Below are 67,207 nucleotides of genomic sequence, written 5' to 3'. Positions count from 1 at the left end.
AATATATCCAATTATTCTCGGTTTTAAATTTTATTAGTTAGCACCCCATATATTTATTCTATTTAGAAAGATCTGAGGTAGATATATTTAACAATTTTTTAAAAAAATTATAAGGGTGTTTACCGATAAAACTCAAGACATAGTGCATTTATACTAAATGTCATAGGGTCTGAATCAAATTAACTCTAATTATACACGTATGTAATTCAAATATTGAGTTATATTTTTTGTTTTCTAATTTCTATATTTAAAATTAAACTTTTGATAATTTTTTTTCTAATTTCCTTTCTTATTTATTTATTTTTTTTCTCATCAAAATTTTCAAGACCGCATGACCTAAATAATAATAATAATAATAATAATAATGAAATATTACATATTAATTTACATAATCATAGATTTTTCCACATTAAGACCTAGCACTAAAAGCCTTATTATTTCATTACTAGTGCTACTAGCCTTTATTATTCCCTATTATCACAAACATTACTCTTTTTAATTTTATTTTATTTTTTAAATTTTGGTTCATAAATAATATGGATATCACTATCTTTGTCTCCCACATAGTAATCTAGCATCTAGATGTGTCACACCACAAGATGGGTTTGTATGTACTTAAAAGAAAGAGAGATCATATCTCAATAACAATTAACAGGCACATATCTAAAGTTAAAAAAAGAGAAAAAGTTATGTCCCTCTAGCTTTTGCTACCATAGGAGTTTATGTGTGACACGTTTCTTTATTCTATTATATTTATGGCTTAGGATGTGCCCATTTTTTAGAGTGATCGTGTTACTATTTTATTTTTTATTAAAAAAAAAAGGAATAGTTTGATGTTTAAATAATATCAATTCCTTTATAGTATTTTTCTAACATACTGCACGAGAGGATTTGAAATTTCTATACCAAAAAATATATTAGACTCTGTTTTACAGTAATTTTATGAAACATTTTTAACTTAAAAAAATGTTTTTGAAGTAAAATTTAGGAAACGCTTATAAAATTTTAAAAAATTATTTATAGTATTAAAAAATAACTTATAGTGTTTTTTGGAGAAACACTTGATAGGTAAAAACACTTTGACTAAAAATATTTCAAGTAAAAACACTTCAAACGCACTCTTAGACCTTGTTTTGTAGTTATTTTTTAAAACGATTTTGAAAAATAATTTTTAATGACAATTTTTTAAAATTGTTCTTTAATATTTTGTAGAATAAAAATCTGTTTGGGAACTTAAAATGTTTTAAACTTATTTTTAACTATATTTTAAAAATAATTTTTATGTTTAGAGCTTTATTTTTAATGATTATACATGTTTGTATAATTATTTTTTAAACAACTCTAAAAAAATCTAAAAATAACTAAAATCAATTAAAAGATGTATTTTGAAAACACATTTTTTTTTCTTTTTTGATAACATAAAATAGTTTTTTAATTGTCAAATATGTTTTCTAGCTTTTTTTTTAATTTAGAAAATAGAAAACTGTTCTTAAAAATAGTTATCAAACAAGTCTTTAGTTGCCCATAATATTTTAGGATTATTTGTAGTTTGATGTTTGATAAAATTTAATGACTTTGGAAAAATCTATTGAAATATTATAAAATAAGTCAAAAATCATTAAATTATATTCTTTTACTCATAACTATTAGGTATAAAATGAAAACTCCTTTTGCCTCAAGTTGCTAAGTATGAACATTGGGTGGAAATTTTAAGGAAATTTTACATTTAGTAATATAAAATTTAAACTCTTTTTAGTAAATAATGTTAAGGTAATATAATGTTACTTTTAAGTTTGATAATAGATTATCTAAATGATGATAATCAAATGTCATAAAATTTAACATATTTTCACTAGACATCAATTGATTTTCGGATGAGATGATTAAAATTCGATTTAATAATTAATATCAAATTTAAGATTACAAGTTCATTACACGATAGAGCCATATTGGAGGAGGGATGGTTGGGGCGATGATAGTGTTGCACTTAAGCTCGAGGATAATTCACTTGAACGATAATGGTCAAATATCATAAAAGACTCAAATGACAAATATAAATAAGTAATTTCTACCGTAGAAACAACATACTTATTACCTCCTTATTAAAGGAGGTACCTATCGGGGTCTTCATCTTTACCGTTACATACGTATAATAAAATTTAAGTCGTTAAATAAAATATAAATTCACATGACCTAAAAATATATACATGACATCACTTTATAACGTATATATTATTGTATACTGTCATTATCTTGAGTAGGAAGAAGTATAGTACTGAATAGGATTTTAATTTTGCATGATAATAGCAGGAGCGTGTGACACTTTAACAAAGAAGTTACATATGTTTCTTGTCATCTTGCATGCTGTCGTTTTCTATAGAGATGAGTTGGAGGTCTTTTAGATTCTCTTTGGTTTGGTAGCTACCCCAAAAAATGGACCCCCAAGTCATTTTCCAACTAGGAGAAATGTGTTCCAATCTCCACTCCATGGAACTTTTGAAAAGGACCATTCAACCCCTTTTTTTTTTCCCATTTTGTAACCCATAGGCCTTGAATCAAAGGACTTAAAAAGGGGACCTTCCTCCACTTACCCACAAGTCACAACCACCCAAAAAAAAAAAAAAAAAGTAAAAAGAAAAAGTTAAAAAAAAAAAAGAAAAAAAAAAGAAGGAAAAGTCTAGCCAAAAAGTGAAAGCTTCTTCTAAAAGCAACACGTGACAAGGGTTGTCTTTAGTGAAGGTCTATAATTTTTGGGAGAAATGCTAAGGAAAATGATGTGAAGATTGATTTAGGACACGTTAAAAAATGGTCCATGGAGAGAACTAAAACCTAAAGGCTATGACCCTCGTTCAAAAACTATTCTTGAAATTGATTTTTTATTCTTTAAAATCAAAAACAGTTTTTTAATTCAAAAAACACGTTTAATAAAAATTTGACAAAAATAGTTTTTTTATAATTTTTTTCTGAAAACGAGTTATTTTTTTAAATAATTTTTGATATTTTAGTTATTTCTTTATTGAATGTTTTAAGTAATAATAAAAAAAATATAAAAATGCTTACTAAGTAAAAAAACGGTTTTTTATATTTTAGTATTCAAACGAAATATTGTTTCTCAAAACAATTAAAATTATGAAAAATACTTTAAAAAGTTTTCTATTATATATAAATGTATTGTAGTTTGACTGTGCAAATAAGGAAAATTGGTTTTTATATTTTAGTTCCGACCAAAATACTATTCCTCAAAATAATTAAGAAAAAATTTAAATTGTTCTTAAAAAATAACTAAAATATAAGGTATTTAGATTCTGTTAGTAATTGTTTTTTAAAACAATTAATTATGAAAAATAGTTTTTGATAATATTATTTCTTAGATATTTTATAGAGTAAAAGTCTATTTAAACCTAAAATGTTTTTAATTTATTTTTAACATATTGTAAAAATGATTTTTATATCAAATATTTTATTTTTAATTATTTTATAGACTTATATAATTGTTTTTTAAAATGATTCTAAAAAAATTAAAATAATTAAAAGATATTATCTGAAAATATTTTATTAAATATTTTTAAAAATAAAAAATATAATACGTGTTTTTTTTTATTGAGAATAGAAAATTATTCTCGAAAATAGTTATGAAACATAATTTTAATTTTATAAAAAATAATAAAAATTGATGATAAATTTATTTTTAAAATTTTTTTTAATAAATTATAAAGTTATATTATATATTATTTTATATTTTTTTAAATTACCTATAAATAGGAAGATAAGTACAAAGCGGTCAATTTTACAGCAATGATTACAAGGCAATGACCAAAATCATTCAAGAAAAAGCTAAAGTCTTATAAAGGAAAGGTACACAATGGATTCTGACCTCATGCTAGATGGTGTGTTAAAAACAACACTAAAAATTTACCCTGTTGCTGTCATTTTCATGACCTAAGGGATAGATAGAGGTACACCAAACAAAATAGTACCCATGATGTTCTCATCCATCAATTGTGGATTCCACTATGCCTCTACTTTATCCAATTTGAAGACTTGCTTTAGAAAAAATGCACTACCAAAGGTGAGAAACTAACCACATTTCAGGCACAACATGTCCCCAAAAGAGAAATTTTGTGAGCCCATTGTTGTGGCCAAGAGGAATAGTATAAAGTGGAATAATCAAGGTGATTTGGATAATAATAATATTATTCGGAGTTATCGAATGATACAAAAGATAGAAGTAAAAATAATTACTATTAGATTAAATTTAGGTTTGAATCCCTGCTTTAAATATTTTAAATAAATTTGAGAATTGTTGGGACGTCATTTATTTTATCCGGGCAGGGTCGCGGAATATTTTTGGCTCTAGCTAGTAGCCCAGATGGTACCAGAAGGGCAACTGTCTAGGTTAAGGTCCCGAGTTCGAATCCTGGGATGGTCCTGGCCCATTCCGGTCCAATCCCGGTGGTACGACTGGCCAGAGCCAAAAAGACTCCGCGGCCCTACCCGGATAAAACAAATGACGTCCCAACAAGAAACCTAAAATATTTTTAATATTTTTAAATATATTGTAAAAATAAATTTTATACCTAATGTTTTATTTTTAATTATTTTATATGTCTATATAATTATTTTTTAAAATAACTCTCATAAAATAAGTGAAAATAATTAGAAAATATTTTTTGAAAATACCTTTTTTTTATGAACAGTAAAAAAAATTTTATTCTCAAAAACAGTTACCAGACAAATCATTAACTATATGGATTAGAAATTACGATTTATGTATTTATCCAAATGCCCTTTAAAAATGAGTTGAACCTTTAAACACCATTTTTACCGAGTAAAATTGGTTTTAATGTGGTAAAAGAAAAATATATTTTTTAAAATTATTTAGCATATAAAGTAATATAATTGTACTATGTAACAATGGTGGGTATGCATCAATGGTCAAATCAAAGCCTTATCTTATGTACGAAAGGAACGGATGTGGTTAAAAGCCAGTGAAAAAAAAAATTACTAAAATAATTTTAATTTTGAATCTTAATTAAATTTGGACATTATTACTACCTCTTAATTGTTTTTTTATTGTGTTTTGATTTTTAGTGATATTTTTTCGTTACTTTGAATATATTGGGGAAACCCCTTCAACAACAAAAATGTTTTTTTTTTGAAATTATAATTTTAAAATTTTATTCTGTAAAGTTTTTTGAAACGTTTAGGTTATGTTTCATTATAGAAAATTTGAAGAAAAATATGAGAGAAAGAAACATGAAGGAAAAGTGTAAAGAAATAAAAAGTAAAGAATAACTTATTTTTAAAGTCATTTTTGTTTTGTATAAAAAATTTGAGGAAAAATATAAAGGAAAAAAAATAGAGAGGAAAAGCAAAAGCAAGAAAAATAAAAGAAAATAAAAAAATAGATTTAAAGTTAATAAATTGTTTGTATGTGTTATTTTGAATTTATTTTACTTATTATTTTAATCATTCAATATTAAATAATTAAAAAATATATAAGTTTTTTTTATCATATTAATTTTTAGTATGCAGGTATAATTGGCAAATTTGGATGTGTTGGTAAAAGAATTTATGGAAAAAACAATTTTTTATGAAAATTTGTGATTTAAAAAAATAGTGAACAATCCTAAGGGGTAGTTCAGTTGATTCGGCCTTGGGTTTGCTCCCCAATGATCACCAGTTCGAGTCCCCTCAGGGCTATTGGAGGTTTTACTTGGTCTGTGGACATCCACGACTATAAAAAAAAAAAAAAAAATAGTGAACAATTATTTTAATTAATATCAATTAATTTGAAATAAATATATAAGTTTAATTTAAATAAAAACACTAACACAAATCCAAAGACAATAGTTGATTGAATAAAAAAATGTTTATTTTTAAAGCAAAAGTTATAATATAATTAATTAATTCAATAAAATTAATTTTGGTGGCTAAAAAGGGCACATTTTTTGAATGTGTGGAAATTATGTTGCATACTCCCCTAATATTCAAAGATCAAAAGTCAAATTTTGCAATAGGAACATGTCTTGTGATGAGAAGAAGAATTCAAAATGACATGTCTAACTAATTAAAATTAATACCAAAGAAAAAAAATCAAATTAATAATGGGTTTTAATTTATTTTTAGTTTCTTAATGAAAAATATATAAGTAATATTTTCCTAATTAAGAATTTAAATTTAATTAATTAATTAATTAAACTACTCTACACAAGTTGATTTCCAATTTAATGGAGACTTGTCAAAACACGTTGTTTTAAACAAGGAGGAGACTTATTATGAAAAGTCATACTTATGGTTTTTTATTAAATAATATAAAAATAAAATATTTAAAAAAAATTTTAGGGGCTGTTCGGTGACTGGTTTAAAAAATAATTAAAAAAAAATAGTATTTTTTTTAAAACTGTTATTTGATTTTTGTAAAAAGATTTTTGGAAACTTAAAATGCTTTTAACCTGTTTTTAATATTTTTAAAATAAATTTTATATTTAATATTTTATTTTTAATCATTCTACATGCATAATTATTTTTTAAAAACAATTATTAAAAAACAAATGAAAATAACAAAAAAATATTATAAAAAAATATTTTATTTTCTATTTTTTAAGAACTAAAAACATAAAATAATTTTTAATTATTAAATATATTTTTATATTTTTTGTTATGGGAACAGAAAACTGTTTTCAAAAAGACTTTAGTGACTTAGAATGTTTTTAACTTATTTTCTATATTTTTAAATTACTTTTAAAAATAAATTTTATATGTAGGTTTTTATTTTCAATTATTCCTCATATATTTTTTTTATTTTTAAAAATAACTCTTTAAAAAGGAAAAAAAAAAGAAAAAAATTATTTGTAATTTCTAAAATTGATAAAAATATTAACAAATAATAATAATCTAGGCCTAATGTAAAATAAAAAGTGGAAAATAACTTTTTTTTAAAATAATTTTATTCTATTGTATTTCATTATTTACAGCATTTTTCCCAAACAAAAAAAAATACAAAAAATAAAAGGCAAAAAGCAGCATCACTACACATCATCTTATCTCCCTTTCTCTCTCTCTCTCTCTCTTTTTTTTTTTTGGAATCTTAAAATTAACTCAAGACTTGAATTCAACTTGGCACTCAAATCTGAGACTATATATAGATATCTCATTAGCCTTTTCCGCCCAAAGAAGCTGAAAGCCTCTGTCTCAAACCTCAACAGCGAAGAGAGAAGAGAGAGGAGCCGGAACGAAGACTCTTTGCTTTAGCCTTTCCCTCTTTCTTGCCCAAGTTCGCGTTCCCTTCAGGCAAATTCTCTCTTTCTTTCTCTCTCTCTCTCTCTCTCTCTCTATAATTTCCTATATATGACTACTACACGTAAATGATACATGTATGTGTGTGTTAGTGTTTCTTTGGAATCTGCTTTTTTTGGGACAACTGGGAAGTGCGATTTTTTTTCTCTTTTTGTTTCACTTTTTCGTGAGTTTTAGTGAAGGTTGAGTATTGGCGTTGTAGGGAATTTTCTTCTTTTTTTTAAACCCTAGGGGACTGTTTGGCTACCGGGAAAGCAGTGGGAAAATGAGGGGAATGGTTGGGCCGGAGTGTTTTGGCTGCTTCTGCGGCATTTTTTGCCTGAGCTATGCAATCATCTGCTTCGTGTCGTCGTGGAAACTGCCAAAACGTTTCTGGCTGCCAATTATAAAAAAGGTTGAGGTTTTTGTTCTAGCTTTTTTTTTTAGGTTTTTTTTTTCTTTTGTACAAACCTGTTCTGATTTTCCTTTTCCTTTTCGGGATGACGTATAAATGTTTGCCTTCTCTTTTGGCAGTGAAGGAATAAAGGTTTGGAATTCTTGAAGCCGATCTTTTTGGGGGAGTTGGTTCCTGTACACTCTGTTTGATTGCTGAGAAAATGTAGGAAGAAATAGTGGAATTTTTGCGTGCTAAAAATTAGTTTTTTTTTGGTTGTTTGGGACTCCGAATTAAAAAATCATCGGTCAATTTTATTTAGTTGATATTCTATTTCTTGGAAATCAAAAAGTTAAAATTTTCTCTTTTCCACTAATTTTCTGGGCGCCCAAACACAGGCGGTCAACTTAATGGTTCCTCAATAACATAAAGTACTTGCGTGAGTGAGAATCCAATTATAATTTTTGTGGTTTCTTTAGTTAATCCGTGATTAGTCTGTAAAAATAGATCATCATTTGATTTGATATCAAGTTGCTGAAAAAAATTAATTTTTTATTTGAAGCATTATAGTTTAGATTTTTCTTGTGTATAAAATATAGCACCCCAATATTTTTTTAGTCCATCTTCGTAAGCTATATTTTCCATATTTTAGGGAAGTCTAGTTTTCAAACTCCTTGATTTTATTTATTTTTATTATTTTCTTTCCTTTCTCTTAATGATGAGTTGGTTATGAATTATATAAGCTTTAGTTTAGGACTGAACTTATGAAAATTCTTCAGATTTTATACTTACACTTAACCTTTTCCTGTGTTATGGCTTCATCATGTTATAAGCAGTTTTTGTGTAATTTTGAACTGTTGAAATAATAACTCAGACAAATGATTCAACTGAATTGTGGGTTCTTGAGAAACTGTGGAAAAGAAATAGAGAAGAGATGGTGTGAACATTACTTTTCATTATTTTAATTAATCAATCAAATAGGAGAATGGATTAAAGATGTTTTTTTTTTTTTTTTCTCCTCTTAGGAGCTGACCAGGAGAGTGTTAATAATAATAATAATAATAATAATAAAATTTCTTTTTTTGTCCTCAGTTTCCCTGCAACTTAATAGCCTTGGGAAAAAAAATGGCCCATATTTTGATGGGATTTTGAAGTGAAACATTCAATATGATGGCTACTGCCTTTTCTACTATGAGAAACTCCATTCTTCTTATAACTATGTTTGATTTCTAGAGACTGGAGCCGGAGAAGAAAAAGATAATCTATGGAGGGCGGCGCAGGAAAAGGTTTGGAATGCCCGAAGATTATGGATGGGAAGGCGAGTAACGGGAAGGGTTTGAAGAAGGCCATTCCTTCTTGTTGCCTAAAAGCTAAGGCTTCGGCCCCTGAGAATGATGCAAAATGCCATTCAACTGTTGTTTCTGGGTGGTTCTCAGAACCTCAGTCATGCTCTGGTCATTATCAATTTCTATTTTTGCTTTATTGTTTTTTAATTGATATATTCTACAGAATTTTCCTTGGATTTTATATAAGCATGTCAATTGGTGTAAATGGATCTTTTTTTTACTTCCTTTCTTCCTTGTCTTTTTTATTCCAGATAAAGCTGGCAATCTGATGTATTTCAACAACCCGATGTGGCCTGGTATATATTATTTTACTGTAGAGTATATAACTGTCTGTGATTTTCTTTTACTGTAGAATATAGTATATGCTTTAATACTTTTCACATTAACATTTTTTCCCTTTAAGTTTCCAACTAGCAGCCCTGTCCCCCCTAACTTTTTATACTTGCATTACTGGAGTCTACCTTTTTCTTTCCTCCCATTATGATGATATTATGATTACTTGGTGATTTTTCTGATTGGTTAGATATATTCTGCAACATTTCACAATTGAAAAAAAAACCAATAAACCTCTATCCTTTTGCACTGTATGCCCCATTTATTTGTTGAGGGAAGGTGTGAAAAGACAAGAAATTAAGGATCTGCTTAACAAACTTTTTGAAAACAGTTATTAAAGAACATTTTTTAAAACACTTTTCATTAAAAATAGTTCTCAATTGTTTTCAAGAACAAAATTTTGTTTGGGAGCTCAAATATGAAAACAATTTTTTCGGCTTATTCTCTATGAATGTACTATACACTTATGTACATTGCAAAAGCAATGTACAAAAACAATTGAAACCACCTTAAATTTGTTCTAAAAAACAATACGTTTATTTGATAAATTCTGAAAAAACTGTTTTCTATCATTTGTCAAATATATTTTCTATTCACAAAAAATAGTTTTCTAACCTAGAACAATTCTCAAACAGGCCTGAAGTATTTGAGTCTTAGATTTTTTATTTTTTGGGAACCAGAAACTGCCATGAGTTGTTCCAAGTACAACTCTTTGGCTTGGGTCAAGTAAACATAACATTCAAATTTTATCCCTCTTTGTTTTCCTCAATTTTCTTGCAATTGAAATGAAGACTAAGATTTGAAAAATGCTTGAAGGTACATGTTGATGGATGATTGTTTCCTACATGGTTAGAAGGTTAGGTAGCAATCAAAGTAGTTATTCCTTTCTGGATAGATGAAATAGCTTGTTGTACACCTCATATTTACTAGAAAGTAATATCTTGTGTTTTAATCTGTTACTTAAAGTTTACTATTTATGTCTGATACCTTTTTGTGTTCCTTGCAGGAGAAGCACATTCACTGAAAGTTGAAAATATTTTATTCCAGGGAAAGTCTGAGTTTCAAGAGATACTGGTTTTTGAGGTTCTGCATTCTGAACTCTAAATACTAGTGTTGTTCGAAGTTGACTTAGTTTCCATTTTTTATCTATCTGTCATGTTCTTCTTTTCTTTCTTCTATATTAGCTAGCTAATGCAGATTCTTTTATTTGCAGTCGTCAGCATATGGCAAAGTGCTTGTGCTTGATGGCATTGTTCAGTTGAGCGAGAAAGATGAATGTGCCTATCAGGAGATGATTGCTCACCTTCCCCTTTGTTCAATTGAATCCCCCAAGAGAGTAATTTCACTATTTCCAAGCATTGGAGTTTTATTCCATGTTGTCAATGTTCTCCTTTTGACTTGGATTATATCTTTCTCACAACCATTTTTAATTTGCCATCTTTGCCAATGTTTTACTCTTCATGTTGTTTTATATTTTTTTCATTATGGAAAGGTATTTTTATCTAAAAATAATGCGAAATTAGTTCACTTTGCTAATTTTTAGATTTTACAATAAAATAAAGTGAAGAAGCTTTAAGAGAGAAGCAAAATGCTCAAACTTGACCATTTAAATATGTAAGAATTAAAACTTGAGAATCATTCTACCATATCATATGTACAAAAAACATGATAACATTGAAAATACAATTGCCTGGTGAAGCTCTGGGGTGTAATGTTGCAAATGAATCTGAAGGAATAGTTTGCTTATCCTCTTTCCAAACCTGCCTATCATAAATATCCATATTTTTAGTGAAGAGAAAAACAGAAGGAAAATCAACTGAAATGAGATGGATAACAATCACTCTTTGTGGGATATGATTATTTCATTCTTACCTAATTTAAAGTATATTGGAAACTAGTATAATTATTTCAAATTGGGATTTTTTTTTTTAATTGCACCCGTATGTATATGTATTATATGGTACCTCATTAATAATAATGATTATATTGCTTGTAGAGTTGGATTTCTTTCTGTCTTAATGCCTTTGCACTAACTTCCCTTCAAGCTGAGTTGTATACTGGATTTAATTGAAGTACTGGATGCAGGTTCTGGTTGTTGGTGGTGGTGATGGTGGGGTTCTTAGGGAAATTTCTCGTCATAGCTCTGTTGAGCTTATTGATATTTGTGAGATAGATAAGATGGTTATAGATGTAAGTGGTGGTGTGATGTACCATTTCATGTTATTAGGTCTTAGCTTGTTCATTGTGATTTGAACCAACTCCTTTCTGTTGTTTATTTGTAGGTGTGTAAGAAGTTTTTCCCACAGTTATACGTTGGGTTTGAAGACCCTCGTGTCCAGCTTCATGTTGGGGATGGTATGTTCATTCTCAAAATAATTTCAAAGAGATCTTACTTTATCCTATGTAACTAGAATAATGACTTCAGCTGCTTTTTTCCAATATCTTGCTGTACCTTCTTGATTTCATTTTCATGATTTTGGCAGCTGTTGAATTTCTTAGACATGTACCTGAAGGGAAGTATGATGCAATTATTGTTGATTCATCAGATCCTGTGGGTATGTCCTTTGCCATAATTTTTCTATTTATTTCTTGGGAAGTTGGGTGTGTGGGTGTGTATAGTGTGTCCATGAGCAGGGTTGGGGTTGGAATAAAAACTATAGACAGACTCTGGTGGCCAAATAAACGTTTCTCAAATTCAGGAAAGATACTGTTATAATACCAAGAAGAGAGAACATCTGAAGGCCTCCTTTTTTCTCATTCTGAACTTTTTATGTCTTCAAGGTGTAATATCCCAATAAGTGGGATTTGTGGCAAATAAGGTAATTATTTACTTCCCTTGTTTGGTTTCTTTTCCTCATTTAGGTCCTGCTCAAGAACTTGTCGAGAGACCATTTTTTGAGACAACAGCCAGAGCTTTGCGTCCTGGTGGTGTTCTTTGTAACATGGCTGAAAGCATGTGGCTCCACACACATCTTATTCAGGATATGCTTTCTATTTGTCGTGAAACATTCAAGGGTTCGGTCCATTATGCATGGGCAAGTGTTCCTACATATCCAAGGTAATCATGTATTGATCTCTATATATGGCTAATTGCTCTACTGATTTTTTCTCTTTGGTCTATTGCCCTTTCCAGAAATGATAAGGGTGATTTGGAAGATTTTTAACCCTATCAAGTTCCTAGTCCTGCTTATACTTCAATGTTGTTATGTTCATTGTTGCTTCATACAACTTGATGTAAATGATAGAATGAACTTTTACAAAGTTCTCTTGTTGCCGTGAAGTTGATACTTAAAAATTCGTTTCCTTTTTTAAATATAATTTCTTTTCTGAGGCAAATTTGTACTTGTCATTCAGACGCTGGGTAATTTTTAGATATAATTACTTACAAAATGTTTAGGTTTTTTCTCTCTTTTTTATTCTCTGACTTTTGGCTAACTGTGAAGTCATTCTTATTTGCGGACTGTTTTTCTATTTTTATACAGTGGTGTGATTGGATTTCTATTGTGCTCAACTGAGGGGCCACCTGTGGATTTCTTGCATCCTGTTAACCCAATTGAGAAGTTAGAAGGCAATCTCAAGTGTGGTAGAGAACTTAGGTTTTATAACTCGGAGGTAAGAACCCTACTCATCTTTCAAATTAGCTTAAATTAATGTGTTATCCCCTTTTTTTTTAGCTTGAGTATGGACTTTTAGCTGCTATTTTTATTGGATTCACCAGCAAATCCTTCCTGATTGCTCCTACAGTAGTAAGGCTTAAGTGCTTGATTTTAAAACTTAGGATGTAGTCTCATCCTTGCATCTCCTTTGTTGATGAGAAATTGCTTGGATGCTGTGTTGGTAAGTCATGTGTGCATACCATTTGGTTAATCCAGAACAAATTTAAAATTAGTAGAAAATTTAAACATGCTACTTAATATTTTCAAATTCCTTATGGTTCAACATGTCCATCAAAAAAAGACTTGAAACCTCCATAATTAACTCTAAATTTGGCAATCTACTTCTCAAACTTTTAGTTATGTTTGGTTCCTGCAAATTACAAAGGAAAGGAAAAAGAATGCTAATGAAAATTATTTTTTTATGTTTGGACATGGAAAGATCTGAGGAAAAAAATTGCTAAAGAAATGAGAGGAATACTGCCAAAAGATTTTCCTCCTCATTATGTTTGATTCCCAGAAAATTTGAGGGAAAATGCAAGGGAAAGAAAATACAAAGGAAAAGTAGAAGGAAAATAAAAAATAGATTTAAAGTCGATAAATTATTTTTTTTGTTACTTCGAACTCATTTTATTTATTTTAACTCATCAATATAAAAATTAAATAATTTAAAAATACATAAGTTTTTAATTAGTTTTAATTATATTTTATTTTCTTTTATATTTTTCATAGGACAATCAAACATGAAAAAATCATTTTCCTTTATATTTTTTTTTTACTTAGTATTTTCCGAGAACCACACATAACTTAAAAAGGTGGGGAAAGTTTTTGGAAAATGCATTATTCAGTAGTTTATTTGTTTTTCCTCAACTTTTCCATGAAAGACCAAATAAGAGAAAATCCTTTTTTTTTTTTAAAGATTTCTCATCTTTTTCTTTTCATATGTGTGGTTCTTGGAAAGTATTAAGAAAAAAATTGCTAAAGAAAATTATTTTCTTATGTTTTGAATGTCATGGAATATGCGGAGGAAAAAATACTAAAAGATTTTCCTCTGTATTTTCCTAGATAAAAGTGAGAAAAATTTGAGCAAAATGCATTCCTCAACAATTTAATTTCATTTCCATTTACTTTTTCTTACACAACCAAATAAGATAAAAAATTTATAAATTTTACTTACCTTTTTCTCTCTAAATTCTTCCTTTATATTTTATTTCCTTCAAACTTTTTGAAAACCAAACATAGCAACCTTCTCTATTTTCATTCTCTCGAACTTTTCTAGAACCAAACATAGCCTTAAGGTCTCTCCTGATTGGTTATGGAATTAGGAATTCGACAGGCCAAAGTTCTTTAAGTACTTGTAATTGTTGTATAGAATAAACCCAAAAGCTGTTAACTAGATTGGCAAATTGGCGCTTTTATATTTTCTCATAAATCTTGTTACAATTGTAAAAAAGCCAGATGTGTTATTCCATTCTACTTTAGACAATCCCAAGAGTACTGAGTTTAACTCAATTCAGAAGATGATAATCGAGGAATTCTCCGAGCCCCAATGCAGTATAGCCACTGCTATTGATCATGAATGCTAATGATATTTCCTCTGTTGTTAAATATATGACAGTTCAGTTGTTCTTTGGGAATTCAAGAAACAATTACTTGCAGTCTCAGAAAATGATTCAAGCTTCTTCTTTTTGTGGTTTAATTGACAGATTCACTCGGCTGCTTTTGCATTACCTTCATTTGTGAGGAGGGAGGTGAGCATTCTGCACAATTCTCCAACCCCAGCACAACGAATCTGTGTTTCTTAGCCAACTTTTAGCAGCAGTCCCTATTTTATTTTTAGGATAAAGAAGAACAACACTTCCAGTATGGGAAAATAGCCAATTATCACATAATCATATATATGTAGATGTTTCAACCAAGCTTTGGTCTTGAGGTTTTTGAGAAAATCTAGCATGTAATATGGCTCATGGGTTCTCTCTCTCTCTCTCTCTCCCTATATCTATATATGTATATGTAAATGAGAGCTGTCTCTGTTATGGGAAAACTCAATTTGTGATTGTGGGTTGTGTTTCTACTTTCAAGACACTGATAATGAGATTACTTCTTGGGGAACACTCCTCTTCTATTGCTTTGAAATTATGGGTTTATTTTTATTTCACTTTTTATAATTTTACTCCATGTTTGATAATTGTTTTTGAAAGTGGTTTTTTATTTTTTGGGGAAAAAAAGGAAAATGTGTTTGATAATTAGAAAACATATTTTTAAATAATATTTTAGTTGTTTTTATTTATTTTTTGTGTTTTAAAAAATAATTATACAAGCATATGATTAAAAATAAAACATTATGAGTTTGTTTAATTGTGCTATTTAAAAATAGTTTTTTGTTTTTCAAAACAGAAAACTGTTTTAAATTTTTTTTAATATTGTTTGGATATTGTTTTTGAAAAACAATTTTTAAATGCAAAGTGAAATGGATAATCATTTTTAGAAAATAAATAAGAGTTAGTTTTACCGATTTTTTTTTTTAAAGAAAAGGAAAGCATTACTCTGTTTGATCATATATTTTAAAATTTGTTTTTAAAAACTGTTTTTATGTTAAAAAATAAAAAATAAAAAGCAAATTTTTGTAGTTTTTCATGGTTACATTTTCTTCCTATTAATTTATCTCATTCTCATGAGAGACGTTTGGGCACGTGTCTAGTAACGATATCTTTGTCCAATTCTCATGTCTCTAATCTCTAATAAGACATACTTTTGTTGTTAAAAACTGAATTTCTCATACATTATTTATCATGAAAAATAATTTTTATATAAAAAATAATTAAAATGAATTTAAAGATAAATGTAAAATTTATTTTTATTTTTATTTTTTCTCTATATTTTTTTTTCATATTTTTTCTTCAAATTTCAAACAAAGTGGAAAGGGCCCCTTTGGAAATTGATTCTTAGAAATTTTTTTTTCAAATTTAGAATTATGTTTCATAAATTTTGGGCTAAAAATAGGGTGATTTTCTTGAAAATGAATTTGAATAGAAAAGTGCTTTTTCACTCCTTAAAAGCTATTAAAATAAGCTCAAGAGAGAAAAAAATAATAAATAAATTATCAACGTTAAGACAGTAGTGATGATCCATATAAAAAAGCTGGATAAATTTGGGCTTAGTGGAGAGTCTGGAGACTTACTTGAACAGCTGTCCTGTGGAAGCTTCTCCAGAAGCTTCTTCCCTTTGAGCAAAAATCACACCCTCAAATTTCATATGATACAAAAGTAATTATTGAAGTAATAAATTTATAAGCTTTTGGCTTGTTTATAGACCCCACCACCTATTCAAAATAAATAAATAAAAGGAAATATTTGAAAAAGAAAATAGAAAAAAAATAATTTTAATTATTTTCGACATTTTTATTATATTTTTTTCAATAAATCAAATAAAAAAATTATGAGATTTCTTCTTATTTCCTTTTCTTTGACTATTATTTTTCAGACTATAATCTTCAATTAAAATAAAAATATACCATATGAATTTTTTTATATAAAAATTAAAAATAATTCCAGAAAAAAAGGGTAAACATCGAGAATTACTCGTCTATTTATTATTTGTCTTTTTAAAAAAAAATTGACCTTTTAGATTCTGACACGTGTCGAATCTTATTGCATCTGGCATGTGCTGGCCACACTCCCCCTAGTCTCTTTTCACATTTTCCTCTCCTTTCTCGAGAAAATTCTCGCTGTAGAAAAAGGTGAATCGTCTTATCTTCCGAGTTCCACAAAGCTTCGAGTCTTTCTCTTGCGCCCAAAGGCTTTGAAAATTTGAAAAGGTACCATTATTTCCCGTTTCTCTCTCTAGTTTTATCGATTTTAACTCTCTCTCATCTCCTTCTCTCTCTATCATTTTCCGGCAAAGTCCTGCACCGAGAAAATAGAACATTTTCAGGTGAGGCGCTGGGATATTGTTCATTGCGATAAAAACAGAGGTTGTAGAGATAAAATGGATGTTCGCGGAAAATTTTCTAGGAACGTTTTCTGTCGAGGCAAGCTGAGGCTGAATCATTTGAAATCGATTTGTTGTGTGGATTGTGGAGGAATTTCGAATTCGAATGAGTTTTTGTGTTGTTTCTTGGATTTTTGCGAGTTATTTGAAAATCGGAAGTTTTTATCTTGTAAATTTAGGGTATTTTTGTTGATAATTTGGTCTGGATATTGAAATGAAGTATAGATTATGCTTTATCACTTTCTAGTTTCGTTGCTGAAAAATGGAAGTAAGATTTTGCTTAGTGTTATGGAATTATGAAAAACCTTTATTCTTTTTGTGATTTATTGAAGTAAAATTAGAAATCATGACTATTGTAATTTTGATCCACATCTGATTGTGTTTTGGAAATAGCTTCATCTCATGGTCTCTGTTTAATCCGAGTGTTTAATGATTAATGATAGATTTATTGTGCAGTTCTATTTTAGATTTTCCATGACCTTATGCCTATTTTGATCAAAAACTTCACTTTTATATGAACTTTTTGCTTGCTTACCTTCCCTTTGCAGGTCCGTACTGTATATGTTGCTGCATATAGACGTATAGATGGCGCTGGGTGCAATTTCAACCTGTGGTGGTGCTAAAGGAAGCACACTTCCTAATCATGTAATTATCCACTTGCTCTAACTCCCGAAGTCATAATACTTGGTTATATTTAAGCGTATGTATATTGTTTTTTGCAAAGAAGTTCTTCGTTTCTGAACCTGTAAACATTTTATATTGTGATCACTGAGTAGGAGTCACCCAGAGCACTGAATTGGGCCTTTAAAAGCTTTAAACCCTGGAGATTATTTCATTTGATGAAAGAAATCTGCGAATTAGCATCTAATTTGAAATCTCGCTCTCTTTTGGTGTCCAGATTGGGAAAGGTTAGGAGATCCTCAAAACAAGCTGGTTCTAGCTCCCTTTTAATAACCTGATACGCTTTTTATAATACTATATTTTCTGCCATCTCCCATTTCCGCTTTTCTTTTCTTCCTAGTTATCTGTCTATTGGGCTTGTTTCTTTACTGATTTTTTAATTGATTTTTATACTCTTACTTAGAAAAATCTACTACATCTAAGATATGCATGCATTTGTATGCATATCTGATGAGAAATCTACTACATCTAAGATATGCATGCATTTGTATGCATATCTGATGAGGATGAATCTCTAAGATATATATCAAGAAAGGGAATTTGTATAAGTTGTAATTAAAGTAGATTAGCATTACTTAGAATAAAATTAGGATTAATATTAGTTGGAGTTAAATTAAAATTTATATTAATTAGGATTAAATTAGGTTTAGTATTTGTTGGAGTGATTAACTAGTTAGATTATAAGATAATTAGAATTAGAGTCATAATAAGTTATTAGAATCCTAATAGACTTTGGATTTCAATTAGAATTTATATTAATTGGGATTAAATTAGGATTAGTATTTGTTGGAGTCAAATTAGGATTAACTAGTTAGGTTATAAGATAATTAGAATTAGAGTCATAATAGGTTATTAGAATCCTAATAGACTTTGGATTTCTTAGAGACGCCTATAAATAAGACTAATCAATGCATATAAAAAAGATGAATTGATTGACATTAATAATGTTATATTTTTTTCATTGTAATTGTTGCAACTCTCCATTGAGACTCTCAAGGTTTTCCATCTTTTCTTCTTTCTCTTTATTTTTTTTATCTTATTTTTCTTTACCATAAACTTTATTCTTTGTTTCTTTCCTTACACCCTAAAAACAAAACCCTAACCCACCTACTTTTGAGTGTAGGCAACCATCTTAGGGTTGTCCTATATTAATATCGATCAATTTTTTTAAATCTAATAAGTGATTGTTGGACAATCCATGTGAATTGCCATAGTTCAGTTGATATGAGACAAGTTAGGAGTTTATTATTTAGCTATAATATTTTTATTTTGGATTTAGGAACTATGAAGTTGAGGCTAATCAGAAGTTCTAGTTCTATTTACATTAGGCATAACTCATTTTCATCTGTTTTTCAGGCCATTCGAACAGCTAATCTCTCACATTCTAGCTCTTTCATGCCAAGTGGGAATGTTGGAGCTCTTCAGTTTAGACTAAAAGTAAAAAAATCAGTTTTTAGGTATCAAATCTTTCCACTATTCATGAAAGAGAAGGGGAGCCTAACCCCAAGGACTTTAGTTTTTGCTGCGCAAAAAGAAAGTGATGAATCTGAGAGTGGCAGCTCGCAGTCTTGCATTGAAGATCAAATGCATATGGCCCCGGAATATAATGATGGTTCTAGGGATCCAGATGTGGAAGTTGCTTCCATCACGCTCTCAGAGGCAGATCTCTCTCAAAGTGCTGTGCAGCTGGGAAACCAAGGGAACCTTCTTGACAAACTAAAGGCTGTTCACTTGCATATATTGGCAATGGAACAATGGAATGCTTCCCGAATTAAATTATGCCACAGGTATATTTAATTTCGTTCTAACAGTTTAACAATTTAAATTTTATACCGATATTCTTTTTTGTACTGTTCTTATTGAACAAATTCATTTTTCTATCTTGGTAAATCTTTTTTTCTGGGATATGTGAACTACTTATCCTGGCTTCTTCCCCCAGTTAATGACATCATGAACCATCCAAAATGGAAATTATATAATATGTTAAATGAAATTTTTGCATCATGTATTAAAATTGATGCCTACTTATCCATCATATGATCTAATTATATGCTATGTGACATTGATTCGGATTATTTGGTTGATTGTCCATCTTGTTGTCTACATTTTGCAGCTTCAAACTCACCATTCTATTCACATCTATTTGTAGTAATCTATGCACTCTTAATTTATTTTTCATTTTAATAAACTGAATTAGTGTTTGCCAGTTTGAATATTATTTATGAAAGTGATCACTAGTCTATGGTTTATGAATCGTCTTCAGAAATGAATATTTCCTTTGCTGTTAGCCAGGTATTTTCTTTAGTATCTTCTAGAAAATTCGGTATCCTTAGTTTGGGTAGTTGAAAACTCATTGATATCTTTTCTTAGAAAAGTTACTGTTAATAACAGTTCAAGATCATTCCTATCAAAAAAAAATAAAAAAATAGTTCAAGATCATTTGATTGCAGAAATGCTGGGATGAGTTGAAAATGTTTTTTGTGTTTCTCAGAACCAAAGCCAAGCTTAGTTTTTCTTGTACCTTTCTAGCATTTCACTTTGGGAGCACTTTCTAATATGCCATGTTTCTATCTTAGCAGAAATTACATGGCGAGTGCTACAAACTTAATCCATTACCTGGCATTGAAATGCCTTGATGTTGAGCAGCTCAAAGAAGATCTTTCATCTGTAGGTCTTCTGAATTTGGAAACCATCAATCCATGTGTCATTGCAAATCTCACTGCTGGCATCCAGATGTTGGAAAACCTGAAATCTTACCCTCTGAACATCAAAGAGAATGCTTGTGGAGAAATTTCCAATAAAAAAAGTTTGGACAAACAAAAGAAAGGGGAATTTATCATAGATACAATGAGGAAGAAAGCATCCTCCAATATGAAGATATTATTGGGCCCACTTGCAGATGAAAGAACTGCTCATATCATGGTAACAGTTGGGCAAGAAGTGACTGAGAATGAAACACTTATAACTGATATACTCAAGAGTGGGGCCACCATTATTAGGATTAATTGCGCACATGGAAACCCGAGCATCTGGAGTGAAATAATCAGAAGGGTGAGAAGAAGCTCTCAGATGCTGGAGAAGCCATGTCGAATTCTCATGGACTTAGCTGGACCAAAGCTACGGACAGGCAACATGAAGGCTGGTCCATGTGTGATTAAAATCTCTCCTAAGAAGAATGCTTGTGGAGATATAATGCTACCTGCTCAAGTTTGGTTATGTCACAAAGGAGCAAATCCCCCTGCTGGGCATATATCCCCTGATGCAATTCTATCTATAGATGGCCAAAAATTTCTCAATAAGCTTCAGTTGGGTGATACTGTGAGATTCCGTGATGCAAGAGGAAAAAAAAGGACACTGAAGATTTGTAATAGATTTCCTGTCTTTGCTGGTACTGCATTCATGGCCGAGTGCAACAGGACTGCTTATGTTCAGTCAGGAACTGGACTGTACATTAAGGGACAGAAACACAAGTCCTCTGTTGGAGAAGTGGTGGACGTTCCCGCCGTTGAGCAGTTTGTCAGATTAAGAGTTGGAGACTTGCTGATCATATCACTAGATAGCTCAATCGAACAGGATGAGCTGACTCAACCTACAGTTGATGCTTATAGGGTAACTTGTCCATCTAGTTTTCTTTTTGATTCAGTCAAACCAGGCGAACCCATTGCTTTTGATGATGGGAAGATTTGGGGTGTAATCCAAGGAACAAGTGCTTCAGAGATTATTGTATCAATCACTCATGCAAGTCCAAGAGGCACTAAACTTGGTGCAGAGAAATCAATCAACATCCCGGAGAGCAATATCAGGTTTGAAGGCCTCACTACAAAGGATCTCATGGATCTTGAATTTGTTGCTGCTCATGCTGACATGGTGGGAATTTCATTCATCCGAGACGTTCGTGACATTGTTGTGCTTCGTGCAGAGCTGGAGAAGAGGAAGCTTCACAACCTAGGAATTGTGTTAAAGATTGAAACAAGCAGTGGGTTTGATAAACTGCCTCTCTTACTGTTGGAGGCAATGAAATCACCAAATCCCTTGGGAGTTATGATCGCCAGAGGAGATCTTGCAGTGGAGTGCGGTTGGGAAAGGTTGGGGGATATACAGGAAGAAATTCTATCGATTTGTAGTGCTGCCCATGTACCAGTCATTTGGGCTACTCAGGTTCTTGAGTCGCTTGTCAAGTCTGGCGTGCCTACTAGAGCTGAACTTACAGATGTGGCCAATGGAAGAAGGTAACTGACCAAACTAGATACTCTATCCTGATTATTTTATTTATTTTTTAGAGAAAGTCTTTGCAAAATTTAATGCTTGTTTCTGTAACCATCTTTATGCATTGCTCCTCACTTTGGAGCATCTTAGAAAATTTAAGATTATGTTTGGTTCTTAGAAAGTATTAAAGAAAGAAAAAAATGTGAAGAAAAATGATTTTTCTATGCTTGATTATACTATGGAAAATATCAAGAAAAATAAAATATAATTAAAATTAGTTAGTAATTTATGTATTTTCAAATTATTTAATACTTATATAAAAGAGTTAAAATATGTAAAATGAGTTTAAAGTAGTATATAGAGATTATTTATTGACTTTAAATCTATTTTTTAGTTTCATCGAGGGAAGAAAATAGAGCCAAAATGTATCAATAAGAGGCCAATTATGATGATATGCAAAGCTCTTTCTTTAGTCTCTGTCATATCCCCTCCTACTAGCTGACTAGAGGATGTCACAATTATGATGCTAGGTGGTGAATAGGCTATGTTTGGTTCCCAAAAAATGTGTGAGAAAAAAAAAATAGAAGGAAAGAAAAAAAAAGGAAAAAAAAAAAATTAAAGTCAATAAATTATCTCTATGTACTACTTTAAATCCATTTAATTTATTTTAACTATTTTATATAAATATTAGATAATTTAAAAATGCGTAAATTTTTAACTATTTTTAATTGTATTTTATTTTCTTTGATATTTTCGTATTCCTTGTTTTTTTTTTTCTTAGTATTTTCTGATAACCAAATATAATTTTTTTTTCCTGGAATCAGCATCATTGGAAAGGTGTTTCTCCATGCATGTTTAGATAGTAATTGTCAACTCCCATGGTCCCATGGTCCCATGCATCACCATCAATATCAAATGCCCACCACCATTGTTTCTAATTCTGTCTTAACAGCTAATGATCCTGGTTTTCCACAAACAAAATAAAATACAAGATGGATTAACTCTCACCCCACTTTGCTTTGGCAGGGCAAGTTGCATCATGTTAAACAAAGGCAAGCACATTGTGGATGCAGTTTCTACTTTGGATATCATCCTGCAAGGCAAGTCCACAAAGATGAAAGCAGAGCTCAAGCCTCTTGTACTTTCTAGCCACCTGTTTTAATGCCAGTCCGCTTCTTAATCTCCAGCGGTTAATTTCCTGTAGAACGTTAAGCAGCTTTCTGTACTGATTTTGAATTAATAGAAATGAAAAAAATATTGTACCATAGTGAGCAATGCTGTACTGATTTTGAATTAATAGAATGTAAAGTCTATCTTGTTTCTCCTATCATGAGCAGGCATATAAATGGCCTTGCCTGTGTTTGGTTGAAAGGAAATTGAGATAGGAAAAAAATATATTTTTATATATCATTTAAAATTGATTTTATTTATTTAATTATTTATATATAAAGATTAAATAATTTTAAAATATATAAAAATTTTAACTAATTTTAATTCTATTTAATTTTTTTATTTTACATCAAACAAAAAAAATTATTTTTCTCAAATTTTTTTTATTAGTATTTTATGGAAGTCAGATGTAACCTTAAATTGCTACCTGTGTCCAACATGAAAATTTGTGGGCTAGCCCGACACGGGCACGAACCCAAGCCAAGAAGCTTTCGAGCCAACCTTCCAAGAAGGAAATAAAAATTAAAAAAGAAGAAAATAAAAAACGACACCGTTTTTATCTTCCTCAAAACGCATCGTTTTGGAGGGAACCCACTAAAACCTGGAATCCAACAAAACGCACCGTTTCACAGCGTCTCCACAAACTCAGGCAACTCTCCCTCTCCGCCACGTCTCCCAAAGAAACATTCACCCTACTCCATGCACAACGCCACGTACCACCCTCGCCACTCGCCACCTCACCCACCCCTCTCCACACCTCCCCCAACTTCTCGCAGGCTCAAAACTCAAACCTCTCGATCACCCACCCTACCCATCTCAAGCTCCACAACCTTTTCCCCCTCCAATGGTGAAGCTCGCATCCGCCAGAGAGAGCCGCCTCTATGGCACTCGCCTCGCTCGGAACCGCTTCGAGTACATAAACGCCGGCCTCTACGTCTTCGCCACCATCGTTCTCCTCAGCGGATTCGTCTCCCAGCTCTCCAGAGACCCCAAATCAGGGCTTGCGCTGATGATGATAGGGTTAGGGCTCTTGTTTGTGGTGAATGTTCATGATCTGGTGGCGCACATGGCCGGGATCGATTACAGATTAGGGTTGATGGAGTTTGATCTTCAGCTTGGGCTTGTGGAGTTCTCGGTTCCGTTTGTTCAGGCCATGGGGTATCTCCTCTCCTTCTTGGGCATTCTCTTCCTCTTCCTTCAGGTACGTTCAAGCAGATACCATCACAGAATCTAATACCCATACCCATGTTGTACATTTTCTTATTCTGGTTGGTCATATTTGTTTCCCAATAAATAAGAAAAAATAAAAAAATAAAAAAGATTTTTGAGTTTATTTGATCATTTTTTTTGTTAGTATATATATATAAGGTGGAGGTGCATTCAGTGGATTAAGTGACTTAATCCCAACTATTTAGGTAACTTGAAGTATTTGAAATGCCATGAAGAGTGGATGCTTTCTTAAGATGAGAGAAAGGAAGAATTTTTTTTCCTATGAAGGAGGGGGGAAAGAACCTAAGAATCAAAGTGGGAAACAATCATAAAGAATTTACTTTTGGTGCAACACATATATGCAATATATCATATCTTATGCCATCTTATCATAAAAATAGTATAATTAAATTTTATAGAATAGAAATGTTTCATCGGGAAAGGGGAATATTAAAATTTTTATATAATAATAATAATGTCAAATATCTCTAATAATAATAATAATAATAATAATAATAATAATAATAATATTATTATTATTATTATTATATTGTATTTGTTTATAATTTCTTTTTATTTTCTTTACTATATTTTTTAAAATATTGTACTATGCTAAAAATAATTACTTCATTTACAATGAATTAGTTTTTAATATAAAAAAAAAGTACTTATAAGATCATACTTTTTATACTTATTTTTAAAGTCTGTTTTTTATTTTTTAACTTTAAAACAATTTTTAAAAACAAGTTTCAAATGGCTTGACCAAATGGGTCATATTTTCCTTTTACTTTTAAAAACTAATTAAAATAATTTATACTTGTTATATTGATTTCTATTTCATTTTATTTTTAAAGGTTGTTTCCTCATACTAACATCAATGTTATTTTAAAAACAAAAAATTATTTTTAAATCACACAACCAAACAAAACATTAATTTTGGATATACATGAACTCATATATATTCATGATCCTTTAGTATTTACAATATTTATATTCTTTTTATATTTTACATTTTATAAGCTTTTTAATTCTTTCCCCTTCTAATCTTTTGGGAACTGCTATTCACTTTCCTTGAGAGTATTTTCACATTTTCCCTTTTTTTGAGCTCAATTCTCCATGAAAAGAAAATAAAAAAATAGTTTCCATTCCCAAAAAGAAAAAGAAAAAACAATAGGGTTTTATGTACATTGAATTGAGAAATATTGATTTTAATATTTTATATTTTAGTCCTATTATATTATAACATTTGCACCAAAAAAACTATCATATAGACCTTGTCCGATCGTCTTTATTTTGAATTTTGAATCATATAAACCTTTTAAAAATTTTTATTACCATATAATATCATTATAAAATCAAATTTGGCTTTGTGGGTCCAACTTTTTAACAATGTATTGTCACAATATTGGATCTGCAAATTGCAGGAAGAGAAAGGCTATGGTTACTTCAAATTGGAGAGGCATGCTTTGAACATGCTTATTGCTGGCCCTGTTCTATGGGTGCTTGGCTCGATCCATAACTCGTGCCAAATCTACGAGAGAGCTGATGGACACATCCAAATATTGCAGCAGAGCGTCCACATCCCATTCTTAATGGGAAGCTTGTTGTTCATGGTGGGTTCAATTATAAACTGCCATGAGCAAGCGCGATTGGTTCATCATGGTATAGACTTATTGGTAAGTTCTCCTAAAGAGCGATGTTCTATTTTCTTAAGAGATTCGCTAAAATAAAGTATAAAAAATTATATGCTATGCCATTGCATGATACTAAATTGGATTATTTTCCTTATACAACTATCACAAGACACTAACATGGTAGTTTAGAAGTAGATGGACAATAATTTAGAGAAGTATTTAGGAAGATAAACTATTTGTCGAGAGTCTACCAACTCATAATATCGGTTTGCTTTGAGTAACTATCATGAAGAATGACTTGATACTCTAGAAACGGAAACAGACTTGAGCAAATGTGAAATGGCGCATCCAAGAGAATCTTTAATGAAATTTACTGGGTTTATGATTTGGTGCATAAATTTTCATAGAATGGATAGAAGGCATTCATTCAAGCACAAAGCATGCCACAAATTATATCCATTTTAAGGTGGTGTTTGTTTTTTATCTGATTAGAAAAAGTTAAAATATTTGGTTTTTTCTATTCAGATAAAAATAATTCATTGACATCAATCAATATAATTAAACTAAACTTATTAATGATAAGTTCATTTTAGTGATATTGGTTAATATAATAAAGTACTTTTAGTTGAATAGATAAAACTGAATATTTTGGTTTTTTCTATTCAGTAAAAAAACAAAAACCATCTAAAGAATGTTGAACGAAATTTATCGAGTTTAAGAGATTTCTAATCAAAATTATTGGGTTTGTGCAAAACATGCCTTATATTGTGCATGACAAACAAGCATTCTAGCATGATCATGAAGGGTTTCCATGAAATTTTAGCTGAAATTTCCATATAGAAATATTGCGGGACAACCTTGGATGACTGTCTTTTTTCTTGGCAGGGTATGGCTTGGGTGTGGTTAGGCATGTTTGGGTCGCTACTGTTCTTCATTGGGGGCCTAATGAATGTGGTGAAAGTGTTCAAAATGCAGCAAATGGATGGATTAAGGCTTGAAAAACTCCGAGGAGGGGCACAAGAGAGACTGATTCATGAAAGGGAAGGCCAAATCCCTCTCATCCTAGAAGATCAGAGGAGGAGAAAAATACATGTGGAGGAAACAATGCCAGTTGTGGTTCCAACTCCTTACAGGGATGTCCTTGTAGGCCATAGTTAAGCAGCATTGCTTACCGATAATGACCCGACCCGACCCGCCTCGGTTTTTCGATTAATTTCTTCTTCTTCCTCCTCTTATTTGGTGCTTATATCGTAACCTTGCATGCATGTGTTTGATGATTCGACTCTGATCTTTATGTTCCACCCATTGATTTTTTCCTTACAATGCTCTATGTTAGGTGATATGCCATGGAAAGTTACCAAAAATTTGAATTGGGTTTAGTGATGGGCTTGTATTTGACATTTAAGAGTTTGTATTTGTCACTATAAATCTTTTTCTCCATGTTAGGTGATACGCAATTGCACCTTGACACTGTTAAAATTAAAAATAATAATAAAAAGTATATAAAAGCTAATATTAATGATTATTATTTATTAATTAATACTTTTATTGTTGTAAAATTAAAAATATATGATTTTATAATAAAAATCTATATATTTAAATTTATGAGTCTAGTATTATTTTAATAATTTTTTAAAAGGTATAAACAAGTTAATATATTATTTTTCAATAAATTAATAATTTTTTAAAATAATAAAGTTATATAAATAAATAGGATAAAATAAATAAAAAATCATCAAAAAACATGTAAAAGTGTGAAATTAAAAATACAAAAAATTATAAAATAAAAATTCATTTACCAAATATGGTTTAAAAATTTATTTATTTAATTTTTGAATTATGTCAATCTTTTTTTACTTCATCATACCAAATGATATTAATTCCATTTAACGAGGTGATTTAAGTTGAAGGATTTTTATTTAAGATAAAAAACAAAAATATATATATATATATATATATATATATATATATATATATATTTTTTTTTTTTTTTTTTTGTGTTCATTGAAAAATTTTAAAAATTAATTTTTATATTTTATTATATCTTAATAATAAAAATAAGAGAAAATCATGTCAAAGGTAATACCTTAAATTTATCGGTGTTGATTGTTGTGAGCTGGTCAGCACCTTGAAATTTGAGTCTCAATTAAGAGTGTTAAGGGTTTGGCAATATAAGGTTGTTCGGATATTGAAAAAAAAAAAATATTTATATAGTATAATTGATATTGTATGGATTTTTATTAAATTTATATATTTTACTTTTTCAAAATTTAATGCATTTTGTATATATATTTTTTAAATTTGGATATCAAGTTATCAACTACCCTCAGCTAACGTACGCCTCCTGGTGTAACGCTCTTGGGGTTGTTTCTGTTAACATGCGCAGGGTGTGCACGTACGCACTCCTACCCGCGCCAAAATTCATCCCTAAATCGCGATAAAGGAGAAGTATTATCTCATCTTCTGTTCTCTGTGAACCCTAAATTTTGTGAATATTGCAAACGAGGCCTCGGTCCTCTCGTCTTTTAGGTATTTCAACCCAAATCTTCAATTCTCTTTAGTTCTTGCCCTAATTTCTGGTATTATGCTTGGATCTCTATTTATCTCTCCAAAGCTATGCATCGAATTTGTTTATTGATCTTGCCCTTGTTGTTACTATTCGCTTTTTCCTTTGAAATCGAACCGGCGATGATGAGATTAATGTGTAATCTGTTCTTGGAACTTGAAATTTTGCTAATATGTATGTTATTATATATTTTTTTAGGCGGATTTTATGTGCTTGCGTGTTGATTTTTATTTTTATTTTGATATTTAATTTGTTATTGGAAGTTGCAGTTTTCTGCTAATGTTGTAGGTTGTTTTTGAATTTTTTTTTTCCTTCTCTGGTGGAGTTTTATGTGTTTCGCGTGTTGATTGGTTCCACTTCCGCCCCCCCTCCTTTTTTTTTTTTTCATTTTGTTATGTGGTTTTGGTTAGCAAATTGAGTACTTTCTGTGTATGATTTTTCTGTACTTTCAGTTTATTGAAAGAATAAAGTCAAACAAAAAATGGTTTGGTGGACTGTTAAATCTAACCTTTTGAATGTGATTTCAATGGTGTGAACCAGTTGATTTCGTTATGAATATATTTTGGATCTGCCCACCAAAATATATGTGGGATTCTAGCTTTTTGGATCAGAAAATTTTTCCCTTTGGTAAACAGTTGTGATGAAAGTTTAAATGATGTCTCAAGTTTTAACTAATGGAAACAAAACACGACATGGTATATTTTGGAAATTTCAATAGGTTTCAAAAAACATCCTGGGTTTTAGCTAACTGAAACAAAAACACAATACAATGTTCTGAGTTTTTTCAATTGACAAATTTCAGAAGTTCAAAAGAGCTTTTGTTTGAATTTTTTTCAACCATGAAATGTTTCTGATTGAAAAACGAAATGTTTCTGAAGTTTGAAGGTTTAATTTTAGCAGCTGAGGAAAGGGCTTTTGCTTCAATTCAAAACATAGGGTTAACCTATGAATCATTTGTCAAATGTTTTGAACTTATAGATATTTCAAGAAAATGATGTAGATATAAGAAATAGAAAAGTATTGGCATTATATGTTTTAATATTACTTCAATATGAAATGTATTATCAACCACTTAATAAAGGGGCTTAGCTTTAGTTTTTGTATCTTATTTTGTGGGTCAAAAGGTTTTGATCCTTTTTTCCTCAAGTCTTAGTGCATGACCCTTTTTACATCTCTTACTATGAAGATGGTTATATTAAATTCCAATAGCTTTATTTCCCATTATATTGACCTTGCCATTGCATCATCTAAAACTGTTCCTTTGTCCTTGTTATGTTTACAAAAATTTCCATCAATTCCAAACATTTTCTGCACTTCAAGGTTATATTTATCTTGTTTAGAAATTGTTTCTGAAACTTTTCATTTTGGAATGACAACCCAAGACAACACTCAAGAACATAGTGTTATGGAAAATGTTGAAGCCTTTTGTCCTTGTTGTGCTCTTTGTTTTTGTTAGAATCCTGTTATATGGTGCAGTGGCAATAGGCATTGTTGTGGGGTGGAAAGATTTCCTTACGAAGTGTGACGCGCAAGTTAGCATCTTATAGCAAATATGCAGACATTTTTGGAATATAATGAACATAATAACCGAATAACTCTTTTATCATAGGGGTCCAAAGGACTTCATATCTCTGCAGTGTCCTTCAACCAATTGGGGTTATTGTACGGAATGGCATCTGTATCAAGTCAACCACAATTCCGTTACACTCAACCACCATCCAAGGTGCTCCATTTAAGGAACTTGCCATGGGAGTGCACAGAGGAGGAATTGATTGAGCTGGGAAAGCCATTTGGTAAAGTTGTCAACACAAAATGCAATGTTGGGGCAAACAGGAATCAAGCTTTTATTGAATTTGTGAGTGTGAATTCTTCTTTATCTTCTTAGACACACTATTTCCTCCATTTTTTTTCCTTTTGTCCTTTTTAAATATCTGTTCCATTCTGTCAAAAATTTGAACTTATTATATTTTTTAATCTTTTCCAGGCAGATTTGAATCAAGCTATTGCAATGATATCATATTATGCTTCATCTTCAGAGCCGGCTCAAGTACGGGGGAAAACCGTCTACTTACAATATTCCAACCGGCAAGAAATAGTAAACAACAAAACATCTGCTGATGTTGCTGGAAATGTACTGCTGGTGACAATCGAGGGTGCTGATGCACGCCTTGTGAGCATTGACGTTTTACACTTGGTAAGCAAGTTGCATGCTTTTCTGTTAACAATTATGGGAGGTAAATTTGTCACTAAAAGGATGTTGCTGTGAGTTTCTATGATTAGGTTGTAGTTTGTGATGCTTCATAAGGCATTTGTTTGACATGAATGTGAATGAATCAGCAGGCCCATGTCACAGCAATATCTTCGATGGCAGCTTAATGCATTGGGAGAAAGGGCACATGTGTGTTTGTCTTCTTTCTCCTTTCCTTAACACTGACTCTTTCTTCCCTACTCTTCCTCCTTATCTTCCTCTCCCTACCATTCTAAGAGTTTAGGATGCTTTGATTTCTTTGCTCTTGTGCATCCCTCTCCCTTCCATACAGCATGCTCTGTGCCAGAATGCCATACTTGTAGGTCAATTATTCACTATGCATTTTTTATGTTTGGTATAGATGTTTCATAATTGTGTTGTAGAATGAGTTGATATTGTGTTTTCCTCTATGGAAGCACACACACATACATCACAAACCAAAAAGGTACAAGTATAATTTGCCTATTAAAAAATAGAAGGGTTGAAGTTTTGAGCTTCAAGAAAACTTGGCTTTCACTGCTTTGTCCAAGGAACTGTAATGAGCATCATAAGAAAAGAAGGAGAAGAATTCTTAGTTGATAATTGGAAGGTTTAGTTCAATCCTAGAGATTTCTTACTTATGCAGTGATCTGGGAATGGATGAACAAGTCTTATAGAAGTTTGTTTTTAGTCCAAGGAAAGATGCAAAAATGCCCACTTTTATTACTTTGATATATTGTCCCAATTAAAGCTATCCTTCCAATGCAGAACACAAAATCTCAAATTCTGTAAAGAGTTTCAGATTCTTCATTTGATGCAATTTAAATAAGTGATACTGAGTGGAAGATGAATGATACAGTTCACATTCCCCTGGAGTAAAAGTCTGAGTTTCATAGGCAAACAGTGGTCGCCCTTTGTTTGCAATTCACAGCTTATTACTTTATCAATAACATGTCAGTTCCATTTCAGTTTCCAACAAGGTGCAACTGTTTCTTATGGTTAAGGCAGTTAGTCTTTTCAGATGACCTTGATACAGAACAATAAAACTACAGTTTTCCTGGCACTTGTTAAAAGTTTAAAACTGATGGTGTAGGTGATCCTTTTTATCTTTAATTTCATATTTTTTCTTGTTATTCTCAATGTTCATTTGTCACTGATGATGTGTTGATTATTTTGCCAACCTGTTTATATAGATGATAAAATCTGTTATTGTTTCTGTTTGCCAAAAAATAGATGGCTGGATTCGTTTACATTTCCTGATTTCTGTAACAGTACTCAGAGAGGGTAACAGATGGAACAGCCTCTTAAATTTGTAGGATTTTTGTTTCAATCTCTTGCTGAAGTTATTTCAGTGATGCAGGTGTTTTCTGCTTTTGGATTTGTGCATAAGATCACTACCTTTGAGAAGACAGCCGGATTCCAGGTTTATAAATTTAACTCAGTTCTGTTGTGGTTTCTATTAATGGGTTCTTCTACCTCCAAACATGAGTTTGTGCTATATCTTTGTCAGGCTTTGGTGCAATTTTCAGATTCAGAAACTGCCTCTGCTGCAAAAAATGCCTTGGATGGAAGGAGCATCCCGAGGTAAAACATTTGTTAATTAGACGCTGGTTGTAATCCAACTTTATGATTGTAGACTCAATGCATATGCACTTGGTTGGACATCTGCTGGCCCTATTTTTGAGAATCTTTATGGTATAAATGATCCAATCAAACTTCAGATAGACTTCTAGACTTTCGAAACTTTTTTATGTACCACCCTTTTTTATTTCTTTTATGTTCGAAGTTTAGACTGGAAAATTGTATTTCCTATCACGTTCTTGTGTTATTCTGTTATTGCTATGCATCCATATGCTATATGCACTCAATTTACCTGCTTGATGATCAACTGCCTTTCTTGTCTTGGGTATTAGGTACCTACTTCCAGAGCATTTGGGACCATGCACTCTTAGGATTACATTTTCTGCACACACAGATTTGAGTGTGAAATTCCAAAGCCACCGCAGCAGGTATTACTGATTTATAATTCTTTTGGTATATGAGTGTATTGCATTGGGCCGTTTTGGTATCCAGGTTCAAGTATTGGTTTCTGTGTTTACAAGTTCTCTTTCTTTAGCTCATTGCTGACTCCTTTTTGCCTCTTTTGTCAAATTTGATTCTTACCCTCTATTCACTCTGTTTGATCATATTTTTCCTTTTTGCAAAATTCAGGGACTACACTAATCCTTATCTTCCTGTTGCTTCATCAGCCATAGATGGAAGTGGTCAAGTAAGGTTCTGGAATTTTATTTTGAGTAGAAGATGACATACCTATACTATGACATGTTGATTACTTGTTATACACATTCCAGGGTCAATCAATTTGTTTATTATGTTTCTCATGAGAGGCTTCAGATGCCAAATATAACCATCCATCCACATGTATTCCCTATTGTGGCCAGCAAAAATTCCAGAAGCATTTGATAATATCTGTTATTGAAACTATTACAATGTTTGCGTTGAATGCTCTCTCCTCATATTATGTTTTATTTCAATGATTTGTTTTCATTGGCCTCGTAAGGAAAAACATTTAATAGGTCTTGGAAACATAATGGGGACTGTCATAATTTTTTGGACACAAATGGAAACATGGAGGAAAAATGATTTAGATATAATGGGTGTCTTTTTATTTATGAGATCGGTTTATGTTGTAGGCCTATGCACCTGCCCACATTAGAAAACCTTAGTGTAGAATTACAAAGACAATGCTGCTGCTAAGTAGAACTTGTTTAAATTATGCTTAGCTTTTCTCTGTACGGTGTTTAATTGAGTCATTAAGGTGTCAAATGGTGCTGGAATAATTTGAAATATAAAGATAGCACATATAATTGCACCTATGTAAATGCAAGTGCCCAAAATACATTTCACTTTGAGCCAATGCAAGATATGTTCTTTGGCTCTTCCTTTATGCACAAAACCTTGGGTAACTAAGAGTGCTTGCTTTAAACATTTGCATGTGTGTTGAAGTGCACTAACATGCAATTGGCGGCGATCCATGCTTCTGCCATCTGATGTATAAGATTTTTGCATCATTTTTATGGAACTAACTGATATTTTGATGTCTTTAGTGGTTAAATTAAATAGTTTTCATTTGTCATCAATGCAGTTTAGCATGGGTTTTGATGGAAGAAAAGTAGAACCTGAAAGTAATGTTCTTCTTGCATCTATTGAGAACATGCAGTATGCTGTCACCTTGGATGTCTTACACATGGTATCTACTTTGACCAGTGATTTTTAACATTTTCTGTTAATCATTCCTTTCTCAATATTGATTCTTTGGCTCTTTTATGGCCAGGTTTTTTCTGCTTTTGGGCCTATCCAAAAGATTGCAATGTTTGATAAGAATGGAGGAGTTCAGGCTTTGATTCAATACCCTGGTAACCTTCAAACTTTACTGACATATATGTTGAAATGCCTAGGCAAGTTCTAGCCTAAGTTCCTACATGGTCATCTGTAGAAAAATGACATAAATCAATGCATAGAGAAAGGGGTACTCGGAGCAATTCCTTGTTCCCAATGATTGACACCCGATTTTCTCCTAGTTTCACTTGTGTGTTAATGAGTTTCTATACCTTTCTTGACTATTGATTTCTCTTCTTTTAAATGTAAGGGCAGAATTCTTAAAAGGCAATAATTTCGTACTACTTTCACAACCCTGTTTATCTGGGCAACCCATAAGATGTAAAATGCTACATGTTATCAATGATGTGTCTTCATCTCACCTATCAACAGCAACAAAAAAAAAAAAAAAAAACAAGAAGAAAAAGAAAAGAAATGGTGACTTTGTCTCATGTATAAACATAGTTCATACCTTTTCAAAATTCTTTTTAGCTTTTATGGTGTCTTTTAAAGGAATCAATGTGTTTCATCCTTTCTGATATTACTTTCCATAAAAAGGTGGGGAGAATAGAACCTCATAACATTGTCTCAAACTTCTCAATCACTCATTCCTGGTCAAGTGGAAGTTGCTTTTCATATGGTTTTTGTTGATGCCTTAATTTTCTTTATGCATTGAAATGTAATTCAGAGGTCTGTTTGGATTGACTTTTTGAAGTTGAAAGCTCTTTTTCAAGTTCAATAGGAGCTTCTTTGTGGTTGGATAATTTTATGAAAAGGGCTTCCATGTGGTTGGAAGTTAAAAGCAAAAAACTATCCCAAATGTGGTCATGAATCCTGTTTTTAGGAGTGGTTGTTTAAGAAAAATGGATTTCAAATCCATCAGAATTTCTAATAAATATCTTGAGTTGTTTGTTTATATATTAAATAAATAAGAATGAGCTATCGCGTCTATTGACAATCCAATGAACTTGCAGATGTTCAGACAGCAATTGTTGCTAAGGAAGCCTTGGAAGGACACTGCATTTATGATGGAGGGTTTTGCAAGCTCCACATCTCATATTCACGCCATACAGATCTCAGTATAAAGGTACACATTAAGTTGTTTTATATCAAAGATGAAGATTGTTTTCTTGGGATATAAGCTTGAAAACTGAAGTCATATTACTTTTTGACGCTTCTTCTAGTTGTTGATGTCCTATCTTAGATAATGTAATAGGCCATATGATAATATTAACAATGGCAAAACATACCCAGGAAACAGATCCACACACTTCCACTTCACTGTTGTTTGAGGCATAATTGCACCAGCATATCGTGAGAAAAACTCCTAGAATTCCTGAAAGGAAAGAACATATTCTGTACTGTAACTTTTCTTACAAAAAGCATTACTTAACCAGAATATCTCTACAACCGGTTTGCTTCTTCCTTGAAAAATAAGGTGATGTCCTAAAGTTAGGAGCTTGGTATATTGTAATTTCAGGTCAACAATGATAGGAGCAGAGATTACACTAGCCCCGTGTTGAGCTCCCAACCTTCTGTTCTGGGCCAACAACCAGTTCCAATTCCAGGTCCCTCCACTCATCAGTTTGAAGGAGCCCAGTATGCCTCACCTTCGGATCAGCCGGTGATACATCAGCCTTCTGCAGGATGGGCCACATCTGCTGCAGCAGCAGGAGCACCACCACCACCACCTCAGTCCATGCCAATGCAGCAGCACAACCACCCCTACATGCCACCTGGGACCATGCCTCCTCAACCAGTCCCTGGAATGATGCCAATGCAGACCCAGACTGGCCTACCTCAGTCAGCAGCAATGCCCCCATACAGCCATTGATCAGCTGCAGCAACAACAACATCATCATCATCATCATCTCTCAGATTAGTTTTTTTTCCAATGTCGGTATCAGTCTTCTTGTGAACGGTAGCAGCAGCCTGCCTCCATGGAATCTGCAAATCCAAGGGAGAGGGCAATGTCCATCACCCAAACTAAGCCTCTACATGTGGGGAAGAACCTCCCATTTCCAGAAATTCAAATCTCTTCTTTTTTACCTTTTTCTAGATTTTGAAATGAAGGTTCCGGGCAATGCGGCCTTGCGTTGCCAATTGATCTTCCTTTTGTGCTACTGTGAAATATTTTACTTTTCTCCATTATCATTACGTTCTTGTGGCTTAAACCTTTGCGGCTTCTCATGTGATTGTTCAGATAAAAAAAGGGTCACAGTGCCTAGATCCCACAAATCCTCTTATTTCCTCTGTTTCTTTACTGCTTGTTAAGTGTCGATTTGAATATTTCTTTGTGCTCTGTTTTGAAAATTAGAAATGGTATAAATTTTTATATAAGGTATAAGAATTCTTCAAGATAGAAAAAAAAAAATTTTTAAAAGCTTATTAAAAAAAATCGAGGTATAAAAAAATTTAGATGGTTTAAATATTAAAATTTTTTAAAAGTAATTTTCAAAGATATATTTTTTGTATAGGATGTTTTATTTTTATATGGAATTTTCTATTTTTTTTAAAATATGAGAAATATATTCAAACAAATACTAATTTACCTTTTTATTTTTTGATAGATAAATAATTTTGATTATGCAATTGATTTCATATTTGGGGTTATATCTTACAAATGTTTTTTTTTTTTAAATAAAAAATAAGAATCATTTTGAGGATTATAATAAAAATTAATTTACTAAAATAATGAAAATTTCTCAAATTTATAAATTTATTCCAACCCATATTTGAATTAAAAAATAACTAATTTTTTATATAAATGTTTTTCGTAATTTAAATTATTTATGTGTAAGTTTTAAAAAATAAGATTATTTTTATATGAAAAAGGCAAAATTAAAATTTCAAATTAGAGATTATTTAATTAAATAACCTTGTAATAATTTTATTTATGAAATTTAATGATAAATCCAATGAGGATAAGGATCTCCACTTTGTACGAGTAAGCTTGTTTTGAGCTTCCTCCACAGAAATTGGTCAATGGACAAGGTCCTCTTTTTTGGCAGTTAATGTAATGTTACACGTGCATTGGTTAATATAATTTATTTTTCATTTATATATATATATATATATAATAAAATGAAAAAATAACACGAACCTTCTTTGAGACCGACCTTTTCAAACTGAAAAAACAAATAATCTATTAAAATTATTTTTAAAAAAAGCACATTATAGGGTTGGAATTGTACCACATATGATACCGATGATTGTTATAGGACAGTTAAAACCATAAAAAAAAAAGTGAAAAATAATTCAAAAATTTTCATTAAAAATAAAATAATATTAATATTAATTAATTAACTTAATAAAGGAGGGACAAAAAAAATGGAAAAATAAACTAAATTATGTAATAAAATAGTATGATGAGTAAATGAGAGAGAGGGGCGCCAAGAAATAATATTTTCAGTAGAGGGGTGAGGGATAAGGTTTCTTTGCTTTCAGCTTCTCTCTCTCTCCTGGAGTTCTAATCTTCGACTTTTCTCTCCTTGTGGCTCACATTCTCGATACAAAATAAAACGGCGTTTCCCTTGTCTCGTCCTATCTCTGTTATCTCGCTTGCTCGGAAACTTGTAGAGAGAGAAAGTGAAGCGAAGAGAGAATCTCCCTTTGTCTGTCCTGCGAAACCCTAAGTGCTTAGTAGCCATGTCCACTCTTCAAGCTTCTCTTATCTGCAAACCTTCATTGGCTTTTTCGAAGCCTTATTCTTCTTCGTCTGCGAGGCGTGTTTGTCTCTCTAGACTGTCTGTTTGTAGGATTTCTTTTTCTGCATTCAAAGCTGTTTCCCCGAAATCGAGATTTCGCAATCACCGGTTGTCAATTCGATGCACATTGCAGCCGGAGATGGAGGGTGAGTGGCAGGAAGTGGAAAATTTGGTGATGAATTCAGGGGAATCGGAGGGAGGATTGGTGGAGGCGGAGCAGGGGGTTTCGGGATTGGAGGCGGTGGAGAGTGAGGGTTTGGTGGAGAATGAGGGGACGAAGAGTCGGCTTGCGGTGGTGGTGTTTGCGATGGGAGTGTGGGGAGCGGTGAGGACATGGTTTGAGAAGGTGCTGGGGTCGGAGTGGTTCAGTTGGTGGCCGTTTTGGCGGCAGGAGAAGCGGTTGGAGCGGCTGATTTCGGAGGCGGATGCGAATCCTAAGGATGTTGAGAAGCAGAGCGCGCTGCTGGTTGAACTCAATAAACACAGGTTATGGTTTTATGGCTTTCGGATTTTAGCTTATGCTCTGTTTGGTTTACGAGAAAACGGAGTAAAACAGTTTGTGGTTCCTGTGATTTTGGCTTCAGAAGAAAATGGAGAAACCGTGGTTGAGTTTTTGAATGGTTCTGTAGACTCGATTAAGTTTCTTTGCTTTTAGAATCTGAAATATGATAAGCTTACATTTTTCTAAATGTTAGTCTTTTTTTTCCTCCTCTTTTCTTCCTTCTTAGGAAGCAAAGGTACCATTAGTACCTTGTTTGTTTTATCTTATAAAACAATCTAAGAAGGTCTCTCTAAAAATCCCTCTTAACAGATAGTGTTTAGAGAATCATCATCATAGAGTTTGTCAAGAGGCCTCATGACAAGAAAAGGAAAAATGAAAGAAAGTTTCGAGACTGTTCAACTGAAAAAGCCTTTAGTTTTATGCCAGTTTCATCAAGTGCATTTTGTTGATGATATGGAGGTCATCTAAATTAGCTAACAAGTATTGCACCATTGATTGGAGAGGAATGGTGAATTTTCTTGGTTCCTTATGCTATGTTTGATTCCAAAAAATTTGAGGGAAAATGCGAGGAAAAGAAAATAGAGAACAAACTAAAAGGAAAGAAAAAGTAAAGGAAACAAAAAATAGATTTAAGTTATGTTTGGTTGCCAAAAAATTTGAGGAAAAATAGAAAGGAAAAGTAGAAGAAAAGAAAAAGTGAAGGAAAATAAAAATAGATTTGAAGTCAATTTGTATGTTATTTCAAACTCATTTAACTTATTTTAAATCTTCCATGTAAAGATTAAATAATTTAAAATTTTAAAAGTTTCTATGATTTATTAATTCACTCTTGTTTGAGCCTTGGTGGCAGTGGGATGTTTGTTTCTTGTATACCTGGAATCGCTTTTTTGGCGGCTCTTTTTAATACAATTTGCTTCATTATCTATCAAAGAAAAAAAAATTCTATTTTAATTGTATTTTTTTTTTTCATGTTAAAACAAAATATGAGAAAATCATTTTCATCAACATTTTTTATTTTTTTAGTACTTTCTAGGAACCAAATATAATTTTGAAGTTAATAAATTATTTTTATGTGCTATTTCAAACTCATTTCACTTATTTTAACTCTTCAATATAAAGATTAAATAATTTGAAGTTTGAAAAGACTAACGTTTCTAACTAATTTTAACTATTTGTGATTTTTTTTTTAAAATTTTCCATGATAAAACCAAACATAAGAAAAAAATTTCCTTAGTAATTTTTTTTCTTTTCTTAGTACTTTCTTGGAACCAAACATAGTGTTATATAAGGTAAAATGAAGGTAGAACATTGGTTAAATATATTAATAAGCGTTACTCCTATCCCTTTAGCCTGTTTGCTGAAGATGTTTTTAGTATGTCAACTAGAAATCTATTTTTGTTTTAGGCAGTAGAACAGTGCTGTGAGTGGTGGCAGTCCAAAACTAAGCAGTATGTTAGGATGTCGTCAAATATCACAATAACTTTATGCATGTTTTATATTTTATTTTTATTTTACAAATGAAGTGATTAACAAAAAACACTGCTTAGCTGTTCCATTCTTTTTTTTTTTCAGTCCTGAGTCTGTCATCAAGAGATTTGAACAAAGGGATCATGCAGTAGACAGTAGAGGAGTTGCAGAATATCTTCGAGCTCTAGTGGTCACTAATGCAATTGCTGAATATCTTCCAGATGAGCAATCTGGAAAACCTTCTAGCCTTCCTACATTGGTAATCATGTGTTCCCTTTATTGTTGTTATTTTTTGGTCATTTTTTCAATTACCATGAAAGGTTAAAACCCATGGTAGCATTCTCATTGTCTTCTGATGTGAGGTGTCATTTATAGGTTCTCATTTTATTATTTCTTATTAGATTTTGACCTTGCACCTATTTGAAGTATCAGTATCAGTCACTTTGTCATGCAAGTTGATATGACTGGATAGTGGCCTATACATGGATAACAAAGGTATAAAATCCATATAAAAAGCATAAAATTTGAGAAGGCTAGAAGCCCACTTTGCGCAGACACAGATAGGCGATGCGACCATAAAATGGGTGAACAAATTTATAATTTATGTGTTATTACTCTCCTTGATGTAGGTTTTGCAAGGGGCTTTAGCTTTTGTGCTTTATTCAGGCAATATAAATGACATTTTAGATCCTCTAATTTATTAATGCCATATCTTAGTAAAGCATTCAAAAGTTCTCTTCAGATATGTGTGTATGTTATTCATTTTGACCCATATTGATGGCCTTGTTGCATTGTATTGTTCCCTTTTATCTTTAGATCCTCCATCTTGTGCCAACTGTTACTTGCTGTGGCATTTGTATTCTTTTGACTCCAATTCGTTTAGTCTCCCTTATTTTATTTTACTTCTTTGCTGTTTTCTTGCTTATCCATCTCAACTTTCTCATCTAATTATTAAAACTGGTCTTAATGTTTTTGTGTAAGCTCTTCCTTTTGCTTGTAGTAGGCTGGCTGCATATTCCTTTTTTTTTTTTTTTTCCTTTTGAATCTTATTTATTATGGTTGGATTCAAATATGTCGCTTTGGTATTTCCCCAAATTTGTCTTTGATGTAATAGTTTCATTTAAATGCTTATTACATTTTTTGTGTAGTTGCAAGAATTGAAGCAGCGTGCCTCAGGAAACATGGATGAAGCCTTTTTGAACCCTGGCATATCTGAGAAGCAGCCGTTGCATGTTGTGATGGTAAGTATTATACAAAGTGTAGTTTTGGTTCCCCTTTTTTGGTAGGAGGGTAAAGAATTATTACAAATTTGCTTCTGTCATGATCTTTGATCATAGGCTGCAAGACTGATGATTTTAGTCATTTTCTTTAACTTATTTTCCCTAGATTCCATTGGGATCTTGTGTGTTTCTGTGTGTGTATATTTTGTTTTTAAAATTTTAAATTATGTATTATCCTTTATTAGGTTGATCCTAAAGTTTCAAGCAGATCATCACGTTTTGCACAAGAGCTGATCTCAACTATCTTGTTCACAGTTGCTGTTGGTTTGGTGTGGTATGAGCTTTCCATTTCCTTGTGTAGTCTACTTGATTACTATCATCTCTCTTTCATATAGAGTTGTAAACAATCATCTTTACAAAGTAGTCTAAAAAAGAGAATCAAGTCTATTGCACTGTCACTCACACTCATGCAGGTTTATGTGCTCCCTGACTGATTACTGTTTCCGTTTCTATTATTAATTGAATATTACTTTCAGGGTAATGGGTGCTGCTGCACTCCAGAAGTACATAGGTAGCTTAGGTGGGATAGGTGCATCAGGTGTTGGCTCAAGCTCTTCCTATGCGCCTAAAGAGTTAAATAAAGAAGTTATGCCGGAGAAGGTAGATATCTGATGTTACGTGTTTTGTATTATATGTTTTAAGAGTGTTTCTGGAGATTTCAAGTCTATTGAGCAAGTTGTGCAAGTGATTTAGAGTTGTATTCATTTCATATGGACCATCCTGTTTTTTGAAGCATGCCAGTTAATTGTAGTCCTGTTATTTTTCTCTGAGTAGTTGCCTTTGCTGCAGAATGTTAAGACATTTAAGGATGTGAAAGGCTGTGATGATGCAAAACAGGAGCTTGAGGAAGTAGTGGAGTACCTCAAAAACCCTGCAAAGTTTACTAGACTTGGGGGGAAATTGCCAAAGGTTTGTAAAAAGACATTTTGTTCTTCAAGTACATAATCTTATTGCACAAAATGGTTATGCATATATTCTGCTCAATACCATGGATGATGGATCTCTCTGATTTTTTAAGGTCTTGGGTTGTCTACCCTTGAGGGCTAGCTCAAGTCGTAAAGGGTTGGGGAGGGTTTGTGGGAGGTTCAAGTCCCAATGGGAACAAAAATTAACCTATAAGAAAAAAAGGTTTTATGTTGCCTGCCTAGATAAATAAATTGTGGATGAGTATATGTGTAAATTTATGATTCAGTGGTTTAGCTTTAATGCTTCTACATGTTAGAACATGTACTTCCACCACTATCTTCTTGTTTGGAGTTTGGAATCATAGCCCCAAATTTGGTTACTGTCCATGTTGAATTACAACTTTAATTATATATATAGTACTGTCCATTGCTTGTTCACTTCTGCTGGGTTAATGTTTTATTATATTAGTCTAAATCATACATGTTTGCAGGGAATTCTTTTGACAGGAGCACCTGGCACAGGAAAAACTCTGCTTGCCAAGGTATGTTCTTTCTTATTTACTCTTTCAAATGGTCCTTTACTGGTTCATATATATATATATGGACTTCTTTTTTGTAGCTGAATGTAAGCAATTTAACCACTTCTTTAGGCTGTGGATATCAGCTTAATCCTTTCTTGGCCTTTTGCCTCTAAAGCTTGTCCAACGGGTTATGAGCTAGTACTATTGAGCTTGATTGGCATGATTGGTCTCTTTTTCTTGCATGTGACATTGCAGAGTGATTCATTTTTTGAATTGTGGCTAATGCAAATTGAAGTCAATACTAGTGGGTCAATGAGTATTCTGAGATGATTAGAAATTCATGGTCTCTGTTGGGCTTCCAAGCTTTATTTGAACAAATAGAAATAAAAGCATTTTACTGTTTATGTTTATGCATACAATGAAGTGTCATGGAAAAGTACAAGCTCTATTTTTTGTGCCACAGTTAATGCACAAGCTCAGTTCATGCTTAAACGAAATTCATGTCCTTCATCGGTTCTTGTTTACCAGTGGTATTCTATGGTAATTCTCTCATACATGCCTTGCATACCAAATGATGGAACATTGACTACTTGTTGATCAGATGAAGTAATGGTTTATGCTTTTGAATGCATCTTAAAATTTTTTGATAGATGGATGAGAATCCATGCTTGTATTGATTTTGTGGCCATTGAGCTTTATAAGTTTGTAATAACAAAGAGACATTATCTATATTAAACTTCTGTCTGCATATGAGCTTCTCTGATGTTTTGAATTTCCGTATTAATTTCTCTGCCCTTTTCATTTTTGTCTTTGATTTAATCAATGATATTTTTTACATTCTAATCTATGGTTTGATTCATTTGGAACTTTGAAGGCTATTGCTGGAGAGGCTGGAGTACCATTTTTCTATAGAGCAGGTTCTGAATTTGAAGAAATGTGAGCCATATACTGCTCTCCTTAATACAAGCTTCACTAGCTTATAGTAATTTAGTTCTGTTGTTAATCTCTGATGCTGGCTTTTTGTGAGGGCCAGGTGAAACCAAATTATGGAATATCCTCTTTTTCTAACTTGTTTGGATGATAATGATGATGATAATTACTTTGAATTATTGAACTTTTTGCGTTGTGGTCTAGTTAAATAAGATGACTGTTGTTTCCTTTGATAGCTATTGCATTGTGGTCTAGTTAAATAAGATGGCAGTTGTTTCCTTTGATAGTCAAAGTTCCATTGATTTTTTATCATAAAGCTTTCAAAAATATTTTCAGATGTTCTTTTGGATCCTCCATATTCAGGTTCAGTTTTTCTATGGTCGATCTTCTCCTTTATTGGCATCGAGATACTGTCCTGATGGATGTCAAGGAAGTACTCTTAACAGAGAAGCCTTTTTTGGCTGGACTTCAGTTCCTCTAGGGCAAATGACAACCCTCCACCAAATCATTAGACTGTCCCCTCCCCCTTGGATGTTATCTCCACAACGGGACTCTGGTCTGGTTTGGATAATTTCCTTTTATACTTGCATATTTCTCTCATGAGACCATGTGCCCTTCCAATGACACAGAAATTTTTGCTTGATGTGTGTTGTCCTTATCTCATTTAAGCAATGTTTCCCTTGTTTACTTTGTTATATTATAAGATCTTTTGGGATCTCTTCTCTTCCATTTGTGGTATACATTCCCACGCCTTTTTATTGGTAGGTCATATTTCCTGTGTCACCCTTTGAGAAGCAACCTTACAGGCCAATTTTTGTGAGACCCTTTAAATCCTGAATTATAAAGTAGTATGATTTCAAACCAGTTTTCCTTGCAGTCCATAATTTTGGCCTCAAATCTGCTCAAAAGCTTCTTTTGAGTCTGTTTTGCCCCTTAGGTTATTGGATAGACTTAGAAGCCTTTTTTGATACTACATAACTAACTGTCCTGAGCACTTGGATTAGTCCAAGCCTCTTTTCATTGGTTGTTGGATTGGTCATCATGGCATTTCAGCTGTTGACAAATGGTTACCAACAGCAGTTTGGATTTTTGTTACTTGGCAGCTAAAAACATAGTAGTGCACATGCACTGACTTAATTGATTTTACTAGTCTACTGAAAACAGCAACAAACATGATTGCCTATTAGATTTGAATAACCTACTGAAAAGGCCTTTATGTGGTTGTTTTCTAGAGGTTTGAATGGAAAATAAACATTTGGTTCTCCATATGGGGGCATTATTTTTCTTGCGTAAATTCATGATATCTATCTCCATTCCGTTTTGACCAACTGGTTTGCAGTAGTTGCTAGTTAGTGTAACATAAAAAACTAGTAACCCCAAGATTTCTGTTCATGTGATTGGAGGAAAGGTTTTCTTTTTGTGTATGAATGGCTTTGGAGTAAACTGATAGAGATTGAATCTGGAAGTTGCTCTATTATTATTTTAGGCATTATATAGATGTCAGGTACTTTGAAGCTCAAGTTGCTTTCTGTGTGGCAGGTTTGTTGGGGTTGGTGCTCGGCGTGTAAGATCCTTATTTCAAGCAGCTAAAAAAAAGGTAAGTTGTTTCAGAGGCACCCTTTGTGGTCGGTTTAATCAAATAAAAACATTTGAATATCAATGACTATTCTGACAATGAATATGAGATCGAGTGTGGTACTTTTCATCTTTGTGATCAATTTGTATGTCATAACACATACTTCTAAACTCTCTCTTGTTTGGAGAAATTAATATTTAATTTTTGTTTTCATGCCTCTGAAGCGTGTTTCCTTTTTTTCCCTTTATGTAGATTTTTACTTATGTACATGGTGTTAATTCGGATATGGAATTGGAGATCCATTAAATTTTAGCTCATTTTTTGTACTTTCTTATTTCATAGGCTCCTTGCATCATTTTCATTGATGAAATAGATGCTGTTGGATCTACACGAAAGCAATGGGAAGGCCATACAAAAAAAACATTGCACCAACTGCTTGTTGAAATGGATGGTTTTGAACAGAATGAGGTAACATATGGACAAACTTGTGTTATTAGTGAATATTTTTCTGCATTTTTTTAACTTGGATAATATTTTTCTTGTAGGGCATAATATTGATGGCAGCAACAAACTTGCCTGATATTCTTGATCCAGCTTTAACAAGACCTGGTAGATTTGACAGGCATGTAAGTTATTTTCTCTGTATGATAATAGTTTGATACTTTTTTCAAAGTCTTGAAGCTTGAAACTGTTCATTATGAATAATTTATCCTATACTGAAGATGATTTTTGTGATAAAACGAAGTGAATATTTCTATTATCTTAGGTGTCATTTTTTTTCCCAAATATTATTTCCATTTGGCTGACTTCTTATCTCAACTTTTAAATGTTTATCTGGTCCAGCTTCTTGGCAAATTACAATGATACCTAAGAAGTTAGGCATCATGCTGATTGTTACAAACGTGAAACCTCAAACTATTAACTAGACATGTTTTAGTCTTATCGATGCACTTCTCCGTAACAGAAACTTCCCCCACTTTTATGTTTTACCTAGTCCTAAAAACCTTGAAATTCTATCATTCAGTTGAATGTATTTACCATTTAGTTTTGGCCATAAGTCTTTTGATACATATGATTTCAATTCCTTATTATAGTGGCAGCTTAACTTTAGACTTTTATGGTGAGTAGTGAATCTATTTAGGAGTGTCTTCTTGGGATAATTTCTAAATTTTCTCATCAATTTATTCTGAATTAAATTTTTTCTGCTTTTGGAAAGAGTGAAATTTAACAAAAATTTGCTTCTAGATTGTTGTTCCAAATCCAGATGTGAGGGGCCGTCAAGAGATATTGGAGCTCTATCTGCAGGATAAACCATTGTCTGATGATGTAGATGTCAAAGCAATTGCTCGTGGCACCCCAGGGTTCAATGGGGCTGGTGAGTTTTCTTTTTCATTCTATTCAAATATCATTTCATTCATTTAGATTCTCAAGAGCAGATGTCCAGCCTATGAACGCATCCCTGCAAAAATTGGCTGGACATGTCAGGACACACTCATCAATGATTCTCATTTCTATTGCTTCTCACTCAGATCTTGCAAATTTGGTAAACATAGCTGCCATTAAGGCTGCTGTTGAAGGTGCTGACAAGTTAAATGCTTCACAATTGGAGTTCGCAAAAGATAGGATAATCATGGGAACAGAGCGGAAAACAATGTTCTTATCAGAAGAATCAAAGAAGGTATGAATATCATTTATGAGACCTGTCAAGGCTAGCTGTTTAACCTGTGACTCACTCGGTCGATGCTTCACCTCATTACTGTGAAGTCACAGATTCAACCATAAGGCTTATGCATATTTATGTTCCTCTCACGTCTTTTTTTTTTTTTTTTTTTTGGGGGGGGGGGGCTGGGAAGGGAACCAAATACTGAGAAGGATAAGGATGTGTTTTCCCGAACAATAGGTGCTAAAGATAGTTAAGTCAGGGGCCTTCTCTGAGCTGGGATATCCCTGTAAATTGCTACTAACTCTGAATTTGATTAGATCCATTCAGAGCCTCTGCACCACGGTTTTTGGTTTTTTGTGCTTACTTTGCTTCATCTCTTTTCAGCTTACTGCATATCATGAGAGCGGTCATGCAATTGTTGCCTTCAACACAGATGGTGCTCATCCAATTCATAAGGCAACAATTATGCCTCGGGGATCTGCTTTGGGAATGGTTACTCAGCTTCCTTCAAATGATGAGACAACAATTAGCAAGAAGCAGTTATTAGCTCGTCTTGATGTTTGTATGGGAGGAAGAGTAGCAGAAGAGCTTATCTTTGGTCAAGACCATGTCACAACCGGAGCAAGTAGTGATCTAAACACAGCCACAGAGCTTGCCCAATATATGGTAATTTTATTTTCTCAGAGTCCATGCATTTAATAATCATTGATTATTCCCAATATGTGGAAAAGATGGTATATCCCAAAAGGAGAAAGACTCACTCTAATTCGAAGCACTTTGTCTAGCATGCCTATATATTTCATGTCTCTTTTTTGCATGCCAAGACAAGTGAGGTTGAGATTGGAGAAGGTTCAAAGGGATTTTCTTTGGGGTGATGGAGCTCTTGTGCAAAAACCGCATCTTGTTAGGTGGAACATGGTTTGCTTGGAGAAAAGGAAAGGTGGTTTGGGTGTGAAAAATCCCTCTTTGATTAATATAGCTCTCTTATGCAAGTGGAATTGGTGGTATGCCAATGAAAGAGAGGCCATTTGAAAGCAAGTCATCAGTCAAAAGTAAAGTGATGATGATGGGGGGTTGTGAAAAGCTATTAGGAAGGAGTGGAATTATTTGAGGGGCAGGCTGGCCTACCAAGTGCGTAATGTCAGAGAGTGGGATTCTAGGTGGACAAGTGGTGTGGAGATGAGCCACTTTGTGAGTCTTTCCCCTCATTGTTTACCCTTTCTTCGTCTAAGGAATCTTGGGTGGTTGATGTTTGGAAACCCTGAAGGTGATGGGGGTGGATGAACCTCTCTTTTCTCGAGGGCCTTTTAATGATTGGGAGTTAGAGTTGGTGGAGCGTTTTCTGCATAAGATCCAAGCTTTTAGGGTGCACAGGGATGTGGAAGATAAAGTGATTTGGATAGCTTTGAGGTGTGGGACCTTTTCGATCAAATCTCTTTATTCTATCTTGGAGCCCAGAGATTCTCCTTTGTTCCCTAGTGGTAGTGTTTGGAGATCGAGCGCACCTCCTAATGTGGCTTTCTTTGCTTAAGAGGCTTTTTGGGGGAAAGTGTTAACTCTAGACCAACTTCAAAGGAGGGGCCATTTTTTGGCAAATAGGCGTTTTCTTTGCCTCTCTGAAGCAAAGATGGTTGATTACCTTCTTCTTCATTGTGCAAAGACTCGGTTTCTTTGGAATCTTTTTTTCTCCTTCTTTGGTGTGTCTTGGATTCTCTCTTGTTCAATGAAGGAAACTCTCCTTGGGTGGCATGGGTCATTTGTGGGTAAAGCTTGTAAAAAGGCTTGGCAAATGACCCCCTTGTGTATATTTTGGACAGTATGAAATGAAAGGAATTTGTTAGCGTTTGGCAATGAGGAGCTTGATTGAAAAATTCTTTTGTTTGTAACCTGTGGTATTGGAGTAGGGTGTCTGTAGATTTGAGCCCTTTTGTGCTTTTAAGCTTCATTGATTGGTTAGGCTCTAAGTAAGGGCAAGTGATGTTTTTTGTTTCTATCCCTCCTCCTTTGGTTTGAGTCGTTTGACTTCTTTTGTATACTTCCTATATACTCTGAGGGCATTGTTTTTTGGTGTCTCCTCTTTACTTTATATACGACTTTTCTTTACCCATCAAAAAAAAAAATTTATACTAAGTTTTGGATTTTGTTTCTGTAACATAAAGCAGTTTCACTAAGGAATTTGGAAAAACCATGAGTTCAAAGCCTCCTAGGAATTTCTAATACCTCAAAATATTAGGTTATGTTTGGTTCCCGGAAAGTATTAAGGAAAAAAAATGTTACGGAAAATAATTTTCTCATGTTTGGTTTTAATATAGAACATATGTAAGAAAATCAAATATAGTTAAAATTAGTTAAAAATTTATTCATTTTAAAATTATTTAATCTTTATATGGAAGTGGAATAAGTGAAGTAATATATAAAAATAATTTATTGACTTTAAATATATTTTAAATTTTCCTTCACTTTTTTCATTAGTTCTACTTTGCCTCTCTATTTTCTTTCCTTTGCATTTTTCTTTAAATTTTGCAAGAACCAAACATAGCCTTAAGGAATAGCTGATGGCTGAAACCTCTTAATAAGAGCTTTCTTCATTTATTTCTCTTAATGCTGAGAGCAACCCTTTCTATGCAAGGTATCTACTTGCGGGATGAGTGATACAATTGGGCCAATTTATATCAAAGATCGACCAGGTGTAGAAATGGAATCGCGAATTGATGCGGAAGTATGTTTCTGATATCTGAATCCCCCATCCTGCTTTAAATATGATAATTGTTTTTGGTTGTTCATATGTTCATTCGGGTTTGTACAGGTGGTGAAGCTCCTCAGAGAAGCCTATGACCGTGTGAAAGCCCTGCTAAAGAAGGTTTGTCCATCGGATCTCTATAATTTATAGTTCTTCTAACTAGTAAGCTAAGAGAGAAAATTAGGGGCCAGTTTGGGAACGTTCTTAAAACCCGTTCTCAAAAAACAGGTTTTGAGAACAGTTCTTAAAACCAGTTTACATTTGTTTTCAAGAATAAAATTATGTTTGGAAACTCAAATATAAAAAATAGCTTTTTTTTGGCTTATTTTCCATTAAAGTAATTATGTACTAAAAGTTTTCACAGAATTTTGCATATTTTTAGTTGTTATTCAGAACATTGTGCCAAAAAAAAAACCCTATTTTAAGAACAAATTATCAAGGAACTGTTTTCTAGTTCAAAAAAACAAAAAACTATTTTCAAAAACAGTTTTGACACAAGACCTAGGTCATCAGATTTCAGGCTACACCAACACTTACATCGTCATAACTAGAATTAATGACTCTAATTTTATGTATAGTTTTGGTTTCTTGAAGAACCAGAAGCCTTTCTCAGTGTTTAGATGCCTCCAGCTTTGATCTTAAGGGGCTTCACTTAACTCTAACAATGTTTGACATATTTTCAGCACGAGAAGGCGCTACATGCCTTGGCAAACGCACTTTTAGAGTGTGAAACCCTCAATGCAGAAGACATCAAACGCATCCTTCTTCCTTACCGAGAAGGCCGGCTGCCTGAGCAACAAACGCAGCCAGAGGTGGATGAGGAGCTGGCGTTGGCTTAAAATGCAGGTCTCATCTTTATGTGTAACCTACTAAAAAACCTGTAGGGGGGACCTCTGTACAGTGTATTCAAATCACATCAGGTAAAAAAATTTATTTATACAAAATTATTATTTCCCCCCCCTGCATTCTCAACTGTCGGAAAAACCCAGAGTACGACATTTATTATTCTCCATCCCATCGAGACAACCCCGCCTAGAATCTGATAGGAAAACCTTAACTTCATCCTTGCTATTCTCCCATTCGGGATCAAATTTTGAATTCTTTGAGATTGGAAGGAACACTTTTGCTTAACCTTAGTGAATAAATGATTTATCTATTTTCCCCTTTTTTCTGGGAAAAAAAAAAAAGAAAAAAAAATCTTACTCCTATTCTTGTAATTTTTAGTCGGGTTTGTACAATTTTCATTATCCTCTCGTGAGATATATACCATGCTCCTGTTTTAGCCGAAAAAAAACTTCACCACTTTGTTCTATACTTGCTGGATAGAAGAGTTAGGAGTTAGAGTATCTGGGATATGATCATGTTCCAGGCTGCTGAATTAGAACTCAAACTCAGCCTGGAAAGTGTGCACCAAGAATGTGGTATAGGATGGATGAGTTAGCCCGTTAGGTTGTTGATATTTTACCACTGGGAATTCAATTCCTAGATTACACCCCGGTGTCGACGGTGACAAATTACTTGATACTAGGTATGGATTATCCAACACTGGCTGAGGCAGATTACTGGCCCTGACGGATTACACGATGCTGACTGTTGCTAGTGATTTGGGGTTTGGTGACCCATGGTGGGCCCAAAGGACCTTGCCATGGTGAGGCTCCGAGGTTATTAAAATAAAAATAAAAAATTAAAATATATACATTTAAAAAAAAATAGTTTTAACACCATATTTAATTCCTGAGGACTAAAGATTTTTTCATGTTTAGTTTCAACGAAAATTAAATATAATTAAAGTTAATTAAAAATTTATATTTCCTAAAATTATTAAATCTTTTTATAATAAATAAAATAATAAAATAAAATTTAAAAATATATAAAAATAATTCATTAAATCTATATATATATATTCCTTTATTTTTTCTTTCTTTTTATTTTTCTCCTCTATTTTTTTTTCCTAATATTTTGCACAAAATTTCCAAAAACTAACCTAAAAGTTAATACTCTGAAGAGCTGGGTCTGAAATTGGATATGGAAATCTGGGTTAGCATGCCTAAGCAGCTTATTTTTCGTTGGAGCTGAGCATCAACGGCTGTAGTCTGAACCTACACGCATCTTTTCTGGTAAATCTACGCTCTGAAGTCCACAAAAATTCCCACATATGGTTGACTTTTCTAATTACAATTTTGGAATTCAACGAATACATTGTGAGTGAGAATGCTAATGCTTTATATCATTCATGGGCTAATGATTCAGAAAGATACAGATAAAAAGAGTAGCTCAAATCATAGAGATATGGAATCATTCCAATTACACGTGACTTTCGCTTTCAGTGGCACCCGAAACAAGTTCTTTCGAAACCTCATTTAGTGGCATACACTATTTGGCATTTCCTTAGGGAATGGATCCGATCTAGATGCTTTTCTGTCCTTTTCACTTCATGCTTCATTTTCAGATAAAAGGCAAGAATGCAGTTAAAAAGGTAGTTCCAAAATGACAATCCATATCCATACACATATAATTCGCCATATCATTCAATTTCATGAAAAAAGGGCAACCCGGAACTCGGAATTCGGAACAAATAAGCCATGGCTTATGCAACATACAAGAATGAACTTGAAAGCCCATCACCAAATTTCAGAAATTTCATTGAAAGTAGAGAGACAAAATTGCAGAGTGGCTTAGCAAAAACAGGGCAAAACCACAAATTGGCATAAGCAATTATGAGTAGGAAATGGGGCTAATTTTCATATAATAGTTCTGATGGTGCTCCTCCGACCAGAATCCGAAAGGATTACTTCCCTCTTTTTTCGAATTTCAGGATTAGGATCCCATGGCACCTAAAGAACAAGCTTAAGATTAAGATAATCATAGAACTGATAAAACAGTAATTACAAGCTTCCCTACCATGACTCAGAGCTAAGCCTATAAAGTTTCATTTCCTCCTCCATGCTTCATCAACTGCAACCGCATATACAAACATAAACTCTTTCTAGCACGTATATATACAACGACAAAGCATGACACACCGCCACTGACAAAACCCTGAAAAACCACAGATAAAGAGAACCTAACCTTTCTTTTTTTCTTTTTTTTTCTTCTTTTTAGCTTTTTTTATTCATGAACAGGTTTAAGAAACCTTTATAAGAGCTGTGGTTCTTGAGCTACCAAAGACAAGGAAAACCAGCATAGTTTTAAAAGGAAGACAAAGAGCATAGCAAACAAAAGGAAAGAGAGAGAGAATGAGTGTATCTGGAAGATGGAAGAAGGGCTACCACCAGTCAGTCTCCAAAACCCCCGAGAATCGAAAGCCTCGGAAGCTTCATCCATGGCGATCAGAGCCTTCCACAACAACTCCCCATTCCCACTTTCACATCCTATCAATGGGCTCAGTACGGTCCTGCACTGCAAGCCGCTCTGAGACGTCAGCAAGTGACTTGAGATTGCACTTGATCAAGGCTTCAACAAAGTAGCAAGTTTCGTCCTTGGTGTTTCCCTCTGGCACATCCACCACGTACGACTCGATCACCATAGTCCCGGGTCTTCCATCGATGATCTCTGGATGGAGGGAAATGATAGAAGAGTAGTTCTGAAAAAGAAAATATGGTTGAAGAAAAAGCAGCACAGTTGGTTTGGCTTATTACAGAAGAAAGAGAGATCAGCAATGTGAAAGCAAACTCATATCTTTCTCATACTACTAATAAGCTCCTACAATGAAATCTTGAAGCTTCCGACTAAGTCATCAGCATAAACAAATGATTTCATATATTGAATTCCAGAAAATTCACCAAATTTGATAATCTGATTTGTGTGGAATTAGATATTTGTCCCAATAACTTGTTTCAGAAGGCCCACCTTAGTTAGCAGGAAATACCTTTCTTGATTTGCCAAAACCGTATAAGGGGGTGTGCATATAGGGGTGCATATCTGGCCCAGAGTCCAGGACAATTGAAATTGAAGTCCAATTCGTCACTGTTTGACCCAAATATCCAGCCCAATATGCAGCATTATTAATGATGGAACCGCAATCCAGAGATAGCATTGTTATATTTTTTTATGCTCATACCATCTGGTAGAATCACCTGAATTTCCATAATTAGAAATTTTCACAACTACCCATTCCTTCTCTAACCTACCAAATAGGAAATTTTCTCAACTGCTAATCATATTTTTCTTCTAATCACCTTAAAAGAATGCAAAATATCTGGACAGTGAGGTCACCTGACACTAGATAATTTTGACAGGGAGATATACCAGATTTGGAAACATAAATAGACACGCTATACTATTGACGGGAAAAATGCATGTAATAAAGGAGGAGATTTTTTGAGCATTTCCTTTCCTTTTCTAAGAATCATATGGAGCCTTAATGTCATGGTGTGGAAAACTAGGTGATTCCAAAATACTGAGTACAGGCATCATGATAAAGAGGAAAGCAGAGAAAAAGATTAAATTAGCAGTATTGAGATCAGCAATGTTATCCAAATTCAATCCTGCATCACTTTTTAATTGTTTGAGGACAATGCAGGCAATGGTTTTGCAGGAGATCAAAGCAGTGCATATGGACTCCTAACAAAATTTGTTAGGAATCCAGGTCACTGCTTTGGCAGGAGATTAAAGCAGTGTTGAGATCAGCAATGTTATCCAAATTCAATCCTGCATCACTTTTTAATTGTTTGAGGACAATGCAGGCAATGGTTTTGAAGGAGATCAAAGCAGTGCATATGGATTCCTAACAAAATTTGTTAGCAATCTGGGTCACTGCTTTGGCAGGAGATTAAAGCACCACACGGATTTCTACAAAATTTGTTTTCACATTCCAGGGCATTCAATTTAACATCATATATGAATCAATCTCAACACCATATAAAAATGTTAAAAACCATGCTCTGAGAAACCCCAATTTACTATGCTCCATTGTGATGGGAACACTGTGATTATGACTTCAAAAACATATCAGACTGCAAACATGATTTTCCATATTTTGAAGAATAAAATTTTAGATGACTCACGTTATGCTCACATCTTAAGTGCACAAGCTGAAAGTCTAATAAATTTCTACTGAAACCCACAAATGAAGAGGAAACAAGCCGAAAACTTCACAAATGAACTCTTTTAGGAAATCACAGACGAACTGAGCCAAATTCGTTTCATGCAAAGTGAACACAGTAAATTTCAAGAAAGAGAGTGATTCTATACCCTGAGTCTGTGATCTCCACCAATAATCCTCATGCTGAGGATATGCTCGTCATCATCAAGAAGCTCCAACCTTTCAGTGCTGGTAGTGGCTGGAAGTCCTGATTTGACATCAACTTCTCTAAGACTCCCTATCTCAAGGTTTCCCTGCACAACGCACCTGCTGATGAATGGCTTGTACTTCTGTGGTTGATCGAATCTCCTCACCAAAGACCAAACCTGATCAAATTATGAGAAGCAGGAGCCAATTAAAGTAGCCACAGTACAATCAACTAAACTAGAATCTAATATGATATATGCTCCAACTTCCACAAAAATAGCATTCAAGCTCTGTAATCATCGCAGACCAGATTGTTTCACAAAGATTAATTCTTTATCAGTTATCCCTTTTTTTAATATTTTCTTTTCCCGATGAGGAAAACTGTTGAACCCAACACAAAAGGAATCTTTAAAGCCCCAATCAAAAACCACAACAAGCTTGACCAAAATTGAAACTTGTTGCAATTACACAATCCTAAAATGTCAGTTTCCTTAAGTTTCATATGGAATTGGTCTGTTTGGTTGCTGAGAGAAGTTCAGAAAAGAAAAGAAAAGAAATGGAAATTCTGAGTCTCAAATTTTTTTTTATTGTTTTGGACTTCAAAGAACTAGACCCTCCTCTCAGTTATTCTTTTAGCAGAGATGAGCCTTCCTCTTTTGGAAACCAAAAGAAAAAGATAAAAAGAAAAGACTAAATATCGTTATAGAACATAAATTCAATTTCTTTTCTTTTTTTTTCCTTTTATGAACTTCCCTCAGCTTTATCCTCAAGCAACCACCAGAACTTGTTCCTACAAAGAAAAGAAGTCAGAATGATCAAACACACCAAGACCGAAATATCAGATTCAATAGAATCATCAGAAATGAAACAAAAACACCACAGATCAACATAAGCAACTCAAATTACCTCTCGCCCCAAAAAAATAAAAGCGAAATATAAAAAATAATAATAATAAATCACACAAAAAAAAAAAAAAAAAAAAAACTACGAAGAAATCATCCCAAGAAAAACTCAAATCCAAACACCGATCCTCCACAACCTCCCCACCAGCTCAATCCACATATTAGCCCACCGATCCAAACAGAGACCTAGAGAGAAAAATCTTCCACAAACACAATCCAATTCTAGCAAGCGAAAAATCGGGAAAAAAGCAAACAAGTAAAGATAAATAAAAACCACAAAACATATCAATACGTACATAAATATATACACATACATATATGAAATTTTTCGAGAGAGAAAGACGGAGATGTAGAGAGAGAGAGAGAAAGAGAGACTACGAGAGGAACAGGAGCTTTGATGTGCTTAACAAGAGCAGAACTGCATTGATTCTCAGCAGGCTCGTGCCTGTGGTGCCTCCGAATGTACTCCGACTCCATACTGCTTAATCCATTGCCGTTCATGGTTGTATCTTTCGCCTCTCTTTATCTTCACCACCGCCAACGGCAACAACAACCATCAACAACCACCACCGCGGCCACCGCCACCTCCACCTACTCCGCCGCCGCGAAACGCCTCTTCTCTAAGTCGCCGAAACCCTAGAGAGAGTTGCCGGAAACCACCGTCTCCGATGAAGTCTCTCAACAGATTAGAAGAAGACTCTGAGCCCCACCGCCATAGCTCTATAGCTTCAACACACTATAAAATAATAATAATTCCAATAAAAAAATTTAAATAAATTTTTTTATTTTTTTCTGCTGGTAATGAAAACTGCTTTTTCCAATCCCTTTATGGCCGTTGGTCACGTATTATCCCTGACCAGACTTAATTGTACCCTCAAAATTGAACTTATTTACAACTGTGGCATATTTTGTCGTTTTTTGTTTCTATGCTTTATGCCCAAAATGCCCTTTCCTCATTGTCTATTTACGTGCCTATCCGGTTTAAATTGTAAAGAGAACGTAACGGTAAAAACTATAAACGACCGATTTTGTCCTTTTGTTGGTGGGAAAATGTCGGCGATGAAATAAGGTCATTTTTGTCGTCAAAAAATGGAATCATTTATGTGTGTTATAATAGTAGAAAGTGGTCCATTTAATTCCCATTTATGTAACATTGCTCAATTTATATGGCTGCTTTTGTTGTTACATGTCAAAATTCATTCATTATTGGACCTACTTAACGTGTAATTGTCGGAATATGTTATTTTATTTAGAGTAAATCATAGTACAAATCAACAAACCAAAAAAAACAAAAAAATCATCGAATATTTATTCATCTTAATAAAATATTTTTGTAAAGAGGTGATTCCATTCAAAATATTTTTAAAATATAAATATCATCTAATTATTAAAAATATATATATATTAAAAAAATACTGAAAACACTTTTTAGAATCACGATAAAACGTATTACAATTATTTATAAATTTTTTAAAATTATTTTTAAATATACAAAAATTATTTTAAATAATTCCTAAAAATCATATTTTTATTTTTTTGATATATTATCATAAATAAAAATATTTTTAAACAAAAATATTATTAAAAAGTACTTCAACCGTACTAAAAGCACTTTAGATGTATCACAAAAAACAGAATTTCAACATAATTTCTTTCAACAGAGCGTAATTATGGATTTATAAAAGGGTTATATTAAAAAAAATTGTGAATAAATATTTAAAAAATTCTAAAATATTTTTATGAAAAAAATTATATATTTATTAAAAGTACAACTGTAAAATCCACGTAATAAAAAAAATTGCAGGATATCCAACTAACACAAAACCTGCAAGACATTACTTGATAAGGAAGGGTAGTATTGTCATTATGCTTCCAATTAAAAACAAATATTATACCACTTGCTGATTATTTTAATATTAAATATTCCATTTTCCTACTCTTTTTCAAAGGTCTAGGCTGTAAGAGAAAAAGGCTTCTCCACGCGCCATCACAGATTACCAACGACACCTCCACTACTTTACATGGGAAAGTATCGGAGAGTGTACGTAACGAGCAAGTGTGCAGCTGAGTATATAATTCCTCCGTCACTGAACCATGTTCCTTCAGGTCGCCGCCACCACCACCCCGCCGCAGGCGCCACCATATCCTCGGCTTTTCCATTTCCCAGAAAGCCAATCTTAAAGCAACAAAAACTAAAAAAATAAAAAAATAAAAATTGATATTTTTGTTATTGAATAAAAATTAAGATTTTGTTATTTATTAGGTTACATCATTAAATATACAAAATAATCGTCATTTATAAGCGAATTAAATTCTTATTTTGGATAATTTTTTATGATTATTTTATAATTATAAAATGAGAAAATTATAAGCTACCAAATTGATACTTATTCTAAGCAATCTTGAGTCTTCAAGAAAATCAAAATCTAAAGTCTTCAACTTTACATAAATATATATAAAAGATCAGGATTTAAATATAAAGAAATATTATCTGATAAAAACTTTACATAGATTTATATAAAAAGATTGGGATTTAAATATAAGGAAATATTATTTGATAAAAGGTATAATGTTATGTTTAATAGTAAAAAATATTAAAGAAATAACAAAAATTATAATAATTTTTTATGTTTGATTTGTTACAAAATATATGAATTAAAATTAATTATAAAATTATGTATTTTAAATTATTTAATAAAAAAAAGTGAAATGAGTTTTAAGCGATTTCTAAAATAATTTATTAACTTTTTTTTCTTTTTTTTCTTTGTTTTTATTATTTTTTTTTTCAATTTTCTAAAATATTTATCAATATGGTATTGAGAAATATGATTGGTAAGAATTTATATATTTTTAAATTATTTAATTTTTACATAAAAATAATTAAATAAGTAAAATGAATTTAAAATAATATATAAAAATAAAATTATCATTAATAATTTCAAAAAAATTTATTAGTAAATTAAATAAAATCTATAAATTTTTATTTTTTTTAACGAGTGATCAATTTGTCGTATTTCAAAACTTTAACATTTTCTTGGAGCTAAGCATAAATCAACGATGGATAAGAATCCCACGTGTTGATATCTCCATGACAATGATTAGGTCACCTGCTTGTCGTATTATCATGGCTCTTGCTCATCCATAACTTTTACACGCTTCTCGAATCTTCCCCACATCACATTTATCATTATTAATTTATCAAGCAGTGGGCCCCACGCGCTCCTGAATACCGTATGGGGTCGTTAGACCGTAATCCCTTTCCCACGGTCGTTAATGTTCGTGGAGACGAAGCTGCGTGATCTCTGTATCACGTATTGGTGACGGTGTTGCGCACGCGCATGGGGGAAAATGGAGATGGGTTTTCGCTGAAATAAAAAAAAAAACTCGGGGATGCGTGCGGAAAAGGTCAGGTGCACGTGACTGCTTGGAAGGTTTGGGTAGCAGATGGGAAGATTGATCTAATGAAATTCAAAAATTATATTATTATTAGAAATTATTCTCTTTTTCATCCATTTTCCTTTACAAAAGATCATTCTCGATTTAATCAAAAGGTGAACTTCTAATTTGTTACCTTTGGAAAATGTGAGGAAAAAAACAAATAAATTATTATAAAATAACTGTTTTGGATTTAAAAAACAATTTTTAAAAATTATGATGTGATATTTTATAAAATAAAATTCTGTTTAAAAATTAAAATATTTTTAATATATTTTAAAAATAATTTTATATCTGTTATTTTATTTTTAATTATTTTACGTGTTTATATAATTATTTTTTAAAACAATAATAAAAAACAAATAAAAATAATATAAAATTATTAAAAGATGTTCTCTCAAAATATTTTAAGAGCATAAAACAGTTTTGATTATTAATCATATTTCTTTTTCTATTGAATAAAAAACTATTTTCAAAACAGTTGTAAAGAGTTTTTTTTTTTTTTTTAATCTTTGTTATTTTTTCTAAGGAAATTCTCTTAATATTGTATCCCAAATGCATTAAATGAAGGAGAAAATTTTATTATTTATTTTTTTCATATTTGACTTGCCATAAAATCATTAAAAATCAAATCATTCAAATTACTTAAAATTTATATATTTTAAATTATTTAGTATTTTCATAAAATGAAAAAATAAGTTTAAAAAAACATATATAAATAAGTTATCAACTTTATTTTTTCTTTCTTTAATATTTATCCTCCAAATTTTCAAGAAACAAAGATAGGTGAAGGTATAGGATTTTTATTTTTTTTGCCATAAGTAGCAAGAAGCTAAGGTTAAATCTCATAAATAAGGGTAATTTATGTTGCACCAACCCACCTAGGAAATAATTTCTTATACTTTAGAAAATAAGCTAATACTACCTTTATTTAATTTTATACCTCAAAAAAATAGAAGATAAAAGTATTATTATTTGAAAGCAAAATTTGTCATTTTACAAAGATTAAAAAAACTTCTTAAAATCACTTTCAAACGTCATTTTAAATATAACAAAATCAGAAATATAAATTATTTTTAATTTTATAGCAAAGTTATATAATATATGTTATTTTTTAATGGAAAACATATTTAACTACATATTAGGAAAAGAAATTTAATGAAAAGTCAAATTAATTCCCTTTTTAGGATTTTTTATTTATTATTTATTCATTAATATAATCATTGGATTCTCAATAATTTCAAATGATGGGGGATATTTTTTATTTCATTTACTTTATATTATACATGAGGATTTCGTCAAACTTAAGGGGAATGTGCCTCCCAAAGTGGAAGTATTGGTAAAAAAAAAAAACTTACATTAGTATTGTCTAATGTTTAATGAAAAATTAACGTAGTGTTAAAAAATATTGATTTAAGGAATTGTTACAAATGGGTAACTTCGTCATTTATGTAATTTTATTTGTTAGGGTGGTTTGATTGTAATTTTCTTCAAATTTGTGAAGGCCTAATGAATATGATTGTAAATGATTGTCTGTAGTACATAAGATTTGGTATAACCCAAAGAATATGTTGATGTTCATGCATTCAAACCCTTGACTTGATTGAATGGTACAAAAATTGTAGCTTTAAAAAGGCACAATTAGCTCATGCGCCTTAACACATAGCCAAATTGAGGGTTACAAAAGTTAAAGGTGTCAAAAAGGAACACTCAAATCATGTTGTTTGATGCATAAGCAAATTAAATGTTGCATAAGTGGTGGTATCGAAAAATAATGACACGGGTAAATTGAGGGTTACAAAAGTTAAGGTTTCAAAAAGGAACACTCAACTCATGTTGTTTGATTCATAAGCAAATTCAATGTTTCTTAAGTGGTGGTATCAAAAAATTATGACACATAGCCAAATTGAGAGTTACAAAAGTTAAGGTGTCAAAAAGGAACACTCCACTCATGTTGTTTGATGCATAAGCAAATTAAATGTTGCATAAGTGGTGATATCGGAAAATTATACTCAACTCATGCACGTTACGTATATGAATGTTTTGTCAACAAAAGGTTATCATTTTTGTCATGTACTTATCTCATGTACTTTTAACAAAAATAAATATCATGTACTTTTAATACAAACTAATATTTTGTCATCAATAAGTTGTCACTTTTATCATGCAATTCATGCATGTCAATGGGTGTACATCTTTCATCATCAAAAGATTATTTTCTTTATCATGCATTAAATTAATGTGTGAGTCTTTATTATCGTTAAAAAATTATCTTCTACTTCATGATATAACACCAAAAACAAAAAAAAACAAATTCACGGTTATCATGCATATCGTAATCGAAGAAAGGAAAAAGTAATTAAACAACTTCAACATTTTCAAATTAATATATTATCAAAAGGGTAACTTAACCATTCATGTAATTTTGTTATTATAGTAGCTCGATTGTAATTTTGTTCAAATTCATGGAGGTTTAATAATTGTAATCTAAAATCAATCATAGATAGAGTTACGAACCTAAACTTTGCAATTCATTGTCTTACGGCAAAAAGCTTTGGTAGATCCTCGAGAACATTTTGATGCTCATGCATTTAGATGCATTGACTCAATTAAATGTTACAACATCACAAAAGCATGCTCGATTCATGTACTTTGACGTGTGACCAAATTGAAGGTTACTTAAACTATAATTAAAAAGAAAAACAAGAAAAACACATTCAACTCATGTACTTTGACCACAAATGTTTCATTGGTCAAAGATTATCATCTTTGTCTTACACTCCTCTCATGCACTTCAACACGTAAAATGCTTTCGTTGTCAATAGGTTATCATTTTCTTTCTCATATACTTCTTCATGAGTTTTAACACATGTAGATCTTTCATCACCAAAAGTTAATCATCTTTGTCATGAGCCATTTTTTCTCGTCAAAAGTTTAGTATCTCTGTTGTGAACTTAGTTCATGCACGATAAACAAAAAATTGATTATCACCAAAAGACCATCATCTATTTTATGATATAAAACATAAATAAGAAACAACTAAATAGTTATCATACATGGTATGACTAGATAAAATAAAAGAAAATTAGTTTGCATTAAGAGAGATTAAGGTCTTAAGTTCTTTTATTGAATTAGAGCAAAGATTGAGAGGAGTTAGTTGTCATCAATGATGGAGAAAGAAGAAGGCAATAACATGGTAACAATTTTGGATTTAGCTCCTCTAGGTTGAATCATATGAAAATCAAGACTTTAAAATGAAAATTATGATTTTTCATAAATGACTCGGACAAAGTGAGGCTAGCCATTATAATATAACCCAACTTGCAACCTAACCTAGATCAAATTGAAGTATTTAAACTCAAACTTGCACCTATTCTATTTGAGACATCTCCATACTTACCCATTCAATAAAGGTGAGTTAGTGTGGATTACCCGAATATCTTATCCTATTATCATCTTTAATAATCAACCTTATCTAGGCCCAAATCTTAAGTCATGGCCAACATAAGTTTCATACTTTTAGATCAAATTTATACCCAAGATATAATTTTTTTTAAATAACTTATTACATAATACATACATTTTTATCTATGAATTTGTATATTTATATTGCATTCCATTGTTTAATGTCTTTCACTAACCGAGGATCAAACTTGCATGCGTAGGAAAGCTTTGCGCTTGTCCACACACTTATCATTCAATTGTTACATCAACCAAAAATAGAAAACTATTTCCTTGATTTTCGAAATTTCTCTAGTATGGAACCAAAATTCAATACATGTCGATATGTCAGATTTCATCAAATTCAAATCTGCTATTTTCAAAATCACCTTTTCCACTTTATATATCACTTTTAAAGCCAACTTTTAAAAAAAAACCTTAATATTATACAAAATTACATATATCTATAGCTATTCTTAATAGAACCAAAAAACAATATATCAAACTAATCGTTTTTTTTCATAATAAAAATAGATTTAAGGCTTAGAAAATATAGAATCTAAATGTAGTTTCATAAGTAAAATGTATCTATCATGTAGATGGACAAAAAGGCGGTCAACCTTCTAAAGAGGGAATGAAATGATCTAGTTAGGGAAGATATATGCAATGCTTTGTCCTTTCTCTAAATTTGGAGCATGTCTTGATCGATTTCATAATAAAAAATGGACCTAATAATTATACAAGGTGTTGCTTATGCCTAACTTAATTGTGCCTCTCCACTAATTTTGAAAAATTTTATCGCTTTTTCATCGTGGCATCGTGTTATTAGATAATTTTGTGAAATTATGATTACAATTAGGATTATGACATTGTTGGGTAACTTTATGAAGTTAGGGTTAGGGTTTCCCTCTTTTGATAAGTATAGATTTTTAGTGAGTGTTCACTTCAATAAATATGCAAGAGAAAAAAAATGTGGGAAAAGTGTTTTTTGTGTTTCCTATTCCAAAAAGGAGACCAAATTATTTGGATACCATATGGACCACAAGGCCCTTTGGCTTTCATTATTCCATGGATTGGGATAGAAGGGAAAGTGTTTTTAAAAGAATATTGGCAGCAGCAATATAAGAGTGGTAATAGGAAAAGAAAATGGAATGATTCTAGAATCATTCTAAAATGAATCCAACAAGCAAAGAAATTGGCTGACATGGGACCAACTGAGTTGCCTTGGATTAAATAGCGCAAAAGGTGGCTGAATGTAAAAATGGACTGTTTGGCTCTTTTTCAAACATTTTTTGCCTTCACATATTTGCTCACCTTTCAATTTTTATTCACAACTTCTAAAATAAACTTTTCTACTATCTAAAATTTAAAAATTGCAAATCTCCACCTTAAAAATTATCTATTAGTATCTTTAACTCTATGTTTGGTTTCAAAAAAATTTAGGAAAAAATGAGAGAGAAATAAAAAAAAAAATAAGAAGGAAAAAAATGCAGAAAAAATAAAAAATAGTTTTAAAATTAATAAATTATTTTTATATACTTCTTTATTTTTATTTTTTTTACTTTTTTTCTAATTAATTTTAATTATATTTGATTTCTTTTCATATTTTTCATGATAAACCAAATAAAAAAAAATTATTTTTTAATATTTTTTTCTTTTTCGGGAATCAAATATAGCATAAAGGTATAAATTCCTCTTAGAAAGCTTCAAGCTTAAAAGATTAAATATTATAACTTTAGGTTATGTTAGAATTAATTATTTGAAAGTTAAAAATTTTCTTAAAAATGTTTAATGCAAAAGCGAAAACAAACTTACTTCTTATGAAAGTCATTTCTTGCCTAACAAAAAAAGTTATTCTAATCAAATTAGAACTCTATTTTTTTATCTCTTTACATTAAGCATATACCTTTTAAATTAAGCATATCCCCTCTAGAAATATATCCAAAAAATCATGTTATCTTTTGTTGCCTCCAAGAACCTTATTCAAAACTCTGATCTTAATTTTGTTCCTTTTCTCTTCCTTACTTTTTTTCTCTTTCACATGTCAATTTCTTCTCTTCCTAACCCTCACATCACCTCCCAATTTCAAATTATTAAAAAAAAAAAAACCCCAAAAAAAGGTAAAACCAAATGAAAGCCATGGTTGCAATTAACACAAGCGTAGTCGATGATGACCATATATCCACAAAGTCAATATTATTCATAATTTATTACATCTTTTTCTTTTTTTAAGTTATAGTTTTTGTTACATAATCATCTAAATAGATTAAAAAAAATCATTAATATGATAGCTTTAAAAAAATCAATTATTAAAATATAAACCAAACAAGGCCTTGATGGCCACATCTTTGGGCGTGTTTTGAACCCTAATTTCATTTGATAAACCATTACAAAGTATTTGGTATAAAATTAAATTATCCGCCCCCAAATATACAATCTAAGACACAAAAGTGATGGTAATATTTCCTTCTTAATCCACCTACATAGAAATTAAAAACTTTCTTTTTGCTTTCAAAGTGCACCATGACTTTTTTCGCATGTTTTAGTGAATTAAATTGCATGCAATAGTAGATTATGGGCATTAATTAGGGGCCCCAATTGCATTTATATGTCACCTCTAGGCAATGTAGCCAAAATTTGTTCATTAAGAAAAAAATATGTGAAAAAAATTATCAAATTCAAACAATGATTAATGGGTTGTTCTTATTGGCAAAAGTTTAATATCCTCTCTCATATAAATATCCTTCTTCATCACTTTTAGAACTCATAATTACAATCCATTAAATGCTAGAGTTATAATTCAAATTTGTTGGACATGTATGATTATTCATCATTACTTAACATTTTAAAGCTATGTTTGATTCTTGGGAACAAGAAAATAAAGAAGAAAATGAAAAAGAATGAACAGTTAGGAAAATAAAAAACTGATTTAATGTTAATAAATTATTTTCATATACTACTTTAAATTCATTTCACTTATATTAACTTTTATATATGAAGATTAAATAATTTAAAAATATATAAATTTTCAATTAATTTTACTTATATTTGGCTTTTTTTAAATTTTTCATATTAAAAAAATAAATATAAGAAAATCATTTTTTTTAATATTTTTTTTTAATACTTTCCAAAAAACCAAACACAACCCAAGATTTTTTTATCAAATTGATAGTATAATATAATATCATAATCTTATTTTATGAGGAATGTGATCATCAATTTTACACAAGTCTAAAAAAGACTGCTCTTGAAAAATAGTCTTACATGATTCAAACATGGTCATAACAACGACTTTTCCCTAATTTAAGGAGTTGGTCATTGGGATTTATTCTACTATTGATTATGCTTGATCAATTGAAGTTGTTTTCATAATAATGCTAATAATAGTGAATAGTGCCAAACCCCCATTAGTACAATGGTCTTTAAGAGTCACATTTTTTTCCAACATTGTCCAAACGACAAGACTCAATGGCCAAACCATTGACCAACTAAAATGGAAAAATGACAATCCCATGATTCAAAAATCATTCAAATCTCTCCCATTAAGGCATGCCCATTAAACCATAAAGGTGCACGCACCTTGGTTAAGACTTAAGGGACAAGATTACACTGCAAACTCAAATCACCTTTAGTAGTATAGAATATAACATATAACCCACCCATCTACATGGTGGGTGAAAACCCTCATAGAAGTACATATAGGGAGTGGGTGGAAAATTTAGGGTTTGGTTTGAGGCCAAAAATGAAGCAATTTTCATGGAGAAAATGGAACACCCAAGTGCTTGACTTGTAGGGCTTTTGACACTTGTGGGTGTCTAGATTCTAAGGACTAGGGCCTTGCATGATTCCATGTGCACAACATGGGCTGCATGGGAATGTGAAAGTGAAGTACATTTTCCACTATATGGGGCTATGTGTCATGCCTCCATTGAGGCTTTTCTGCATTCAAATTGTATGATTGAAGATTTTGGGGCACAACAAATCCTTAGGGCATATTGAGGATTTTGGTGGACCTTGTACCCTATATGAACCCAAAAGTGGCATGTGAGGTTTAGTGTATGTCTTCTTCTCATTTGCTTTTGAGGTCATATTTAGGGTTCTTTTTTCTTTTTTCTTTTTCTTTGGTGTAGTTATAATTCCCATCAAAATTCTATTCCAAGATGTTGGTGTGGGAATTTTATAAAATTTTAAAATCCTATCTTTAAAGTTATTGGTTACACTTCATCACAACATCTAGATTTGATTTTGACATTTATCTAGAAATATAAAAGTTTAATTAAATATGCATAGAACCTCTTATTTAATTTTGATTTTTTTTTTTGCTTTAATGAATTAATTCATAAAAAATATGATTATTATTTATTTTTATTGAGATGTCTTATCACAAATTTAGTTAAAATGGGTTTTTAAGTCATCAATTTTTCTATTTTTAAACAATATAAAACCTCATGCAAAACACTTCCAATAATTTCTTTTGAAAAAAAGAAAAGAAATTTGAATGGTTTAGAGCTTATTATTGCCATATTTTCCTAATTAGAACTTAACATAACTCATAAATAAGAAAGAAATAATTTGAATAAATCTAACATTTTCAAGTGGAATCTTCCACTTAGAACATTATTTTTAATTGAAAAAATAAAAATAAAAATTAATTTTTTTAATACAACTATGATTCTAGAATTTTTTTTTTCCACCTATGTATGAGAAGCTAGTGGTTAACAAAAATGGAACATACCCAACAAAGATCAAGCATCAATTCATCTCATAATTTGTTGAATTATTAAATTATGGATCCATTAATGATATTATAATTAATCAAATCAATAAGAATCACTTGCTTTGT

At 31.8% G+C, this 67,207-nt stretch overlaps 5 protein-coding genes across 10 annotated transcripts; 4 read left to right on the top strand and 1 right to left on the bottom strand.

The window, feature by feature from the left end:
* Positions 1–7,043: 7,043 nt before the first annotated feature.
* LOC100232840 (spermine synthase) lies at positions 7,044–15,140 on the top strand. 5 transcript variants are annotated; one of them, XM_059733606.1, is made up of 12 exons: positions 7,106–7,293; positions 7,813–7,897; positions 8,906–9,126; positions 9,270–9,314; positions 10,358–10,434; positions 10,565–10,687; positions 11,437–11,541; positions 11,634–11,706; positions 11,835–11,906; positions 12,214–12,409; positions 12,834–12,963; positions 14,711–15,140. In XM_059733606.1, the coding sequence occupies exons 3-12, from the start codon at positions 8,937–8,939 to the stop codon at positions 14,807–14,809; spliced, it is 1,110 nt and encodes a 369-aa protein (XP_059589589.1). In that variant the 5' UTR covers positions 7,106–7,293; positions 7,813–7,897; positions 8,906–8,936; the 3' UTR covers positions 14,810–15,140. The 5 variants fall into 5 exon arrangements, with proteins under 5 accessions (XP_010662567.1, XP_059589589.1, XP_002270790.1 ...); XM_002270754.4 differs by having other exon boundaries at positions 7,106–7,693; XM_059733607.1 differs by lacking the exon at positions 7,106–7,293 and adding an exon at positions 7,363–7,693 and having other exon boundaries at positions 7,813–7,825.
* A 1,547-nt stretch (positions 15,141–16,687) lies between these two features.
* On the top strand, positions 16,688–23,146 carry LOC100246758 (plastidial pyruvate kinase 4, chloroplastic). Of its 2 annotated transcripts, none has more exons than XM_002270653.4 (5): positions 16,688–16,821; positions 17,543–17,639; positions 19,032–19,462; positions 20,255–21,904; positions 22,908–23,146. In XM_002270653.4, exons 2-5 carry the CDS (start codon positions 17,580–17,582, stop codon positions 23,041–23,043), a joined length of 2,277 nt encoding a protein of 758 aa, XP_002270689.1. In that variant the 5' UTR covers positions 16,688–16,821; positions 17,543–17,579; the 3' UTR covers positions 23,044–23,146. The 2 variants fall into 2 exon arrangements, with proteins under 2 accessions (XP_002270689.1, XP_010662568.1); XM_010664266.3 differs by having other exon boundaries at positions 16,690–16,937.
* A 723-nt stretch (positions 23,147–23,869) lies between these two features.
* On the top strand, positions 23,870–36,311 carry LOC100855089 (polypyrimidine tract-binding protein homolog 2). Its single transcript, XM_019225992.2, has 14 exons — positions 23,870–24,252; positions 25,685–25,936; positions 26,780–27,050; positions 29,937–29,992; positions 30,070–30,315; positions 30,445–30,654; positions 32,048–32,110; positions 32,198–32,271; positions 32,601–32,696; positions 32,899–32,956; positions 33,833–33,937; positions 34,022–34,103; positions 35,040–35,152; positions 35,546–36,311. Exons 1-14 carry the CDS (start codon positions 23,896–23,898, stop codon positions 35,897–35,899), a joined length of 2,337 nt encoding a protein of 778 aa, XP_019081537.1. The 5' UTR covers positions 23,870–23,895; the 3' UTR covers positions 35,900–36,311.
* Positions 36,312–37,454: 1,143 nt separating this feature from the next.
* LOC100250114 (ATP-dependent zinc metalloprotease FTSH 11, chloroplastic/mitochondrial) lies at positions 37,455–50,315 on the top strand. Its single transcript, XM_010664268.3, has 17 exons — positions 37,455–38,258; positions 39,847–40,000; positions 40,890–40,982; positions 41,207–41,295; positions 41,498–41,621; positions 41,811–41,930; positions 42,418–42,468; positions 43,322–43,383; positions 44,917–44,974; positions 45,296–45,421; positions 45,499–45,579; positions 46,199–46,328; positions 46,483–46,631; positions 47,001–47,282; positions 49,246–49,335; positions 49,423–49,476; positions 50,040–50,315. Exons 1-17 carry the CDS (start codon positions 37,714–37,716, stop codon positions 50,193–50,195), a joined length of 2,364 nt encoding a protein of 787 aa, XP_010662570.1. The 5' UTR covers positions 37,455–37,713; the 3' UTR covers positions 50,196–50,315.
* Positions 50,316–51,977: 1,662 nt separating this feature from the next.
* LOC100251890 (abscisic acid receptor PYL8) lies at positions 51,978–56,323 on the bottom strand. The gene is made up of 3 exons (XM_002270001.5): positions 55,867–56,323; positions 54,550–54,765; positions 51,978–52,939 (listed from the first exon to the last, which is right to left on the bottom strand). Exons 1-3 carry the CDS (start codon positions 55,987–55,989, stop codon positions 52,721–52,723), a joined length of 558 nt encoding a protein of 185 aa, XP_002270037.3. The 5' UTR covers positions 55,990–56,323; the 3' UTR covers positions 51,978–52,720.
* Between the last annotated feature and the right edge of the window lie 10,884 nt (positions 56,324–67,207).

The sequence above is a fragment of the Vitis vinifera genome, chromosome 16 (assembly GCF_030704535.1).
Source record: "Vitis vinifera cultivar Pinot Noir 40024 chromosome 16, ASM3070453v1".
Lineage (NCBI taxonomy): Eukaryota > Viridiplantae > Streptophyta > Magnoliopsida > Vitales > Vitaceae > Vitis > Vitis vinifera.
The sequence above is the reverse complement of the archived record's forward strand: the minus strand, read 5'-3'. Positions and strand labels throughout refer to the sequence as shown.

Bases quoted from the DNA above. Each gene is read 5' to 3' on its own strand.
- LOC100232840 (XM_010664265.3), top strand. From the start codon at position 8,937: ATGGAGGGCGGCGCAGGAAAAGGTTTGGAATGCCCGAAGATTATGGAT. The intron at 11,542-11,633 runs GTAAGTGGTGGT...GTTTATTTGTAG, and splicing joins TAGATAAGATGGTTATAGAT to GTGTGTAAGAAGTTTTTCCC. The intron at 11,707-11,834 runs GTATGTTCATTC...TGATTTTGGCAG, and splicing joins CCAGCTTCATGTTGGGGATG to CTGTTGAATTTCTTAGACAT.
- LOC100246758 (XM_002270653.4), top strand. From the start codon at position 17,580: ATGGCGCTGGGTGCAATTTCAACCTGTGGTGGTGCTAAAGGAAGCACA. The intron at 19,463-20,254 runs GTATATTTAATT...CTATCTTAGCAG, and splicing joins CGAATTAAATTATGCCACAG to AAATTACATGGCGAGTGCTA. The intron at 21,905-22,907 runs GTAACTGACCAA...TTGCTTTGGCAG, and splicing joins GATGTGGCCAATGGAAGAAG to GGCAAGTTGCATCATGTTAA.
- LOC100855089 (XM_019225992.2), top strand. From the start codon at position 23,896: ATGGTGAAGCTCGCATCCGCCAGAGAGAGCCGCCTCTATGGCACTCGC. The intron at 24,253-25,684 runs GTACGTTCAAGC...TGCAAATTGCAG, and splicing joins TTCTCTTCCTCTTCCTTCAG to GAAGAGAAAGGCTATGGTTA. The intron at 32,697-32,898 runs GTATTACTGATT...TGCAAAATTCAG, and splicing joins TTCCAAAGCCACCGCAGCAG to GGACTACACTAATCCTTATC.
- LOC100250114 (XM_010664268.3), top strand. From the start codon at position 37,714: ATGTCCACTCTTCAAGCTTCTCTTATCTGCAAACCTTCATTGGCTTTT. The intron at 38,259-39,846 runs GTTATGGTTTTA...TTTTTTTTTCAG, and splicing joins GTTGAACTCAATAAACACAG to TCCTGAGTCTGTCATCAAGA. The intron at 41,622-41,810 runs GTAGATATCTGA...CCTTTGCTGCAG, and splicing joins AAGAAGTTATGCCGGAGAAG to AATGTTAAGACATTTAAGGA.
- LOC100251890 (XM_002270001.5), bottom strand. From the start codon at position 55,989: ATGAACGGCAATGGATTAAGCAGTATGGAGTCGGAGTACATTCGGAGG. The intron at 54,766-55,866 runs GTAGTCTCTCTT...TAATTTGATCAG, and splicing joins TCAAAGCTCCTGTTCCTCTC to GTTTGGTCTTTGGTGAGGAG. The intron at 52,940-54,549 runs GTATAGAATCAC...TTTCTTTTTCAG, and splicing joins GTGGAGATCACAGACTCAGG to AACTACTCTTCTATCATTTC.